The 71,421-nt window shown below is 47.0% G+C and overlaps 2 protein-coding genes across 2 annotated transcripts in view; both read right to left on the bottom strand.

The window, feature by feature from the left end:
• The window catches only part of ASH2L (ASH2 like, histone lysine methyltransferase complex subunit), a 29,886-nt gene extending 9,173 nt beyond the window's left edge, over positions 1-20,713 (bottom strand). The window contains exons 1-10 of the mRNA XM_043893739.1: positions 20,488-20,713; positions 19,766-19,832; positions 18,898-19,043; positions 15,198-15,286; positions 14,840-14,934; positions 10,465-10,560; positions 9,662-9,757; positions 8,906-8,981; positions 6,686-6,779; positions 5,780-5,997 (exon numbers count right to left, since the gene is read on the bottom strand). Coding sequence (XP_043749674.1) covers positions 5,780-5,997; positions 6,686-6,779; positions 8,906-8,981; positions 9,662-9,757; positions 10,465-10,560; positions 14,840-14,934; positions 15,198-15,286; positions 18,898-19,043; positions 19,766-19,832; positions 20,488-20,678 — 1,168 coding nt within the window. The 5' untranslated portion in view covers positions 20,679-20,713. The remainder of the gene's footprint in view (positions 1-5,779; positions 5,998-6,685; positions 6,780-8,905; positions 8,982-9,661; positions 9,758-10,464; positions 10,561-14,839; positions 14,935-15,197; positions 15,287-18,897; positions 19,044-19,765; positions 19,833-20,487) is intronic.
• Positions 20,714-36,742: 16,029 nt separating this feature from the next.
• EIF4EBP1 (eukaryotic translation initiation factor 4E binding protein 1) lies at positions 36,743-59,544 on the bottom strand. Its single transcript, XM_043893743.1, has 3 exons — positions 59,349-59,544; positions 39,499-39,678; positions 36,743-37,217 (listed from the first exon to the last, which is right to left on the bottom strand). The coding sequence occupies exons 1-3, from the start codon at positions 59,491-59,493 to the stop codon at positions 37,186-37,188; spliced, it is 357 nt and encodes a 118-aa protein (XP_043749678.1). The 5' UTR covers positions 59,494-59,544; the 3' UTR covers positions 36,743-37,185.
• Positions 59,545-71,421: the final 11,877 nt, after the last annotated feature.

Raw genomic sequence — 71,421 nt, 5'->3', positions numbered from 1 at the left:
CACAAGTGGGGATCTGAGAGCGTCCCACCAAAGCTGCGTGACTGAGCCGTCTTGGAAAGAGACTTGTCAGCCCCAGCTGGGAGCTTAACGGCAGCCTCCTGAGTTTTCTTGAGCCAGGCCACACAGCTAAGCTGCTCCCAGATTCCTAACCCTCAGAAACTGTGGGCTGATAAACACTGGCAGCTTTAGACTGCTAAGTTTTATGGCGATTCACTGTGCAGCACTAGAGAACACAAAAGAGAATGTCCTGTCTGTAAGAAACACAAAATAAACCTCTCACTGGTTGGAAGGACATCATGGCAACTTACTCTCAAGCGGTTCAGGAAAAACAAACCCAACAAATTTCCTACAGTTCTTACAACTTTCTTAAGAAATAAATCTGAGGGGACTTGCCTGGTGGTCCAGGGGTTGGGAATCTGCCTTGCAATGCAGGGGATGCAGGTGCCATCCCTGGTCAGGAAACTACGATCCCACTCGCCACAAAGCAACTAAGCCCACGTGCACTGCAGTGCAGACCCAGCACGACTAAGACCCCACACAGCCAGATAAACACGTAAATCATTTCTTAAAAAACAGTAACAATCTGGCTCTCCTGGTGGCTCAGATCGTAAAAAATCTGCCTGTAATGCAAAAGATCCAGGTTTGATCCCTGGGTCGGGAAGACCCCCTGGAGAAGGGAATGGCAACCCACTCCAGTATTCTTGCCTAGAGAAGTCAATGGACAGAGAAGCCTGGTGGGCTACAGTCCACGGGGTCACAAAAAGTTGGACACGACTGAGCTACTAACACTTTCACTTTCTTTAAAAAATAATAAATCTGAGATAACTTCAAAATAAAGTTTAAAAGATACTACATAGACGGTTAAGTTTTAAAAGGCTCAGCACAAGCAGCAGGAGCCACTACCATCCCATGTACTAAGTTCTAACAAGTTACTGCTAAGGGCCAATGGTCTCCCTTTTTCTCCCCTCCAGAATTACAGCTAATAGTGAAACAGTGAAACAAGACAAGGATCACTGCTTAAACCCGGACGTCACTTATCTGGCCCTTCCCTACTCTCCAAGTATGCTTGTCACTAGCAGGAGTCAATCCTACGACGGTTATTACACCAAGAGATTATGTCCAAGTGATTTCACTGTATCTCCTTCACTTTCGATCGACAAGCATCAGTACAAGAGTTACAGCTTTTAGCACCAATTCAAGAAATAATGAAGGGGACTTCCCTGGTGGTCCAGGCGTTAAGAATCTGCCTGCAGACGCCGGGGTCCGGGATTTGATCCCTGGTCCAGGCAGATCCCACATGCTCGGAGCAGCTGAGCCTGTGCGCCACAACTACCGAAGCCCGCGTGCCCTGCAGACCAGGCCTCAGGATGCGAGGCCGCTGCAACGAGGAGCCTGAGCACAACTAATGAAAGGCGTCACACAACAACAAGGACGCAGCACAGCCAACAAATAAATACATTTTGAAAAAATTAGAAAATTAAAAAAAAAAAAGAAAGAATGAAGGGCTTCCTAATGAAATAACTTTATGGATGTGTTCAGATTTAATTAAAAGAAACAACTGAAAGAGGCATATTTTAAACGACCATGGAAATGTGAACTGAGTATGGAATAATTAAGAAATTATTTTTCACCTTCATTAGGTAACATAATGGCATAGTGGTTATTTTAAAAATCATAATCATATCAAAATCATAATCATATTTGTTGGAGATAAATACTGAGATATTTATAGGTGAAATAATATGCTATTTGGAATCTGCATTAATACTCCAGAAAAACAGCAAAAAAATTCATGAAGTACACCTGTCTAAAAGCAGTTTCTTTAAATTCACTTTCACATCCTAAAGGATAATGAATGCTATTCTCTTAATAACTGAATAAATTATGCCATTAAAAGAACTATTATATGTTAAAAATAGTTTCACATTTCAAAAAAGTCATATACAAAGTCAAAAGACAACTGACAAACCAGGAGAAAATGTTTATAATATATACCACAGACAAAGGGCTAACTAACATTCCTAACATATGAAGGGACAAAAGATCAAACTCCCAACAGAAACAGGGGAAATAAAAAAACACAAACCTAACTCACAAGGTAACAAATCAAAAAAGAAAATAATGTTCAAAGAAACACAAAACCCTGAGACTCCATTTGTCACCTCTCAGACGGGCCAAAATTAATACCTAGGAAATCTTCTGTCTGTGAGGTTATGTGGAAACAAACATTCTCTACATTGCTGGTGGAAATGCAAACCAGCACAATGGGAAACTTAGCAGTATTTAACAAAACTACATATATATTTATCTTGGTTCAGCAATTCCACTTCTAGAATTCTACCTTGGAAAATACACCACCACCAATACACACACCAACACAAACACCCACCAAAGCTACCCCCTGCTTCTCTGTCAATCCAAAATCCTAGGAACAACCTAAGTGCCCATGTTCAAAGTGGCTGAATACACCATGTACATCCACATAATGGCATATCATAAAGCTAAAAAAAAGAAAAAAAAAAGTGGACGAGTTCTTTGAAATAGTCTGGAGTAACTGCATGAAGCAAAATGCAAGACTCCCTACAGTAGGCTGCCTTTCATGTACCAAAAAAAAAAAAAAAAAGAGCAAAGAAAATACATGTGTGTGTTCATCTCTGCAGAAAAAACACAGCCAGGATGAACTAGAAACGAAAGACACTGGCTAAGTACACAGGGTGTGGGAAAGCAGTGGGGGAAAAGGAGGCAATGAGAATGGGGCAGCAGGGCTGCGGAGGGGGTGACTGAGCAAACCTCAGTGAAGAGCAGTAACTTTCAGGACCCCAGTAATGTCACATGTACCCTTCCCTGCCCCCCCACCACGCCCCCAGCAGGCAGGAGAGCCCCACATGGCACACCAACACTAACGCATACGCCCGCCCACATCACAAACGGAAGTTGTGACCACGCTGAAGGAGGTGGGGAAGCAAAGAACTCATCTAAGTCAACAGTACCCACACGGGATAGTGCAAGGCTGAGGCAGAAAGAGCTGTATGTACATGCTGTAATCTAATCAGTGGATGCTTCCTACAAGGTCTGCGATTCTCAAACCACCTTGTGTGCACACTCGGCATGAATAAGAAAGAAAATGAATTGTAGATAATTAGAGTCAGGTTTCTCACTGCTCCAGAAAGAAGTCACAAACACTGAAAGGTGGAAGGCTGGAACGACTCCATGGTGGTTGTTCAACGCTCAGTCATGTCTGACTCTGCAACCCCAGAGACTGCAGCACACCAGGCTTCCCTGTCCTTCACTATTTCCAGTTTGCTCAAACTCATGTCCATTGAGTTGATGATGCCATCCAACCATCTGGTCTTCAGTCATCCCCTTCTCCTCCTCAATCTTTCCCAGCATCAGGATCTTTTTCAATGAGTTAGCTCTTTGCATCACGTGGCTAAAGTACTGGAGCTTCAGCTTTAGCATCAGTCCTTCCAATGAATACTCAGGACTGATTTCTTTTAGAATTGACTGGTTTTGATCTCCTTGCAGTCCAAGGAACTTGCAAAAGTCTCCTCCAGTACCACAGTTCAAAAGCATCAATTCTTCAGGGCTCAGCTTTCTTTATAGTCTAATGCTCAGATCCATACATGATTACTAGAAAAATCATAGTTTTGACTATACAGACCTTTGTCGGCAAAGGGATGCCTCTGATTTTTAATACACTGTTCAGGTTTGTCACAGCTTTCCTTCCAAGGAGCAAGCATCTTTTAATTTTACGACTACAGACCCTACAGTGTTTGATTACAATCCAAGGCGGCAGAATAAACTCGGTACAGGCATGTATGTGTGTGTTGGTTATGATGCAGACATGTATTTTCCATCTGGGTCCACCAAGGGAGCCCGGAATACCACCTGGTAACAGCGAGCATACTGAACGCTCACATCTTCACTTCTGAGGCTGTTTCCCAATCAAAGGAATCTGGGCTCCCTGGAGAAGAAGCTGATCCTTGGCCTGTAGCACGGAAAATGTGAGATGAACCAGAAACAACCAACTTGTGACGCCAGTAAGTGAGGGAAAATAAATGATGGGGCTCATCAACAGGAAACAAGACATTCCATCGGCAACAATGTTAGATGGACCCGGAGGGCATTATGCTCAGCGAAATAAGTCAGAGAAAAAGTATTCTCCTATCATTTATATGTGGAATCTAAAAAACCAAATGAATGTGTGAAACAAGAAAGAGATCCACAGATATAGAGAACATACTAGGGGTTACCAGAGGTGCATGAGGGAAGAGGGGACGGGCAAGATACAGGTAGAGGACCAAGGGGTACAGACCACTATGTATAACCCAACAGGCTATGAGAATATATTGTACAGAGTCAGACAACATAGCCATTACTTTGTAATAACTTTGAGTACAATCTATAAGAACACTGAACCACTATGTTATAAACCTGAAGCTAATATTATAAGTCAATTATACGTCCAAAAAAAAAAAAAACCAGAAAACCCACAGGAACCAACCTAAAGAAGCTCCTAATGACCAAAGCTGGAATAATTTGAATGACAAAATAAAATATAGCCTACAAAATAAGTAAATATGTGTTGAGTCCACACTGATAAAAATAATCAATTAAATAATTAAATAGAGAAAGGAAGAAATAGCAAACAATTAGGCAAACACCACACTAACAACAAGATCCACAAATGGATGCTAAAATTAGTGGGCGAAACTTTAGAGAAACAGGATATTTGCATAACCTTGAAGGATCTTTCCCTAAGATATGTATTAACTACAAAGGGAAAGAGTAGAGAGTGCCAAATGACTGTGCCCACGCAACCGGTAACAAGACAGACATCATGAGCCTACAGAGATGATGCAGTGGGAAGGGTCTATGTGTGCAGAGTTCTTACAACCTCAGTCTAATCAAGAAAAAAAGTCAGACAGACCCTCACTGAGGAACAGTCAAAAAGTAGTTGATTAACACTGCAAGAAGAAATAATTAAAAGCAATGTGAGATCCTAGAAAAGAGGCATTAGTGGAACACTGGTGAAATTTATAAAGTCTTTGGCTTCATTCAGAGTATTTACTAATGTTAATCTCCTGGGTTTGTGGGTTTGTTGGTTTTTTTCTGGCTGCGCTGAGCAGCTGAGGATTGAACCCTTCGCCCCCTGCAGTGGAAACTCAGATTCGTAACCACTGGGCCTCCAAAGCAGTCCCATCTCCTGGTTTTGGTAACTGTACTGTGGCTGTGTAAGATCTCACCATTAGGAGAAGTTTGATGAAGGATACATGAAAGTTCTAGTATTTTGTGTTTTGCGGCCTGGTGGCTCAGACGGTAAAGAATCTGCCTGCAACGCGGGAGATGCCAGGTTCGATCCCTGGGTCAGGAAGACCCCCTGGAGAGGGAAATGGCTACCCACTCCAGTACTCCCGACTGGAAAATACCATTGACAGAGGAGCCTGGCAGGCTATATGGTCCATGGGGTCACTGAGTTGGACATGACTGAGCGACTAACACTTTCACTTTCAATATGGAAATTGTATTATTTTTGCAACTTTACTGTAAGTTAAAATTAGTTCAAAATAGAAAATTAAAAAAAATTATTTTGCATATAAATGGCTAGAGCTTATAAGAACAGATAAAGAAGGAAATGACTTCTTGCATTCCGGCTGAGTCTAGCTAGAGAGGGGTGAGGATTAGACTGGCACGTCCGTCTAATTCTAGACAGGACAGAGCTGACAACAGTAGTTCTGAGCAACAGAGGGCCCAGCACGAACATTAACAGCTTACCCACCTCGATCATGGAGGGCTAACAAAACCCGTTCGTATAAGCAGGCTCTGTAGAGGTCTCCAGGAATTGGTTTTCCTGCCCAGCAGTCGAGTTCAAGCTTCTCAGGGTCAGGGGCGTGGGGATCAGGCTCAGCTAGAATATAGCGATAGCCATCTTTGTTAAACGGGTGTTCCAAGGGATAGCCATGAGGGGGAAGACGCTGAGCAGAAAACAAAGGGTCACTGCAGAAAGGAAAAAATAAAATCAAGAAACTACAACCCCCTCTAGCTCACGTGCCTTCAATTCTGTCAGATAGGCCTCTGCTGTATTCAATTTCAACTGGAACACCGGCAACTTCAAATGTTTTTCATTATTCAAATTGATCATTCTGCCCTCTGCAGGCAAGACGGGGAAATGAAAACTACTTTATCTTAGTACGAAACTAAGCCAGGGGAGACACGGTGACGAGGAACAAGAGCGGTTTCCTTCACCATATTTATTACTATGACTAATGAACAGAAACTCAGCGATATGAACACCTACTACCTGTTTCCAGTCTGAATAAGAAATGACCTGGCTTTCGTCACCCCAGGACTAAACAAAGTGAAAGGAACAGCTATTGGGGGAGAGGCAGAAAGTTTACTGTCAAAGGGCTGACGTTCAATATTGGTTTGTTTCACTGCCCTTGGTCCATCTATCCTTTCTCAGGCCGCCTTAGCGGAACTTCACTCCTGGTCAGTCACCACAGGGTGCTGCCCTGGGGCTGTTTCATTTAGAAACAAGTTCCCCAAGCAGGGCACCTAGTCTGGGGCTAATATACCCCTCAAACTGTTTAAGATTTGAGGAAAAGGGACAGGCTGTGCCCGCAGACAGCTGATCTCTCCCCTCCCTGGGGGGCTCTGCAGCCCTCTGCCGTGCGGGGGTGTTCACCTCCGGGCCTTCTTGGTGGTCCCCGCGGTGCTGCCGTCCTGCTGTTTGCGCTTGGCTCCTCTGCCTTTCCCGCTGCTTCCTGCTGCGATTCCTCCTTTGAAGAGAAGGCAGATCACTTTCCGTGAGCTGTGACAGACACCCCATGGGACTCTCCCCAGGGACGAACACTCCCAGCGTGCATTTGTGTGACACCACAGGAATTCTTGCCCGGAAGCATACTGGACTGCACTCTGGTTCGCCGGAGTCTGCTGGGTGGCTCCCAGCCCAGAACGCTGCGTTCTGGCAGCGACTCCCGTGAGCCCAACGACACCCGGGTTACAGTTGTGCTCTTCGCTTCTTAAATGAGCTGCAACTCCTGGAACACGTTCCAAGGATGTGACACAAATGCATTTTCACTCACTCAGACTGCAGACACCCACAGCTAGAAATAACTGTGTGCACAGTCTTTTTCCCACTCAAATCAATACAAACATCCGTAAGGAGAACATCCTCACTGAAGGGATGCTTGCTTGCGTGAACTACACATGGCATAGTCCATAAACACGAGAGAGGCACAGGATCTGCTAAAGCGCTGAACTTGAACTTCCAACAACACAGAAGTGCACCAAACGAGGAAACAAAAAACGGAAATACTAAAAAGGTGTTTCTCCTCAGTGCTGCTAGGCATCTGGTGTGGTTGTACATGACACAAGGAGGAAAGGCGGCTTTTTTAGTAGGCAATCTTTACAATGATTAAACCTGTGCCAGTGCATCATAGGTTAGATGAATCTGGCTTGTGGAATTAAGAGAAAATACAGAGAGAGAATTTATAAAAGCCACAAGGAATACTACCTTGTGCATTTCTGAAATAGGTACTTTGAAATTTTTATCCAGTTGTCATTCCTCTCAATTAGTTTGTTTTTCCAACTTCCAGGAAACATCCCTGAACTGTAGGAAAACACCTTTAGGTAAACAACTGCACGAAGTACTGTATCTTAATTTGGGGCAAGCTTGGAAATTATCAGCAGTTCTGCTGCAATAAAAAGAGGATCAAGACGTTGAAGGCAGGTCATATTCTGCACAGACAGGACCAGACTTATGCTGAACTTCCTTTTATGAACATATTGGGTGTCATCCTGTCCTCATAAAAGGCTTAATGTTGAACTGTTACAACATCAACATTTCTACAGTGTGTTACCTTAACCAAAAAACTATTAAGGTTTTATTGGCATTGCATTTCAATTATTTTGAGACAAGTTTTAGATCCACATTGAAAAAATAAGCAACACTAAGGGGACTGCTGGCCGTGTCAGGCAGAATGTGACAACGTACAAGCTTCCGATTACTAACATTTAACTGGAACTACTGTTTCATATCAAGTGCTACTGCCACCAACTCCACAAGGCTTTACAGTCTTAACTCAGTTTCAGCTTCTATCACAACTCAGCAAAAAGCATTTTCCAAACCACAAAATACTTAAGTCTGAGAGGCTGAAAGAAGACAGAGGAGGAATTCACCTCCAAAAGAGGCTCCACCTGTAAGAACAGAAGTGGCACCATATTTGTCAAATTTTAACAAAAGGGGAAAAAATAACATAAAGAGATGAACAACACACTTAGTTATATTAGTAACAGTGGAAATGATTACATATTTAAGACCCTACCACTCCAGAAGAGAAGGTAATGACACAGTATGTCAGATGAAGAGCTGGCTACCTCCCCATTATACCTGCTTTCAACTTGTTGCCATTAGTAGCAAAGGGCTGTCCTGCTCTTAGACAGGTTAGATAGAAAAACATGCTACAGTGGGTAGTCAACACAGAAATGATGTCGTGCATAAGCTGAAGATTTAGGGCAAGAAAAATCAGAAGATGGGTTGGAAGCTGAATAACAGTAGAATTAAGGAAAACTTGAGTGCAAAGCATGTGAACCTAAATTAAGTGTTAGTTATGAAGATACAGATGGGGAGTCGAACGCAAACTTAGTAAATCTGACCTTAAAATTGTAGCTTGTTTTACGTTAAATGTTTCACTTAAGACCAAACTGTGGTGCAAAGTAACAAAAATTTCTCCTCTACAACCATCTCTCAAATCCGTGGCTAGCCCCTAAAAATTGAGATTTGGACTTTAAAGCACCTTAGTAAATACCTAGTCAAGGGTCAGTCCAAAGACTGCCCAATTCTAGGCACATGTGGATTCAACAGCTTACAAACATTTCGTCCATGAAATACTGAAACACTCACCATTTAGATTCCCACTGGTAGACACAGCACCACTCTGTTTTTGGTTGTCATAAGCAGGACCGATGTTACTAAGATCCTAGAGGGAAAATATTCAATTATAGAGGGTGGCTACCAAATCAAACCAGCCTGGCAATGCTCAAAAAAAAAAAAAAAAAAACCACACACCAGGAGAAATTCTAACAGAATGGCAACCTAGACTCTGAAGCCTGCAGAGGTCCCAAACTTGGATGCTTCAGGGATCAGCAAGTCACACGTGTGAGGCAGCCAAGGGTGAGGACGGAAGTGCTTTCAGAGTCAGGCTGAGCCAGGCTGGGGGTGCTGGAGGGGGAATGGGGAGGGGTGGCAGACGACCAAGGGCAGACCTCCCTGTGGGAATCCAGGCCCAGTGTGGCCAGAGCTTCACATTTTACAAGAAAAGACAGAAATCTGAATCTCTATGAAATCTGAGGTGGAAAGAAAATCAGAAATAACTTGGAATGGCGTATTTGTGTTACAAGTGAGGAAACAGAAGTTTAAGAAGATAAAAATGGTATGTGTCAAGTCATAACATTTTAGGGAAGAGCTACAGCTAACACACCGGCCTCCCAGTTTAAGGTGAAGTGCTCTTTCTTTCACATGGAATAAGCATCATTTATTTGGAGCCCACCAGGTCATAGGCATTTTAAGTGGCAAATACACAAATGTAAACATAGCCTGATTCTCTCTATCCCCGTGGCTTAAAAATCAAACAAGGGCCTGTGAAGCCTACTAACGTACCTGGTCCAGAAGGCCGAACTTGGGGTAATCTTCTTCTGGGTCCTTACTCCCTGGGTCAGGGTGTTCCTTTACTAAGAACACATCTCTTTCTTTACTCTAAAAGGAAACAGTATTTTAGTGTTACTGGAAATTTTATATTTAAACTGAATGGATGATTAACCCCTAACTCCCAATTCCCAGGTGTAATCTCCAAATCTCAACACCAACACCCTGCCCCCTGAAAAAAAAACAACAACCCCAACACACACCAGTACTGTTTTTCCTTGACTAGAAAACTAATCCATGACTATCAAAAAATACAAACAGTAGAGAAACTTGAAAAAATGAGAGCCACCATCCTTCATAACCCTCACTCATCCCTGCACCTCACAGAGATACACAGTGGTAACAGCTTCAACTGATGTCTCCCCAGGTACTCTAACGACAATAATGTTCAGAACAGAGTTTGCTTTTTTTAATCAAAGAAAACAACTGTCTCCAATTTAGGCATAAAACTATACTTGCCAAAGTGCAATGGACAAAGGATTCAGCAGTGTACATAAAACTACCATATTTTCACTTAAGACTATATGCGACTTACTGATTTTGTGTGAAGACTATTAAAATTTACAATTACTAAGATTTAATACTGTTGCTCTCATTTTTTTAGTCATCACATTATTTCAGTGAGACACCACCAAAAAAAAAAAAAAAAAACCCAACAAAACCCATTTATATATATATATATATAATTTCTTGTATAAATTCTTATAAGGAACACTGGTTTTCTAAATGTTGAGTCTAGTCAATTTTAGCTGACTTACCATAGTTTTCACAATGTTATTTGGCCAGGTCATTTTCCCAGGTCTTTGTCTGGTCGTCATGCATTCCCAGTATTTATCAATAAACGGTATGATATCCTGATTTTTAAAACAAAATATACTAAAGGTTTTATAGCTGCTTTCAAAATTATGCTCACACATGTAAAAAAACTGCTGCATTTTCAAAGATCTCATCAGAATCAAAAGACAAACGCATGTTTTTCATGTTTTAATAACTGAGTGAGTATATAACTGCACGTGAACAACATGTAAGTTGTGGGGAATTTCAAACAAGCATATACAACTCTTAGCCACACAGGGCTTATGTTCCAGTTAAAGGGAAAAGATGTGCCCTCCTCTCTTGGAAGATGGCTCCCAGCATCCTCTCTCCTGAGCTCCTGCTCCTCCGCGCTGGGGACCTCTCTACCTGGACATCCTGCACGTACCTCAGACTCCTTGTGACCAGGACTGACCTCGAACCTCACCTCACAAATCTACTCTGCAGATTTCTATTCTTGTTCTTCACACTCAGGATCACCCAGAATCACAGGTTTGACACACAGTCACCCTCATCCTTCTCATACAACCTGCACATCTCAGCCATCACCAAATGAACTTCAAAATTCCAGAAAATGTTCACGAATCAGGCCTCCTTCCCACCCCCATTGCTCTGACCGTGGTCCTTGCCAGTCTCTGCTTACATGACTAACACAGTGTCTGAACTTCATCCTCTGTCACCAACTTCCTCCCACCCTAGGCCACCTGCCCCAGCCCACCACTAACGTCTTTCACCAGAGTCAGTTCCGTGAACACGGAATCTTTACTGAAAGAAGCCAGGCTGAATTAGGGGAAGTATAAAGGAAGACTGGAACATCTTCTTACTCGAGATGGTAAGGAAGAGTTCAGACTGATAGGGACATATCAAAAAGTGTCCGGAGTCAGCCAGGATGGCGCTACACTGGTCAGATCTGAGCATCAGAAATCCAGAAATCCCATGGTGGACTATAAAAATCAATGAGTCTTAAAACTAAAAACAAACAACAGCAATAACAATGACATGGGGGTGGGGGGCTCTTCTTTACAAAAGAACCGTAACCAATAAATACATTCTGTTGTACAAGGACCACTCTATTAACTGATTGAGGGTAGGATAATCAGTGGTTACAATTACCACTGCTTGAAAGGGTTGTGAGAACAAGATATTCACATGAACTCCATGTATCACCCATGAATTACTTAATGATTACAAAGAAAATGGGTCTCTTTACAGTGGAGAAATCAAGTGGTCACATTTGGGATCACTAATAATAAAACAAAGCAATGTCTTATGCCTCCAAATGGAATATATAGAAAAACACATACTACCTCCATAATATTCTTGCCAAAAATGTTTAAGCTGAACCTAGTCATAAGGAAACAAGTCGATAAATCCAAATTGAGGAACATCATGGCAAACAACTGTCTAGGCTCTTCAAAATTTCAAATGCCATTGCAAACCAAAAATAAAAAAGGAATTGCTCTAGAGCTAAAAGGGACATTACAATTAAATTCAATGTGTGATCCTTGATCAGGTCCTGGCTGGAGGAAAAAGCTATGAGGGACATTATTTAGACAATAATGTTGAGAAAATGTACAAGGTATACACAAAACACACAAACTATATATATAAGAAAACTGCACTGACATTAATTCTTTTGAGTGTGGTCATTGTATTGTGGTTGACAGAATACTGGATAAAGTATAATATCTACAATTTTATAGATATTATATTTACATGTAAGCCTTAAGTCTCATATAAGCTTATGTGAAAAATATACATATGGGTAGATAAAGCAAACACAGCAAAATATTAACAGCAGGCAAATCCAGATAAGGAATAAACAGGCATTTATTGTAGTATATGAATTTTTTGAATAATTGAAAAATTCAAAACAACAATTTGGAAGGAAAAAACCAAGAGATAAATCTAATCGTAGCACACCTCTGTTTAAATGCATTTCTTTTTTTTTTTTTTAAGTTTTGAAAACTTTTATTTTATATACAAAGAGCTAGTATTATTTCCGCCTAAGGTTGATGTGCTGGATAAGCCATCTAAGGAAGTTAGGTTAGTCCAACTTAATGAAGCCGATGTCCTTCGCATATTGGCGTAAACACTGGCGGCACATATTGAGGCCGTATTTCCGGATCAGACCCAGCAGGTTTGAGCAGACCCGGCAAGAGTGAAAACCCTGGCTGAATTTTCTTGGATGGCTCCAGTAGAGCTGCTGGTGACCCATGTTGCTTTCTCGGCTGCAACGAGGTAAAAGGCTAAATGCATTCTTTTTAATGTAGAAAAAAAAGCCTGGCAGGGGCAAGGGGGGCCCTCTGCTGACTCCCTCAGCTTTCAGGATTAAGCCCTAACTCATCTGTTTAGCAAAGGCCTTACTCAGTCTGATCCTGAACATACTGGTCTCACTAAACAATGGAACAGACTGGTTCCAAATAGGAAAAGGAATACGTCAAGGCTGTATATTGTCACCCTGCTTATTTAACTTATATGCAGAGTACATCATGAGAAATGCTGAGCTGGAGGAAGCACAAACCAGAATCAAGATTGCCGGGAGAAATATGAGTAACCTCAGATATGCAGATGACACCACCCTTATGGTTAAGAGTGAAGAAGAACTAAAGAGCCTCTTGATGAAACTCTGAAAGAGGAGAGTGAAAAAGTTGGCTTAAAGCTCAACACTCAGAAAACTAAGATCATGGCATCCGGTCCCATCACTTCATGGCAAATAGATGCGGGAACAGTGGGAACAGTGGCTGACTTTATTTTTTGGGCTCCAAAATCACTGCAGATGGTGATTGCAGCCATGAAATTAAAAGATGCTTACTCCTTGGAGGAAAGCTATGACCAACTTAGACAGCATGTTAAAAAGCAGACATCACTTTGCCAACAAAGGTCAGTCTAGTCAAGGCTATGGTTTTTCCAGTAGTCATGTATGGATATGAGAGTTGGACTATAAAGAAAGCTGAGCACTGAAGAATTGATGCTTTTGAACTGTGGTGTTGGAGAAGACTCTTGAGAGTCTCTTGGACTGCAAGGAGATCCAACCAGTCCATCCGAAAGGAGATCAGTCCTGGGTGTTCATTGGAAGACTGATGCTGAAGCTGAAACTCCAATATTTTGGCCACCTGATGCGAAGAACTGACTCATTTGAAAAGACCCTGATGCTGGCAAAGATTGAGAGCAGGAGGAGAAGGGGATGACAGAGGATGAGATGGTTGGATGGCATCACTGACTCAATGGACATGGGACTGGGTAGGCTCCGGGAGTTGGTGATGGACAGGGGGGCCTGGCGTGCTGTGGTTCAGGGGGTCGCAGAGTCGGACACGACTGAGCGGCTGAACTGAACTCAACACCCTGTATCAACCAGTGCTGTTCTTTTTCTTTTGGTCAAGTCATGTGGCTTGTGGGATTTTAGTTCCTTGATCAGGGACTGAACCCGTGCCCTGGGCAGTGGAAGCTGAGTCCTAACCACTAGACCACCAGGGAAGAGGGGAGTCCCCAGTCAGTGTTTTTTAAACTGTAGGTTGCAGTCAATCAGTGGGGTATACAATCAATCTTGTAGGTCAAAGCTAGCATTGACTAGAATAGAAAATATCAGCATGTGGAGAGAGAAGGTGAGTGGCTACTTCAGTCTTGAAAGACTCACGGATCGGCTGACCATCTAATTTTGAATACTGACTTTAGTCATGTGGTTTAACAATAAAGGATCATTTTTTTTTTTAATAAGTCAACCTTTTCCCTAACAAAATCCATGATAGGCATCCATGAAAACAGCTCAAACTGGGCTGAGACGGTTCACCTCAAAATCTGATTATTAATCGTGGAACAGACAATTGTTTGCTTCTGTAAAGCCAATCAAAACTATTTAAAGATTCATCCTTCTAAGAGATAAACCAATGACATGATGAACACACACTAGGAAGTTAGTAAATCACACGAAATGAGAAAAAAGGAATCACTGAATCTACAGTCATATATTCATAAAAACTGGGGGAAAAGAATTTCTTGTCAGGCTGTACAGTTGACCCTTGAAAAATCATGGGGTTAAAAAAAAGAAACAGAGAGAAAAATCATGGGGTTAGGGAGACTGGCCCGTCCACAGTCAAAAATCCTCCCATAGTTTTACAGTCGGCCCTCTGTATTCATGGTTCTACACCCGAGGATTCAACCAGCCTTGAAGTGTGTAGAACTGTGGTATGTATTTACTGAAAAAATCCGCTTATAAGTGAACCACTGAAGTTCACACCTGTGTTGTTCAAGGGTCCACTGTATTTAGAAGTTCCTCCTGATTCTCTGGCATGATTGCAATGACAGTAATTCTATCTCTACCTTATCTTTGGAGAACATGGTTTTTGGATGCTCATCTTGTGTTCGGGACTGCCACGTTAGGTTGGCCAAAGCACTAAGGCACATTTCTTTCAAGTCTATAAAAGCAAAAAGGAAGAAAGAGTTACTGTAGTAATATATTCCTGCTACCACAGGAATATTCAACCAGATGGTCCACAGATTAACAACTACAGCATCATCTGATCTAAAACGGACAAGAGCAGGCATCGAGAGCTAAGCCCCACGGTAAATCCTGCCAGCTTCATGGCAGAGGTTCCCTGATTTGGCTGAGCCCAGATCCCTTTTCTCTGCCAGCTAACCAGAGGAGGTCACTGTGCAGTCCTCCAAGGCTTGTCCTTACTTGCTTGCTTCCGGAGGAAATAGGTGTTCCCGCTATGATGGCACACATTGCAGTGGAAACTGTAGTTGGTCATGAATGGTAGACAGGATCTGGAGAACACCAAATGGAGCAAATCAGTGAACTTCTGAACACACACTTACAAGGAGTAAATCAACAGGGATCCTTTCCCTCAGTGAAAGTTAGATAATAATGCTGATATATTAATAAACTCTTACAACGTGAAAACGGCACCAAAACAGGGCCCTTGTAGTTTTATAAATAGCTGAACTTTTCTGTTACAAAAATTTAGCAGGACATTATCCACCACAGTTGATGATTCAACATCTGGCAGGTTCTGACTGGAGCCCTATCCAGGCTAGTTTATTATGGTTTTTTTTTTTTTTTTATGGTTTTTAAACACCTAAAAAGAGTATACTAGGCCACTTGTGGAAGAAGACAAAGCAGTCTCTTTAAATATCTTTGCATTGAAATATCTATATTTAAATTATATTTAAGTCTCTTTGTAAAGTGTCAATAAAATTGTTGCAAAGGACAGAGGTATAAAAAGATTAACTTCAAAATGTAAATAATTATTCAAGAACGACATAGAAGTAAAAAAACATCACCTGCCTCATTACCAAATGAATCCTACAGATGACAGCCTTTAAGAATTTATTTCTCATTTACTTATCTTTTAACATTCACTCTTCTTCTCTGAAACACATTATTATTATTTTAAATATTTATTTATTTGGCTGCTTTGGGTCTTGGTTGTGGCACACAGGATCTCTGATCTTTGTTGAGGCATGTGGGATCTAGTTCCCTGACCAGGGATTGAACCTGGGCCCCCTACACTGGGAGTGTGGAGTCTTAGCCACTGGGCCGCCAGGAAAGTCCTGTTTTTAAGAATTTAAAGGACTGAAGTAGTAACTTCAGATTTAAGAGTTAGGGAAGATTTTTTGAGGACACAAATTATGAACCTGATTTGGAAAGACAAGTTGCTTTTCTATAGGTGAACTATTTTATGTAGAGATGAGAAACTGCAAATTCAGAGGCAAAGGGGCAAGCTGGTGCATACCAGTTCGGCCAGGGGAGGGGAGTTGTCAGAGATATGCTGAAAGGCTTGAAAGGTAGGAAGTAGCAGAGGCCTTACATGCCTGGGAAGTGAATTTTCTCTGTGGCTAACAGAAACACCTTGAAGGGGAAGCCATGTGGTGAAAGTGCTAAGTTTGGTGATAGAACAGGTCTGAAGGGAGGAAGAGATTAGAAAAAGGAGTATGTGAGAAGCTTCTTCAGCGGTTACAGAAGGTTTTTTTAAAAAAAAGGTCTCACATAGAGTGAAATAACAAAATTGGACAAGCAAGTGCACAAGAAGAAAAGACACTGGTAACTGGTTAAGCTTAAGGGCTGATTTTATGGGAGTGGGCAGGAAGTGAAAGGAGTCCTAACCACTGAGACTCCTTGTAGGTGTCAGCTCACTTCCTAAGAGATGAGCTCCGGGTCAAAAGCAGGCCTGACTGTTTGAAGGCAGAGAAGAAGCCGGTGGAAGGAACTGGGGGCTAACAGGACCCATGCATTAGTGCAGCATGGTGGCTGGGCTGGTGACTGGAAAAGCATAGGAAAAGCTTGGTCCTGAAAAGGAAAAGGAACAGAAAAACAGAAGACTGGTTTAAGCTGGAAAAGAAGAAATCAAAATAAAGACAGGTTTATCGTGGACTCTGCTGAAACTCGGTTGGTAAAGAATCTGCCTGCAATGCAGGAGACCCGGGTTCGATCCCTGGGTCAGGAAGATCCCCTAGAGAAGGAAATGGCAACTCACGCCAGTACTCTTGCCTGGAGAATTGCATGGACCGAGGAGCCTGGCGGGCTACAGTACAAGGGATCGCAGAGTCGGACATGACTGAGCGACTATGTTCAGTTCAGTTCTGCTGAAACTAATTTAACATATCCTTAAAAAGATGTTTCCAGGTGTGTGTCTACCACCACCATTCAAGGAAGTAAGAAACATCCTTATGAATGTTAAGATCAAGTTCCCTCATCTTTACCTCTCTCTACAGCCCCTTCTGCAAACAGCTTGTTGTGGTAAGCTCATTTACAGGGGAGAGAGGCAGGTGTACAATTATTAACAAACATGATCAGGTGTTTAGAGCAGCTTTTTTCATACTCTGCTAGGTCACTCACTTTCTCCATCTGCCATAAAAGAAAATCTGTCCAACCCACTGGGTTTTAGGTGTAACTTCTCAAATTCAGGTACTCACTGGTCACCACCAAACCTCTGAACTGTGGTTTCATTCGTCTCAGCATCGCTCCGAGCTATCTCTCTGGTAAATTTCCTTTCCTAGGCCCTGTTTATCCAAACAAATTCTCCTTGCGAAAGTGGCCCGATTTTAGGTCTTTCCTAACTGACCAGCTTGTGTATTTTCCCTTTGGTTTTTCTACCAAGATCAATTCTTCGGACCATTCAGTATTTTTCTGTTTAAAACATTCAATCCTTCAATGTCAACAGTCACATGTTAATTAGTATATTAACACTACTTTAACTTTTTAACTAGAAAGCATTCAACAGATTATAAAGGAAGGTATTTCTTCACAAACCAACCCAAGGGAGGTTAATTTCAGAACTAACAATGCAGCCCTCTTTTGAGATAGTCTTATCTAAATTTATTTGAATATGGAAAGAACACCCCAGGGAGCCAGCAGTATAGTCATTTCGGTAGACAGTGAGTCAGCAATGCTCTCTTGCTAGCTGTTGACTGCATCTCCTGAATAAGGAGCCTTTCATTCTCAAATTCTTAATATGCTTTTAATTCACTAGAAGAGGGGCAAAGACTGGAAATTGGTTTTGCTGTGCAGAGAATTCAGGACACCTAAAGGGAGGGGGTCGCAAAGAGTCGGACACGACTGAGCGACTGAACTGAACTGAAATGAACTGAAAGGGAGTGAGTAAGAAACCAAAACAAAAAAAGGATGTCAGGCATGAAGAGGCACCTGCCATCTCAAATTTTTGACATCAGGCTTTATCCACCATGTACACCAATCCTTTCCCCCAAATCCACAATATCCAATACAAGGTTTAAATGATACTGTCTCGGGCTTCCCTTGTGGCTCAACTGGTAAAGAATCCGCCTGCAATGCAGGAGACCTGGGTTCGATCCCTGGGTTGGGAAGATTCCCTGGAGAAGGGAAAGGCTACCCACTCCAGTACTCTGGCCTGGAAAATTCCATGGACAGTCCATGGGGTCGCAAAGAGTAGGACTTGACTGAGTGACTTTCACTTTCACTTTATTCTTTAAACATTATAAATATATATTTTCAACAATGAGGAAAATGTTATAAGAATAAATGGTACTGTCTCAAATTTGTTTATGTAATGCTTTGTAATTGCACAGTTTTGTCTCCAAACACAAAGACAAGGATAATACCTACCATTCTACCCATTAAGGGCAATGCCCTTAGTAGACTAAAAACATGCTCGGACTATTAAAACAATTTCTGATTAAAATCCTACTACTCACTGAACCAGAATCAGGAGTCACGGGAAATCCTATGCATTTACATTTGCCCACACACCTAACTGGGCTTCCCTGGTTGCTCAGATGGTATCTTTACCTGCACTGAGGGAGACCCGGGTTCAAGCCTTGGAGCGGGACCATCTGTTGGACATGTTGCGATCTACAATTTAACACAGCAATTCTCACAAAAGACTCGGAAAAAGACTCACGAGGTATCTATGCCAAAGGTGTCTGCTGTGAACCATTTGGTACATATTCCACACTGCAGCTCCACCTCTCCCAACTGACGGCCATTTTCTTCATCCACGGAGCCTGCCTGAGTATCCATCACCTCTGAAGTATCCCCAGCACCTTCCTGTGTCCACAGAGCCATCAGAGAATCGTGTCAGTTGATCTGATTGTATTTTTGATTCGTTTAAAAACTTAAAAAAACCCAAAAAACCCTTTTGCCTGGAAATGCTGTTTTCCAGTACTTTGCCAAAATGACCAGTGCAAAGGGAGAGAAGAGGGGTACCCCCACATGTTCTCTAGGCCTTTTAGAAAACGTAAGAGTTGCTCCTTTGGCCACATACATGCAACTCTACAAGAAAGGTAATCTTGTAGATACCAAAGAAATGGGCACTGTTCAAAAATGAATACCCTGCAGAACAAAACTGGAAGAGTCTACAATGTTACCCAGCATGTTGGCATCATTGTAAACAATGAAGTTAAGGGCAAGACTCTTGCCAAGAGGATTTATCTGTGTATTGAGCATATTAAGCATGCTAATAGTTGAGACACCTTCCTGAAATGTATGAAGGAAAAGGATCAGAAAAAGAAGGACCTCAAGGAGAAAAGTACTTGAAATGTACTTGGGCTCAACTGAAGTGCCAGCCTGCTCCACCCAGAAAAGCACACTGGGTGAGAACCAGAGGAAAGAAGTCTGAACTGTTGGAGCCCATCCCTATGAATTCACAGCATCATGGATGTAAAGAAAACAAAAGACCTGAACTGTGTAAAAAAAAAAAAAAAAAAAACACCTTTAAAAAACCAACCCTACTGACTGTGCGGTGGAAACACTCAAAAAGAAATACTTACAAGTGTATCTTTTCCATTAGAGGATTCTGTCTCCAAGCCACCACTTACATCAACCGAGTTTGCATCCCTATAAAATAAGGAAGAAATTTCAGAAGAAAACCTGAAAACGCCTATTTCCAAAGATGATGACCCAAGTACAGCTGAACTTCACATCCCTACTCTTTTTCAGCCAAGCCGATGCTCAGACCGGATGCCCAGCATTAGGAAGGCGGCGGCCAAGATGAAGTCAAGCCCGTGGGGCACAAGGAAACCTTACCGGCCCTTGCAAACAAGTCTACAGCGGACAGAACTGGTCCCTGGGGAGGTTCGCAGAGCTGCACCTCTCCCTCTCTGTTTTCAGAGGGACCAATACTCCTTCCAGCCTGGCAGTACAAAGTGCTTTCCCTCTCTGGGAATTTTGAAGGGTTCCTGCTAAAAAAAAAAAGAAAAAAGGCCGGGAGGAGGGGGAGCTACCAGCCCCCTGCCGGGGGTCCTAGGGCCGGGAGGGACGCCGAGAAACTGGGAAAGGTGTGCAAAGGGGCGTAGCCTAAGATACGATTCACAGGGGACGGGTCTAACGGCTGGCGGGACGAAGGCCCCGGAGAAGGCAGGGCGAGCCGTTGGCCGCCAAGCCTAGGTTCGGAGCGGGGCGGGCGGGAGTGCTCACGGGAGCCGCGGGATTCCGACAGGGACCGGCCTCCCGCCCACCACCCCCGTCTTCCTCGGGCCGCAGGGTGCCTTACCCGCTTTCGGCCTCTCCGGAGCCGGGCTCCGCGGAGACTGGAGCAGCAGACGTCCCCTCTCCGGCCGGAGCGGCCGCTACGGCTGCTGCCGGTTTCGTCTCCCCTTCTTCTGCTGGTGTTGCATTAGCAGCTGCTGCCGGCCCGGGTGCTGCGCTCACTCCCGGTCCGGGTCCGCTTCCCGCCGCCGCCATCACTGCCGCCTTCTAGACTTCTCGCGAGAATACTACCTCCTTCTCACGCGAGCTGCTCACCTTCAAACAGTAAAGGACTCACGGTGGGTCCGCCGTCTGCGTGGGGAAGGCGCTCTCCAAGCCCGCTTTAAGGGCGGGCAGAGGTGGGCGGGACCTGGAGGCTGTAGCGCTACAAACGCAGCTGGCAGAAGCCAGTCGGGGTTTGTTGGTTTTCTTTTAGGACGCAGTTCGTATCAAAGTGGACGCAGCGCATTTTCCTGGCCAAGATTGCAAGTCACCGCGCAGATGAGGCACCCTGAGAGCGCTGGCGACCTAGAGGCTCTGGACGCTGTGTTGTGTTCTGCAAACGCCCCTCACCGTTAGAGGTGGAACATGCCTTCCCGCCCCAGGAGTTTGCTGTAGTATATTGTCCTCCTGATCTGCCACTTTGAGCAGGTTTCCTAGTGACATCTACAGATGGGCGCCTGGACTGAATCCTAGAGCCCCGTCTACGCCGGGGAGGGGACGTGGATGGAGTCCCCAGGCGGAAAAAGTCGGAAGCACTGTGTTCCTGAAGCTGCAAGCAGCTTAATATCGTTAAAGAGGAGGAAGTGAAGCCTGAGTGTTAAGGTGCTGGAGGACTTATGAATATAGAGAAATTTGGTCCTTAGAGAAAGGGACAGGTAAGGGGCCAAAGGTAAGAACTTGAGGAATCAGCGACAGTGCAGGTAGGTGAGGTCGATGGAATGAGCGGAGTCATTCGGAGCCATGGTATCCAAACTCCTGGAAGTATTAGAGCCAGGACATCTTTCAGGAAATCAGCGTTTACATCGTAATTTCTAAAAAGCTGCCTAAAGATACACCTTTCCCCCTCTTTTTTACACTTTCACTTCCACTTTTCTACCCCTTTACAAAAGAAAGGCATACACGGAATCCAGTCTGACTACCATGTATTGTTCCAGGCTGTGAAACCTCTGGGACACCACACACAAGAACAGTTGGGAATACATAGATATTTTGATTTCTAATTTCTTCCCAATTTTTTGCTTTTAACAAAATTGAAGGAGTAACTAATTGATAGATAATACTGGCTGATATAGATTATTTTTCAAACTGTTGGTGATACATGCTACCAATAGGTGAAACTTTAAGAAGAAACAATAATTGCACAAAGTATCTCCCCCCTAATATTTATTATAGTGGCAATTTTAACATATAGCCACAAAAATCTTTGATACCTCCTTCCTCCAGCAAGTAGAATTTGAATTATCCAGTCCCTCGAGTGTGTGCGAGGGACTTAGTGCCTTGCTTCTAAAACAGAACGTGGAGAAGGAGAATAGTAGTTTTTACAGTGGGGAAACGCAGACACCTCTTTAACTAAGTGGTCAAGGTTAACACCAGTGGGTGAAGTCATGTTGTTATCAGTTATCCCCTGATGTGAGGCAGTGGAGAACTCTACTTCATCTCTGGAAGTCTTTGCAAAAATTCACGGCCCCAGACTAATCAAGAGAAAACATCAGTCCAAGACAAATTGAGACCTTCTTGAAAATACATTACCAGTACACCTCAAAACTGTGGACATTATGAAGGACAAAGAAAGACTGAGAAACTCACAGATTGGAGAAGACCAAGGAGACATGACGATTATATACAAGTGGATTCTGGATTGTATTCTGGAACTGAAAAGGGACATGAGTGGAAAAATTGGTGAAATCTGAATAATAAAGTCTGTAGTTAAATGATAAGTATTATAACAACTTTATTTTGTTCCCTGTACTATGCTTTAAGATACTGACTGTAGGGGAAGCTGGATTATATGGGGGACCTCTTTGAACTATCTTTGCAACTCTAAAATTAATTGAAAATTTAAAAAGTAATTGGTGGGGGCAGAATCCACATTGCAGTGGATTGAGAAATGAGTAGAGAACTAGAAGTAGACATAGGTGTGCAGATGAATCTTTCCACTTTTTTCCTGATGCATTTTATTTCTATAAAGAAAAGACTTGCGTTAATACAGCAAAGTGTCAACATCTGTCAGATTTGTTTGTGTGTTACACGATTCCCTGCACTGTCTCAGTGGGTTTGAAATAGTCCCTAAATACATGTTTGGCTCTGAAGGAGAGAGAACAATTGGATGGTATGAAGGAAATGCAGAGTTGGGGCAGACAGTAGACTGATGAAACAGCTTTACTCATCAATAGGAAGGGGGAGGTTGAAAATATAGGAGGCATGGTGGTTGATGGAGCAGCTTTGTGAAGAAAGTGGGTGCAGAGTTAAGTGAACTGGCAGAGATGGAGAGGTTATTCTTGATGGCAAGGAGGGACTCCATCTCATGAGACTGGAGGGAAGAAGGGGCAGTGGAATAAGAATGCCATTTCTAATGAGGGGAACAGGAGACCAAGGGAAAATATTGTTGGCTGAGCTCTGAGCCTATACATCTTCTGTCCATGGCTTCCATTTCTGTCTTCCATGCTGTCTTCCAATATACATAAAACAGCAAAGATGAATGGAAACATTTGGAGTTTTCGGTTTTGCCTTGCAGGTAAAACAGAGCCAGTTTGGAGGACAATCAAAGATGATAGAAAGCAGTTCAGATGATTTAACCATGGCACCTGAGAAAGCAGAGGAACTGGAAAAACGAAGGATTCTGTGTTGAAGTTTGGAGAAGGCAGGAACTGGAATGGTGAGAAGTTGAAGTAAGAGAAGAGAGTACTTGAACGTCCCTTGAGCATCAAGATTTTAGGAGAATTCCACGGCCAGCTCACCTGTGAGTAAAAGTAGGCGAGGCAAGGAGGAACCAGACCTAACTCGGCTTCGAAAGCAAAGCATCCACCAAACTGGGCACCTCCTCAAGATAAGGTTAATTAAAGTTAAAATCACAGAGCACTGGGTTGGAGGTTTAGGATGCACACACAGAAACACGGGGTTTTAGAAGCTCTCAACTGAATCTCGCCAATTTCAGGCTTTCCTACTCCAGTCTATCCTGGCCAATCCTTCCACACGCTACTGAATCATTTCTTGCCTGAGGAAGGTACTTACTGCCTTTCAGAGAAAAGTCAGACTCAGCTCCGTGCTAAAGAGCGCCCAGCAAGTGGTTTCCCCATCCTGTGGGAACCCACCACGCTCAGCTGGACCTGCCTGATCCGCAGCTTCCTGAGTTTGGTCCTGCTTCCCTGCATTTGCTCTGCTTTCTTGCATCCTGATCACCCCTTCCTCCATCTCATATCCACGTGCATTACATCAAGACCTACATCAAAGTTGTCTCCTCTGCAAACCTTGCTTCCTGCAATTTCTATGTGGGTGCACATGATTCAGTAGTTCTGGTTTAAAAGGAAGCATATTTTCTGGTGGGCCCACAGTCTAGAATCTCATTTGGCTTGTCTGTATGAGGTCTAATGCAGGGAATTCTTTCCCTCTTAACAAACCATATCTTATTCATAATATACTTTTCTAAAATGTTCAAAAGGGTCAGCTCCCCAACCTACATTCAGTTCGTTCTTGCCTCCTCTTCTTTGCTTGGGGTATTGTCTCTGACTTGAATGGCAAATGTTAAAGAACACGTTTTAAAATAGTATTCTGACCATTGTTTGACCATGCGCGCGTGCATGTGTGTTTGTGTGTGAGTTGCTCAGTTATGTCCAACTCATTGTGACCCCATGGACTATAGCCCACCAGGCTGCCCTGTCCATGGACTGACTTCTCCAGGCAAGAATACAGGAGTGGATAGCCATTCCCTTCTCCAGGGGATCTTCCTGACTGAAGTATCAAACCCAGGTCTCCCGCATTGCAGGCAGACTCTTCACTGTTTGAGCCACTAGGGAAGCCCATTGTTTCACCTTATAAGATTTAATTGTTTTAGATGAAATTAATAAGTTTAAGAAGCAATTATTTTGACTGATGTCATTTCTGGACTCGTTTTTGTTTTTGGCAGTGCTGCATGCCTTAACAGGATCTTAGTTCCCCAACCAGGGGTGAACCTTCAACCACAGGGGAATTCCCCAAATTTCTGGACTTGCGAATAAAAAAGGAGTTAAAAATAAAAAAGCAGTATTATAGTGTGATCCTACTTTTGTAAGTATTTGTTGGTATGCACATGCATGCTCAGTGGTGTTCAATCCTGCCACCATCACTCCAAATGTTGCCTTTAAAAACTTCTTCCTGAAAACCATCTGGGAGTTTGGGTTTTTTGAGCACAAACCACCTTTTCTCCTTGCTGGGCCCTGCAATAAACCTTTTCTGCTCCACACTCCGATGTTTTGGTTTGTGTGGCCTCACTATGTGTTGGGCACACGAGCTTGGGTTCGATGACAGTACTTCTGTCATCTTTCGAGCTGAAAAAAAAAGATGTTTCAGACCCTTAAGGAACCAAAGTTTTCTCATTTAAAAAGAAAACGGGATTCCCTGGTGGTCTTGTGATTAAGACTCCATGCTTCCACTAAAGGGCACACAGGTTTGATCCCTGGTCGGGGAACTGAAATCCTGCAAAGTGCATGGTCCAAAAAAGAAGATATATGGATTCTAATTCTGCAGAAACTGACCCAAATCTGTGTCCATTTTATGTCTCTCTATCAGCACCCATGGGCTTGTAGTAAAGAACCCGCCTACCAATGCAGGAGATGTAAGAGACATGGGTTTGATCCCTGGGTCAGGACAATCCCCTGCAGGAAGGCATGGCAACCCACTGCAGTGTTCTTGCCTGGAGAATCCCATGGACAGAGGAGCCTGGTGGGCTATAGTCCATGGGGTCACAGAGAGTCAGATACAACTGAAGTGACTTAGTGTGAGCATACATGCGTACACACACACACACATGAGCACCCGTACTCAGCTCTTGCATGAATATTGTCTTGCTGGGCCTTCAAAGAGGAATGAAGGTTTCCAGAAAGTCCTACAACTTAACAACCCGCTTTTCGACCTTCTTCCTCCTCCCAGGAGCCTGCCCTTAGCCAAATAGAGTCATCCTTTGGAATCTGAGGCAGGGATGGTTCCAGGACCCCTGAGAAAACCAAAGTCTTCAGATACTCAAGTTCCCTTAATTAAAATAATGTAACATTTGCATATAACCTACACAGATCTTCCCATATGCTTTTAAGTCCTCTCTAGGTTACTCATACCTAATACAACATCCATGCTATGTTAATAGTTGCTGGTGCATGACAAATTCAAGTTTTGCTCTTTGGAAGTGATGAGTTCCAGGAAAACGTTTTTACAGGCAAGGTGAGGGACAGGAAGTCCCAGGGTATGTGGTCAGCACAGGCACAATTCTCTAATTGGTTGGTGAGGTAATAGGGCGATGTCAGGGCTTAACAGTCCTTAGGTTCCAGTAGGTCTGGGTGCTGTGTGCTCATGGTCATCAGGTAGTTCATTTCTTCCCCTGGGTGGTGGATTTAGCATCTGCAAAAGAACTCAGGAAATGTGCATCAGATACTGTGATCTAGGTGCTTCAGAGAGGAGCTAAATAAGAGGGTATGCGGGAAGGCCGGTTCACCCTCACACTGCCCCCCAAATCCCCGGAAGGCCCCATGGGCTCCTGCTCAGTTACCACGGGGCTTTGTATAAAGCTCACAATATAGCAGATGTAGCAGAAGAGTTTCTGAAATAATAAACTTCCCCTCTTCTCCCTCTTTAGTCTTCTACCACTTTCCCTCCCATTTCCGCTCCCTTCCTCCCTCCCCACAAAGTGCTTAACCCTGGCTTTGCATTAGAATGGTCTCTGGAGCTTAAAAAAGACACTGCCGCTGTAATTTGAACCCTGTAAAAGAGGAGTCCCAGAACTGATAGCATTAAAAAAGCTTCCCACGTGGTTCTACTGTGCCTCACTGCCTCCAGGAGACAGGGCAGAGGAAGAAAGAAATGGCCTATTATATCTGTTGCTTAGAAGCCCAGAAAGGGCTCAGAACATAAGTAGAATATTTGGGATAAATGCTTTTCCTCCTTCATGAAGAGACTACCCAGGAGATGAGAAGGGGTGGGCCATGATTGTGTAGTAAGTCTAGGTAGAGGTAGCCTGGGACTCAGCCTTGCAGACACCTTGATGCCCTGGTGTGGCCCAGACGAGGTGGGAAGACCCTTGTGTCCTGTCACCTGGGCCGTATGTAGCAGAGGGAGCAGCAGGAGCTCACGGGTCAAGTCTCCAAGGATGCACACGGGCCCATAACTGGACACCAGGTGGGGTGAGGGAAGGCTCGGTGGATGCCTGAGTGGGTAGGTAGCATCAAGCACCAGCTGCCCCCGCCCTGAACACCTGAATCCCTGTCCCTAGAGACTTAAACACAAGCTCTTAGGAAGAGAGAGGAGCCTCAAACCTGAATACACGGTCCCCAACAGAACATAGTTCAAAAGAAATCCTGTGTGGGATTATATGAAGAAATGTAAAGAGAAGGTAAAGAGGAAATTATGTTCGATCATGTAGAAGAAAAGATGTCACCTACCGTATCAGTAGACAAAGGACGTTGCAGCCACCACCAGCCATCGGCTACTAGAGTCACCCTGAAGGTGCACTGTGAGGGGACTCAGGATGAGAAAGCAGGATGTTAACCTAGGTAGTTAACATGCATTTGAAAGGAATGATTTCAACGAGCCCTTGCTAAGTAGCGTCAATCGTATCTGACTCTTTTCAAGCCTATGGACTGTGACCTGCCAGACTCCTCGGTCCATGGGATTCTCCAGGCAAGAATACTGGAGTGGAGGCCATCTCCTCCTCCAGGGGATCTTCCCCACCCAGGGTCTCTTCTGTCTCCTGCATTGGCAAGCAGGATCTTTACCATTAGTGCCACCTGGGAAGCCCCTTTGATGAGCCCAGAGTCTTGCACCTTCCATGCATAGCAAAGTGTGCTAAATTCCTTAACTTGAGGTGTCTGTTTTCCTTTCATTAATAGTAATCTTTTCATGCTCCAACTACCTGATTTTCATTGCAAAAACTCCTATATATCCTGGCTCTTCCCTTACTTTTTTCAGAGCAGCCTTTCAGTGCTGAGAGACCGTCTTGTGAGCTTAAGTTTTGTCCATGAAATAGAACATGATTCTCAGCTTTTAGGTTGTGCTCTTTTTTTTTTTTTTTTTTAGTTGAGAATTATAAAAAGAAAGATAAATTCTTTGCCAACTTGAGCTGTGGACCAAGAATCTCATCCATGACGCTGGCCAAGATGAAAGTGTTAGCCTCCAGAAACTGTATTTGTACTTTATAGAGAGGATCCTGGGCTCCCAGAAGGCTTTAGCATCTGAGAGAGAGAGAACTTGTGTGGACTCAAGCATGTCCCATCCCTCTACCAGCCTTGGCCAAGAGTCTCTGGACCCTTTCCTAAAAAAGAGCATGTTGGTTAGACGCCCAGAGCTCTACAGATTCCTAGGGTTCCCCCTGCTCTCCCCATCCCCACACCACCCCATGCCCCAACGTTTCTATCACCTATAAAGCAAAACAAAGCATTTTGTGTTCATTATGGTTGTCACAAAGATGGAGATAATTTTCTGGGTGATTCATCTCACTGGGGCATTCCTTTAGTCTCTGCTGGAGCTCTTGGTCCTTAATCTCTAGTGTTTATAAGCTGCATTGACTAAAGACTCCTGATTACTTCCAGTAACCAGGTACCCGGGTTGTACTTAACTCATTTAGAGAGTTCTACTCTTCCTTTTATTAGAAAGATGTAAATCTCACGTGGGTAGGGATTTTATATGTATATATATATAATATATACAATATTATTTATATATATAAATAAATATATTAATATATAAGACTATATTAAATAATTATATATAGAATTACTATATTATGTATTTATATATAATATTTAATATATTCTACATATAATTAATATATAGATTTAATTCTATGTAGAATTAAATTTATAATAATATATAATATAATAATTTATAATACTATATAGATTTAATTCTATATAGTATTAAATTTATAGTATATATAATATATAATAATTTATAATACTATATAAATTTAACTTAATTCTATATAGAATTAAATTTATAGTATATATAATATATAATTTATAATACTATATGAATTTAACTTAATTTTATATAGAATTAACATATGTAAATGATAGGTTATTTATATATAAATATATGGTATATATTAATAAATTATACATATATATATATCAGGTCTTAGTTGCAGCACGCAGGATCTTCGCTGCATTCCGTGGGCTCTTTCATTTCGGCACACGGACTCCAGTTGTGTCGCAGACTCAGTTGTTCTGAGACGTGTGGGATCTCAGTTCCCTGACCAGGGATGGAACCTGTGTTCCCTGCATTGCAAGGCGGATTCTCAACCACCAGGGCCACCAGGGAATTCCAGGGATTTTTATCTGCTTTGTTCACTGATGTATCCCAGACACCTAGCCCCAGGAAGGGCACAGGGAAAGCACTCTAAGGACCATTTGTTGATGAATAGTACAGCATTGCTCTCCTAGGAACGAGGCTTGTCCCACTGTGAGGCCGAAGTTGTCACCAATCCCCACAGAAAGCAGCCCAGAGGGCTTGGTAAGGGACTCCTGTGCCTCCGACGAGTTTGGAAGCAAGCTGTCCTTGTGTATCCCAGGACTCAGGGGCGCCGACTGGCCTGCTCTCCACTCTGGCCCTTGTAGCGGATATAGGCTTGCTGCGGTAGGCTTGGATGAACAGAGCTGATGTCGCCAAATTATGTGGCTCAGCAGTTCTCAGACTGTGACTGGCAGCAGCTGGCTCACCTGGGGACTCGTTAGAAATGACAAGTCTCAGGCTCCCTACCAGACCTAGAATCAGAGACTCAGGGAGTCCCACCCAACAATCTATGCCTTAACGAGTCCTCCAGGTCACCCTGATGCCCAGTAACATTGAGAAGCGCTGAGGTAGCCGGTGAGGAGCTAGGGCAGCGGTCCACAACCTTTTTGGCACCAGGGACGGGTTTCCTGGAAGACAATTTTTCCATGGACCTGGGGCAGGGAGTGGGGAATGGTTTGGGAACATTACATTTATTGTGCACTTTATTATTACATCAGCGCCACCTCAGAGCATCAGGCATTAGATCCTGGAGGTGGGAACCCCTGAGCTAGAGGACGAACAGTGTTGGAAGCTCAGCGCCCATCCTGAGTACTAAGAGGGCATGGATTACTGATGAGTGCATGCTCAGTCATGTCTGACTCTGCGACCCCATGGGCTGTAGCCCGCCAGCCTCCTCTGTCCATGGGATTTCCCAGGCAAAAATACTGGAGTGGGTTGCCATTTCCTCCTCCAGGGAAGGTTCCATTGATTTGCTAGAGAAGCTCACAGAATCAGACAAACACTTTACTTTTGGATGGAACGGATGCACAGGGTAGGGTGTGGGGGAAGGGACACAGCTTCCGTGATCTCAACGCACCCCACTCTCCCCAGGTCTCCACATGCTCGCGGACATGGAAACTCTCTGAACCCTCTCATTTGGGTTTTTAATGGAGCCTTCATTACATAGGGGTGATTGATTAATCATTGACTATTGATGATGGATGGGCTTCCCTAGCAGCTCAGCTGGTAAAGTATCCACCTGTAATGCAGGAGACCCCGGTTCGAATCCTGGGTCGGGAAGATCCACTGGAGAAGGGATAGGCTACCCACTCCGGTATTCTTGGTCTTCCGTTGAGTCTCAGCTGGTAAAGAATCCACCTGCAATACGGGAGACCTGGGTTCGATCCCCAGGTTGGGAAGATCCCTTGGAGAAGGGAATGGCTACCCACTCCAGGATTCTGGCCTGGAGAATTTCATGGACTGTATAGTCCAAAGAGTCAGACATGACTGAGCGACTTTCACTTTCACTGATGATGGAGTTCCAGCTCTTCTCCCCTCCCAGCTTGGGGGTGGGGGGTGGAGGTGAGACTGAAAGTTCTAACCTTCTAATGTGATTGGCTCCCCTGATGACCTGTGGCTGACATGTTTAGATTTCCCAAAGTCGCCTCATTAACTTTCCAGAAGACACCTTTATCACAGGAAATTCCAAGGGTATTAGGAGCTCTGCGTCAAGACGGGGGCAAAGACCAGATATTTGTTCATTTATGCCACACAGCACAGCTTGCAGGATCTTAGTTCCCCAACCAGGAACTGAACATGGGCCATGACAGTGAAAGCACTGAGTCAGACATAACCACCGGACTGCCAGGGAAGCCCCTGTATTTATTGAAATCACAGCATCCAAGCAAGATGCATCCTTCCTCCTACAGTTCCCTTGGGAGTCGTGATACAGCCTGTTTAGAATGCCTGGGTCAGGCTCTGGGGAGTCCTCATGGAGAGCTTTCTGTGGGAGACCTTAAAGGTGGGCAAGGGAAAGAGGGTAAACCGTTCCCTTGCTCTAGCCCTACCAAGTTCTGACCAGGACGTGGTAGACGCTCCTTCTGTTGGAATTGCAGGGATGAGCTGCAGTGAGGAGCTGAGTGTGAAGGAAACTGCGTGGTACAGGGCCCCCATCTATCTGGGGAAGGACAGCAGTTGTCAGAGGAGACTCCAGTAGGGGACAGGTGACAGGGAGCTGGCCTCATTCTGGGGTAAGAAGAGACCTAAGTTTTTGTTTTTGTTTTTTAGCCATGCTGTGCAGTTTGTGGGATTTTAGTTCCCAGACCAGGGATCAAATTCAGGCCACAGCACTGAAAGCTCAGAGTCCTAACCACTGGACTACCAAGGAATTGTCTTTTTTTTTGACCTGGCCACAAGGCTTTTGGGATCTCAGTTCCTCAACCAGGGATGGAACCAGTGCTCCCTGCAGTAGAAACTTAGAGTCCTAACCACTGGACTGCCAGGGATTACTTTTTTAAACATTTTTTGGCCATGTTGCATGGCATGTGGGATTTTAGTTTGCCAACCAGGGATTGATCCCACGCCTTCTGCATTGGAAGCACAGTCTTAACCACTGGACCACCAGGGAAGTCCCAAGAGATGAAATCTTGACCTCCTTCCTCTCCCCTCCTCGACAAAAGGAAGTTTCTGAATGAACCATCAACTTTCATGCAGTTACTCCAGGATTTAAATGTTCATGATGCAGGTCCAAGAGCCAGGGTCCTCTGCCACCCACCCCACACCAGACCCAAAAACCCCTCTGGTCACGTACAGTGTGTAGCATCCATGTGTAGTTCCACACATGTAGGTCAGCTGTCTCACATGTCAGGATCAACAGCTTTCCCCCCTGTTCTCAATAACCAATGCTCAACCCTGAAGGAAGGCAGCTGTAAGTCCGGGGATGGAGTTAAAGTCTCCAGGAGGCATTGGCTGAAGGTTTTGGTTGGAGATGCTAAACAGGACATCTTGTCAAGGGAGGGACTATCCACTCACTATTGAGTAGTATTTCCGATTGCATTATTATTTTTTTTTTAAGCTGCACCGGGCAGCATGCAGGATCTCAGTTCCCTGGCCAGGGGCAATCCCATGCCCCCTGCAGTGGAAGCACGGAGCCTTAACCACACAACACCACTAGGGAAGTCCTCAATTAAATCTTGCAGAAAGCAAAAAAGTAAAGAGCCTCTTGATGAAAGTGAAAGAGGAGAGTGAAAAAGTTGGCTTAAAACTCAACATTCAGAAAACTAAGATCATGGCATCCGGTCCCATCTCTTCAGGGCAAATAGATGCGGAAACAGTGGAAACAGTGACAGACTTCATTTTCTTGGGCTCCAAAATCACTGCAGATGGTGATCGTGGCCATGAAATTAAAAGACACTTGCTCCTTGGAAGAAAAGTTATGACCAACCTAGACAGCATATTAAAAAGCAGAGACATTACTTTGCCAACAAAGGTCTATCTAGTCAAAGCTATAGTTTTTCCAGTAGTCATGTATGGATGTGAGAGTTGGACTATAAAGAAAGCTGAGCGCAGAAGATTGATGCTTTTGAACTGTGATGTTGGAGAAGACTCTTGAGAGTCCCTTGGACTGCAAGGAGATCCAACCAGTCCATCCGAAAGATCAGTCCTGGGTGTTCATTGGAAGGACTGATGCTGAAGCTGAAACTCCAATAATTTGGCCACCTGATGCGAAGAGCTGACTCATTTGAAAAGACCCTGATGCTGGGAAAGATTGAAGGCGGGAGGAGAAGGGGATGACAGAGGATGAGATGGTTGGATGGCATCACCGACTCAATGGAAATGAGTTTGAGTAAATTCCGGGAGTTGGTGATGGACAGGGAGGCCTGGCGTGGTGCAGTCGATGGGATCGCAGAGTCGGACATGACTGAGCGACTGAACGGAACTGATAGTGAAGAGTGGCGGCGCCGTCTTGTTCCTGTAGGAGGCGCACTTCCATACACGGGGCTGAGCAGGGGGCGGGGTGAACCCCGGGACACTCACTCTACCAAGTGCCCACCCACGAAGATCTCTTTTTCCTCTGTGCAGGGGGATGGCCCCTTGCCCGGAGAAGGCTGATCTACAGGCTGATCTGCCGTCTATGGAGCTAACGGAGGGAGGAAGTCATACTTACTCTCTCTGCAAATCAGATCGGCTCCACACTGGCACAATCAGCCAGTGAACTGAGTAAAGAAAGGTGTGGCAAGTTCACTGGGGTGCAGAATATTTGGGTGTCAGTGGCCCTCTGCTGGACATGGAGCTTTCTAACACGCTGTCAAGGTTCCTCATCTGAGTTAGAGGCTCAGCTTGGGAGCTGTGGGTGGGCTCCCAGGTTCGCAGAGGGCTCAGAAGCAGAACCTGTCCCAGGAGCTGGGAGATTACCTGAGTGACAACCACACTTGTACCCACGGTTCCAATGCAAAACGGAACTGCTCTTGTAGAGACTAAGACGTTTCAACAGTTCCAGGTCCCGACTGTCCTTTGAAGGACGGTCTTGCTTCTCTGGTGGCTCAGACGGTAAAGAATCTGCCTGAGATGCAGGAGACCTGGGTTTGATCCCTGGGTCAGGAAGATTCCCCTGGAGGAGGGCATAGCAACCCACTTTGCCAGTATTCTTGCCTGGAGATCCCCGTGGACAGAGGAACCTGGTGGGCTACAGTCCATGGGGTCGTGACTGAGTGACTATCACTTGCTTCTCCCAGGTTAGGGAGGAGGGACCAGGAGTTTGAACACAGGCACCACTCTTGGTACCGATTCAACGGACATGAGTTTGAGTAAGCTCTGGGAGTTGGTGATGGACAGGGAGGCCTGGCGTGCTGCAGTCCATGGGGTCACAAAGAGTCAGACACGACTGAGCGACTGGACTGAACTGAACTGAACCACTCTTGGCTTTTCACCTAAGGGAATGGAATGGAGTCACTTGGAGAGGAATGGCCCCTTGTTTTAACAAAGCCTTCCAGCAGGAGGCAGCACAGAGTCAAACACAGCAACTGGAAACTAAAACATGCCGCTTCAGAACCTTAGATAGAATAAGAAACAAAAATAGCAGCTCAAAGTCTTCCTTTTAGAACTGTCTCTCTGCACATAACTTTTAACTCACAATTACCAGTCAAGAAATTTAACACGCATATTTCTGGGGGCTTTGGATTTTTTTGTTTTGTCCTGCTTTTCAGTTTCCTGGCCTTTCCTAGACTTTTTTTTTTTCTGGAGAAATGAACTCTGTTATTTAAAATATGAAAACTTTCAAGATAAAGATATTTTTTATTTTATATTTGTTATTAAAAGCATATTTTAATAAATTACTTAGATTTACCTCATCCAAGAAATAAACTGTTTCCCTGTCCTCTGACTTCTGGACGGCTGCACCTCCACTTTGGCCAGGGGGCTTCCTCTGCGCAGGACACATTCAAATCTACTCTTTGGAATGTGTACATCAAGAGAACCTAATCTAAAAATAAAAACAAAAAAGAGAGAACCTAATCTGTAAGGGCCGTACTTCTCCCCAGTTAATCTGCAGTTTCCTTACCTTTTCACATGCATTTAATTGGCTGCAGAGAGGGAGGCTTTTTTCTAGTTAATTCCAGAAACTGAGGTGTCTATTGCCCGTCATTGGGGTGCTGTCTGTTCCACTCAAGATGAATTGCCCTGAAGCAAGGGGCACAGTCCTCTGCTTAGGGGAGTCAGGGAGGGCTGTACATGCTAAGTTCTGAAATGCAAAGCACTGATTTTGTCATTACTTAGAGGATTGGCTGATGCGTGGAAGCTGTATCAATGCCATGGGTTAGGAACTAAATTTCAGGAAGAAGGGAGACTTCGCTGGACAGGTAGGGTTTTGATGTAGGGAGGGCTTTCCCGGATGGTGGATGACCTAGGTACAGGGGGCACCAAGAGAGCATGTTAGACGGAAGAATGTCAAAACAGTTGGATTTTCTAGATGAATGAAGAGGATGCCCCAGGGCAGTGGACATGGGAAAGGTGCTGTCTCTAATCACTTGGTGAGGTGCAGAAAGTCAGGGAGGTCTCTGGTCTGACCACACAGGAATGCCGGGGCATTGACAGAGCTTCCACGCAACGGCCAATCCTGCAAAGAATGCTTTAAGACATTTCTGGGTATCCTCTTCCACTCAGAGTACCTCTTGTCTCCAGATCAAGTCGAAAGATCCTTGGGAAACACACACCGTAGCTTAAAGCAGTTCCTTGTCCTTTCCTGGTTCATAGTGTGTGGCCTCTGCCCCACAGTTGTCACTGGGTTTTCCCTAACTACAAAATCAGATGCCTGAGGAGGGCAGGCCCAACTGTGAAGGTTTCTCAGAATATCCCCGTGGATGTTAAATTGGACCACGGGAGCTTTATCTCCCCCACAAGATTTTTCTGAGGACCAGACTGTGTCACAGACCTTTGCCACTCCACAGCAACCCAGCCAGGGCGATGCTCAAGAAATACCTGGGTTTTCCGGAGGAGATACTTCTGTTCAATGGGAAAGGCTCACAACATGTGAACAAATCTCTTATGGTCGGAGACGCCAATTTTTTACCCTTGGACACTGAGATGTGGGCCCAAGAAGGGGACTGGACTTGTGAGCAAGGCCTCGGGTTGGATGTCAGAAGGGGAGAGAGTAAGAGGCTTTTAGGGGAAGATTGTGCCAACCTCTAGTTTGATCCTAGTTGGGGCTTTATTTGTTGTTGGGTTGGTTTTATTTTTTTTAATGTTTTTTTATTTTGGCCCTGCCATGCAGCAATGTGGGATCTTAGTTCCCTGATCAGGGCTTGAACTCCTGCCCCCTGAATTGGCACTGCAGAGTCTTAACCACTGGACCACCAGGGAAGTCCCCAAGCTGGGACTTTAGTTGTTGTCTTTGCTCTGGTGGTGGCCCCTCTACTTCCTATCCATAGGAAAAGTACATGCTGATAGGAAAAATACATGCAGACCTGCAGTCAACCTGCCCTGGATCCTCCCACACTCTGTCACCAGGCACTAGGATTCCAGCTGCCCTTGCAGTCCAGGGAGGGGAGGAGACTCCAACTCAACTATAGAGAAAAAGAACAGGCATGGGACTCAGCCACTAAGGCCTTCTGCTCCCCAAACAGCAGGCTGTAAGTACTCTGAGTCCAGAACTGGTGAGCTCCGGGTTGGCATGGCCTCTTGGTCGGCCACGGCCTCTTGGTCAAGGGCCATCTGCCCTTCAGCACACCCTATATATGAGATGCACCTGCTGCTTCTCAGTGGGGCCCCTCTGCCTGGCACTTGAGGCCCTTAGAAATCTGAACCCCTCTGTCATTTATAAAAGGCACCCCCACCCTCACAAACTGCCTGCTCTGGCCAAAGCAGGCAACTTGACGCCCCGTCTTTGTACAGCCTTTTTCTCCAGGACCACCTGCCCTTGGCCACCTGGGCCCCGGCCTCCCCTCGACCAGGTATTCTCAGGACCCAGCTGTAGCATCGGCTCCATGGAGCCTCCCCTATGTGGACCACTCGCTGGAAACCAATTCCTATCCAGTCTCTTTCATGCTACCTTTTCTGATGGGCAAATCTTACATTTCAATAAAATCCCCAAGGCAGGGAGTTTCTTCAGGGGTCTGTGCCCCGCTGGTAGTCACACAAGGGACATTTGACAAACACCAGGGGTCAGGCCTTTGATGCTTGCAGGGTGGGAGCTGCACCGCGAGGGTAACCCCGTTCCACTCACCACCCCCCACAAGGGTCCGTGCGACCATCAATTTGAGAGGCCAACAGGAAGTGCTTGAGAAGCATTAGCCATCCATACAGAGTTGAAAAGAGCTCAGACAGGGGCCAACTCTTGGCCCTAGGGCGAAGGTGGCTTTTATTTCCTTTCTCGGGAAGGGAGGGGGTGGGGAGCTTTCCCCACACACCAATCTAAGGAGGTGGGGGGGGGGGGCGTGGGTGCTCCCCGAGAGGAGGGGACCGGGAGAGCCGGAGGACCGTTCAGAAGGCCTCCTCCGTGTCCACTTGCCGGCCATGGGCTGCGGGATGCGCCCGAGGTCACTGCCCTCCAGGTGCTAGCTCCTGCAGGGTTGGAGGCACACGGAGGTATGTGCTGGTGTCCACGAAGAAGAAGGGGGAGCAGGGGCCCTGAGTGAGGGAGCAGGGGGCTGGGGTGGCCGGCCCCACGCCTACCGCCTGCCCAGGATGGTTGCTTGCATAAGGCCTGGCTGGTGTGACTTCTCCCAAGAGGGGCCGCTGGGGCCCGAAGGCATGGCTCACTCCGATGGCTGGCCCTTTAAATGTCCATCTCAAACTGTGACTCTTCACCTGGGGAGAGAGGGAGCAGAGGACTGGGTAAGCCATGGGCACGTGGCACGGCTGAACCTTCTAGAGTCTGCAAAGAGCTGTTGTTTCCCGTTCTGTCGTTCCAACAGGGAGAGCAGGGGCCAGGGGCGTGCTGCAGAGGACAGCGGACAGAGGGCAGGCCCAGGAATTCCTGAGACACGCATCCAGCAGTGTTGCTCCCCCAATCCCTGAGCAGAGACCACATCTCCCCACCGGACAGCTGCCAGCCCTATCTTCTGGATCACTTCTCTTTTCTTTAAGAATGAATGGCTCCTTGTGATTTGAAATAAATACAATTTCACAGACATATACTCCTTAAAACACAAAAACCTTTCTGAGCACATGTCCCAACTTCTGGGTTAGGACATGGTACCCTAACCTCCTCTGCCTACACCCGATTCCCCAGAGAAGAGCCTGACCCTGCAATACAGCAGCTCTTTGGGGAATTCAGTTGCTTGCTGCCCTCGGCCAACTCTTACCAGTAAAATTTCCAAGTAATTCATGCAGCGGCAGCTTGTTTTCCTTTTTAATGCAACTGCCTTGTGCCTGACCTCCTGGCCAAGGCTGCTCCAAGGTTCTGGAAGGCAGGAGGCCTGCTCTGACCCCCACGGGGGAACAACCGCCCTTGACTTCTGGTTATGTTGACACAAATATGCGTGTCCAAGGGCAGGGGCCTTGGCTTCTTATATCCAGTGAAGCAACATGGAAAACCACATGCCTCCTCCTTCAGCCCACCCCATCCCAACAACCGTGTGGACTATGAGACTGCCATGGTGGGGTCAGAGCCTTTGTTATAGGCCAGACCAGCTCAAGACACCAGGAGGGGAGACGGAATGCAAGTGCAGGCGGTGGACAGCCTTCAGGTTGCGGTGACCGAGCCACTGTTGTATTGACAGCTTCCATCCTCAACTACCAGTCTTTGGTTTAAGGCAAAAGGGGAGTGGAGGACCAACCACACGACTCTATCCATCCTTCTGTCTATCCTTTTAAAAAATAGTAATTATTTATTTTTGGCTGTGCTGGGTCTGTGCTGCTGCCGGTACTTTCTCTAGTTGCAGAGCTCAGGCTTCTCACTGCAGCGGCTTCTCTTGTTGCGGCTCTGCACACGGGCTTCAGGAGCTGAAGCATGTGGGGGCATTAGTTGCGGTTCCTGGGCTCTAGAGCACAGGCTTGTTGGGGGTGCCTGGGCTTACTTGCTCCGAGGCATGTGGGATCCTCTCAGGCCACGGATCAAACCTGTGTGTCCTGCATTGGCGGGCACGTTCTCTACCGCTGAGCCACTAGGGAAGCTCTGTCCATCTCTTATCATAGGGCAGGGAACCTCACTGCCCGGACCGTCCTTCCTGCTGGGCTCTGTGGGTCCATGTCTGCCTCTCTTTTGTCCATGGCTCTCCAAGTCTGAAAGCAAGTGTGGCCCGCTCTGGGAGGTGGGGCTCCTGAGGTCCTGGTGAACCACAGCCTGCAGGCCCCAGGGAGCTGGGTTCCACACTGTCAGCAGGGCCAGCCAAGCTCGAGGGCCCAGCTGCTTCCTGTCTGGGCTCGGTTACTGCCTTCGGGTGAAAGGTCAGCGGCTTCCAGGCTCTGCCAGTGCTTATGCTCCCTCCTCCCATAGCAAGAGCTCAGGTGCTCCGGCCAGCCGGTCCCTGATGCTTGGAGATGGTATTCAAGCACCTCTGCAGGGGTGGCTGCTCTGATTGACAGGGGATGTGGGGATGAGGGTGGGGACTGGACACCAGGAAGGACCCGGCCTCCCCTTGTCCACTACAGAAACAGCTGGTTGCACCGTTTCCACCACCTCCAGGATCCACTAGGACACCTGACGTCCCTGACGCCTTTCTGATCCTGCAGACCTGTAATTTCCTAGAGGGCGAGGACTCTGTGCTTTTGATAAGCAGCTTCCTGCACAAAAACATCCTGGGTGTGTTCCAAGTTGCTGCAGACACACGGATATGCCTCAGGGACAATTGTATAAAGGTTATCCAAGGGCTTATCAAAGGAGCTTCCTGGATGCAATCTCCTTTCAAACAAGTTCCCCTCTAATGAGACTAACTGATGAGGCTGAATGGCCTTGCCTGGGGTTCCTGGGCCCCTTTGCTGAGGAAAGTGGGTTCCGATGAAAGTGCGGCACCCCAGACCCTTCCTCCACCCTCTGGACTGCTCCATGGGCAGGAGCATTGCCGTGCTCCCTGGAACACCCACCCCCACCCCTACGCCCGCTCTTCGCCTTCCTGGTGGGAGAGTCCAGCCGAGCCCGGCCACTCACCGCCCACCGGCTTGTCCTCGGGGCTGCTGCGCAGGTGATTCTGGCTGGCTTCCGTGGGGGGCTCATCGCCTGTAGGGCTAGTGACCCCGGGAATGGTGGGCAGGTCCCGTGGGGGCGTCTTGGTCACAGGTGAGTTCCGACACTCCATCAGGAACTTCCGGTCATAGATGATCCTGGTACCTGCAAGGGGGCGGGGACACGGATAAAGCCACGGAGAAGCCCCTGGCCTGACTTTTCCCCCTGAGGCCCGGCTCCAGCAGAGGCAGCAGGCTTTCCTGCAAAAGCCCGGGCGGAGGTGTGAGGCTCACTCACTGCCCGCCTGCAGCCCGGGACTCTGCTGTCGCCGAACCGCCCCATCTCCCCGGGGGTCGGCGGGTGCTCCGCGGAGAAAGTCTTGTGTTGTTGTTGTTTTTTTAATTTTTGGCCGCACCCTACCAGTGGCATGTGGTTAATTCCCTGACCCTGACCAAGGATGCAACCCATCCCTGCCCCCTGCATTGGAAGGTGGAGTCTTAACCACAGGATCCCCAGAGAAGTCCCCAAAGTGGGTTTTTTATGTGTTTTTCAATTCTGTCCTTACACACCCTTGGGGAATATCCAGAATCTTTTAACTCCATTTGACAAAGGAGCAAACAGAAAAGTAAGTGACTTCAGCACCCGCACCCCACCCCCCAACCACTCCCCACCAGTTAAACGTGAGAACTCCTCCTGTCTGGACTTTGTGGGAGTGACACGGAGCACCCCCAGACCCACCACGCTCTCTTTGCTCGGTCCAGCTCCCTGGAGACGCCCCTGCTCCGCCCAACGCCCGGTTACCCATCCTCTGTTCATGTGTCACCGACTTCACGGTTTCCACTCGGCCATTCCTTTAATTTTCACTGTCCTTTCTCAAGCATCACCCCAGGGTGAGGGACCACGTCTCATAGAATTATTCACTGACCTTAAGCCTCCCAGGAGCCCTCCTATGAGGGCTCCTTAAATAAAGGAGTGTGTTCTCAAGCACAGGAGCCAGGGAGGAGGCCCGCTGATTCACAAATAACAGTGAAGAGTGAGAAGGTGACTCCTCTTGGGCCCCTGTCTAAATCCTGATCATCTCTGCAGCCCCGCTGTGGTCCGAGTAACATAACCCCTCCAGAACATTCGCTAGTGGCTCCCTTCTCCACAAGGAGCAGGCCCCAGGCTCAGCCTTCAGCAGGCAGAGGCGTCTAGCTAGAATCTAAAACTGTCTTCTTGTCCTTATGTTTCTTTTTATAGCTACTTCTATTTATGGCAAGTGACTCTGGTTTTCCATATATAGCTGTGATAGCAAACTTCCTTTTAATATATACAACAGGATGTAATTGAATATGGTAATGGTACATGTTATATATCACATAATATACATAATAAAAGCTAGGGAATTCCCTGGCAGTCCAGTGATTAGGTCTCTGAGGTTTCACTGCCCAGGGGGTGTGGGTTCAATCCCCGGTAGGGGAACGAAAGGTCCCACGAGCTATGGGGCTCGGCCAAAAAAATAAAAAACGATAAATTTTAAAGGAGAGGTGATACAAAGAGAAATATTAAATATACGTACAAGTAGAATGCAAAGTATGATAAAGACTGCAGAAGAGGGGGAGAGATAATGAGGAGTTTGGGATTAACACATACTCACTCCTATATATAAAACAGATAACCAGCCAGGACCAACTGTACAGTAAGAGCTATACTTAATGTCTTATAATAACCTACAGTTGTTGCTTAGTCGCTAAGTCCTTTCCGACTCTTCTGACCCCATGAACTGTAGCAAGAATGATTTTCCAGGCAAGAATACTGGAGTGGGTTGCCATTTCCTCCTCCAGGGGATCGAGAATCTGAAAAACAATAGATTTATACATATGTATAATTGAATTACTCTGCTGCTGCTAAGTCGCTTCAGTAGTGTCCGACTCTATGCGACCCCATAGACAACAGCCCACCAGGCTCCCCCATCCCTGAGATTCTTCAGGCAAGAACACTGGAGTGGGTTGCCATTTCCTTCTCCACTGCATGAAAGTGAAAAGTGAAAGTGAAGTCGCTCAGTCGTGTCTGACTCCAGCGACCCCATGGACTACAGCCTACCAGGCTCCCCTATCCATGGGATTTTCCCGGCAAGTGTACTGGAGTGGGGTGCCATTGCCTTCTGCGAATTACTCTGCAGTATACCTGAAACTTATATTCAGTCCTGAATATTCACTGGAAGGACTAATGCTGAAGCTGAAACTCCAATATTTTGGCCACCTGATGCGAAGAACTGATTCATTGGAAAAGACCCTGATCCTGGGAAAGATTGAAGGTGGGAGGAGAAGGGGACAACAGAGGATGAGATGGTTGGGTGGCATCACTGACTCAATGAACATAAGTCTGAGTAAACTCCAGGAGTTGGTGATGGACAGGGAGGCCTGGCGTGCTGCAGTCCATGGGGTCACAAAGAGTCGGACACTACTGATCGACTGGACTGAACTGAACTGAAATACCTGAAACTAACACAATCAATTATATATCAATTAAAAAATGAAGACTGTAGGTGGATAGTGAATGGCCTCAGTTTAGAAACCAGGACGCAAGGACTCCAGGAAAGCCCATCCTCATCAATAGCTCTGAAATATGTCCCTCACTTAAGGGCTCTGCTGAGCGACATTCCAATAGCTGACATCCGTTTCTCGAGGTTGAGCACTGCCTGTCTACTAATCCCCGAGACAGGAAAGGGACCAGCTTGCATCTCTGAGCTCTGATGTGAGTTAAGATTGGGCTCCCGGTGCCGAGGAGGACCCGGGATGCTGAAGAGCAGAGGGTGGTGAGAGAGACCCAAGGATGAACTTTGCCTCCTTGCTCACATTGGCCTGGTCTGACCTCGGCCTGGCCAGGCGGCCACCCGGGCTCGCTCTCCTCGTTTGGGGCAAGTAATGCTGAGGTTGACAGCCCTGCCCCTCATCACCAGGAGAACTGCAGTTCAGAGCTCACGTTTCTAAGGGGGAGGGGTGGACAGCAAAGGACACAGACTTGGGGATGTACTTTAGGCCCTGCTACCAACCAGCCCTCCCTGGTGCCTCAGATGGTAAAGAACCCCCCTGCGATGCAGGAGACCCGAGTTGGGTCCCTGGGTCGGGAACATCCCCTGGAGAAGAACATGGCAACCCACTCCGGCATTCTTGCCTGGAGAATCCCATGGACAGTGGAGCCTGGTGGGTCACAGTCCATGGCGTGGCAAAGAGCGACTGAGCGACTATCGCTTTTCCCAACCAGCCGGGTGGCCCTGTGGCCCTCCCCCATTTGGGCCTCACCTGTAAGGGCGGTTTCCTCACCTCTAACATGAAGGGCTGTGTGCCAACACGCCCAGTGGGCTCCAAATGGAGAACCACAGTGCCCTCTCTGGACAGAGGGCATTCTGGCTTCAGAGATGGGCCCGTTTTTCTCTTGTTTCTTAGTCCTCATGGCCTGGGCACCTTACCCCCTTATCTCCTTCCCACCCATCACCTTGGCATTTTAAAAATTTTTACTTATTTTTATTGAAGTATAGTTGACCTACCATACTGTGTTAGATTCTGGTGTCCAGCAGAGTGATTCAGTAATACATGTATTTCTGAATATAAATCATATGCCTCACATTTTTTTCCCATTATGGTTTATTACAGGCTATTGAAAATAGCTCCTTGTGTTCTACAGTAGGACTTTTGCCTGTTTTATTTTGGCTGCACCGCACAGCTTGTGGGGTCTAAGTTCCCTAATCAGGGATGGAACACGGGGCCCTTGGCAGTGAAAGCACAGTCCTAACAGGAGTTCCCTGTTTTATCTCTTTTATATACACAAATTTGTATCGGCTGATCCCAAACTCCTAATACCACCTTGGGTTTTTTTGTTTGTTTGTTCACCACGGAGTAGAGCGACCAACCCCATCGGAGCTGAATCTGAGAGCTAGAGATTCAATCGTCTCAAAAAAGAACTTGGAGGTCAGCAGCTTCTGAGGTTCTTTAAAGGTCACGAGCCCCCGGTGGTTTGGTTTTGTTTGTTTTTTTAACAAGTGTGGTAAAACAGAAATAGCATAAAACTTAGCATCTGAAGTCATCTTAAATGCACAGCTGAGTTGTTTTAAGGACACCCACACTGTCATACAACTCATCTCCAGGCCGGTTTTCATCCTGCCAAACTAAAACTCCATCCAGGAAACAATCCCCGCTCCCCCAGCCGGGGGCAACCACCGCGCTGCTTCTGTCTGAGTTGGACTGCCCTGTTGCGTGGTAGCCGTTCAGTTGTGTCCAGCTCTTGTCGACCCCATGAACTGTAGCCTGCCAGGCTCTTCTGTCCATGGAATTCTCTGGGCAAGAAATACTGGAGTGGGTTGCCGTTTCCTTCTCCAGGGGATCCTCCTGACCCAGGGATCAAATTTGGGTCTCCTGCATTGCAGACAGATTCTTTACCATCTGAGCCACCAGGAAGCCTGGACTGCTCTAGGTATCTCATGTAAATGGAATCTTATAGAATTTGTCTTCTTGCAGTTGGCTTGTTTCACTTAGCATAATGTTCTCAAGGTTCATCTACATGGTTGGACTCTGTGGGAATTTCCTTCCATTTAAAGCTGAATAATATTCCATCGTGGGCTTCCCCGGTGGCTCAAGGGTAAAGAATCTGCCTGCCAATGCAGGAGACTCGAGTTCAGCCCCTGGGTAGAGAAGATCCCCTAGAGAAGGAAATGGCAACCCACTCCAGTATTCTTGCTTGGGAAATCCCATGGACAGAGGAGCCTGGCGGGCTACAGTCCATGGGGTCACAAGAGTCGGATATGACTTAGCGACTAAACAACAACACTCCATTGTATGGATATACCAATTTTGTTTACTCACAGACATTCAGGTTACATTCACCTTTTGGTCATTGTGAATCATGCTGCTAGGAACATCCTGTGCAAATATCTTGATACTCTCCTTTCAATTCTTTGGGGTACATACTCTGAAGTGGCCCCCGGTATTTTAAGAATCAGTAATTACACTTAAAAGAGAAAAAGAAATGGCCTCTGCACCCTCTATCCTATGGCTAGGGCACTTATTTAAAAATAAAAATCCTCATTTGAGCTAATAAAATCCATAATCTAAATGCTGGTAGGGGTAGCACCTTCAACACCCACCCCTGGACTTCCCCGGTGGTCCAGTGACTAAATAAGACTGAACTCTGAGCGCAGGGAGCTGGGGTTCGATCCCTCCTCGGGGAACTAGATCCCATATGCTGCAATGGAAAGATCCTGCATGCCACAACTAAGACCCAGCACAGCCCAATAAATAATATATATTAAAAAAAAAAAAGATAACCCACCATCAGAGTAATTCAGCCGGGGAGGGAGGGTGTTGTGTGGGGGGTAGACAATGGGGTAAACAGTGGTGTCCAGAAAGTCAGCTGATGAGGCACGGAGTCTGGGAGGAGACAGAGTCACCACTGACTGGCTAATTTGGGGCCTGTGAGGAATAGGAGCTGGAGATGGAACTGCTTTGGCTTTTTAACTCTTTCTTCTAATAAGCCTTCATGGGATCCACCTCCGTGGCCAGTGATCTGGAAATTCCCTAAGCCTCCACAGATGAGGCAAACCTAACAAAACACACACAGTCCTGTATTGTCGAAAATGGGAACCCCTGGCTGACGCGGCTGCAGCGCAGTCCCGGAGCTGGGACCTGGTCTGCACACGGGGACAGGAAGTGGGGACCAGCGGGGATGCTGAGGACCCTGTGAGGCTCAACAGCGGCGGCTGGGGGTGTTGCTCTGCTGTGGTCCTCTGGGGCGCGTGGGTGTCACACCAGGCGGCCCCCCCAAAACACTCTTTAGCTGAGGACCCACTTCCTGTCCGTGCAAGGGAAAGCCCCCTCCACAAGGCATCTATAAACGAGAGCTTTTGAGGATCTAGACAGCTTCCAGGTGGCAGAGCCAAGACGGTTCTTCCTCCTGCTTCTCTCACAAGTCATACAAAACACCAAGAACAAGAAACAGCAGCGCCTGCGCCCACCTGGATGCCAGCAGGGCTCCGACTGTCCTCCACATCATGATATGCTGCTGCTGCTGCTAAGTCGCTTCAGTCGTGTCCGACTCTGTGCGACCCCATAGACCGCAGCCCGCCAGGCTCCGCCGTCCCTGGGATTCTCCAGGCAAGAACACAGGAGTGGGTTGCCATTTCCTTCTCCAATGCATGAAAGTGAAAGGAGAAATGAAGTCGCTCAGTCATGTCTGACTCTTCACAACCCCAGGGACTGCAGCCTACCAGGCTCCTCCATCCATGGGATTTTCCAGGTAAGAGTACTGGAGTGGGGTGCCATTGCCTTCTCCACATCACGATATATGAAGACAGAAAGTGAATGGAGAAATGGCTCTTTTTTCCCCTTTCCTTTTTTTTTTCTTTTTTTTGAGGGGGGCCTTACTCTGTGGCATGTGGGGTCTTAGTTCCCCAACCAGGGGATGGAACCCAGGTTCCCTGCAGTGGAAGCACAGTCTTAATCACTGGACCACCAGGGAAGTCCCAGGAATGGTTCTAACAGGAGGAAGAGGGGGACAGGTGGAGGTAGGAAGGTGGCGGTCGAGGTTGTAACAGCAAGCAAGCGGGGTCGAACCCAGGAAGTGTCGGGAATTAGAGGCATCAAGGAAAAGGGGGCTGAGAAAAGGAGACAGGCCACCCGTCTGTCACCCAGGAGGAAGCCAGGCAGGCAAAATGAGCTGGCCTCCTGAATGGTGGCCTCATACCCTCTGCGTGCCTCTGCTTCAGAATAAAGAGCAAAGATAATGACCTACAGAGACAGCTTTGGGGAGGGGGTTACCTCACATGAAAAAAACCCCAACTAGCCACTAGATTGAGCCCATCAGTCTCCGGAACACACAAGGGGCTTCCAGCCAGCTCTTGAGCAACTCCTCACTCTTAAATAATAAACGGAGCAGAAAACAAAAAGACAACCAATTAGAGACAGCACCTAAATCCTGGATAAAAGGAAATCAAGAAAGAGAGACAAGAGAACTCAATCAAAAGAATTACTTAAAAGATCAAAAGAATTAATTAAATACAAAAAAAAAGAAAAGAAAAGATACTTTTGCTGAATTGAGAGAGATGAGTCTTGAAAGACTACTTGACTATCCAGTGCAATGAATTAAAAAACCACTAGCTTAAGATTCATTGTAAATCATGAAATCTTCCAGAAAGGGTTGAAAGGTGCTCAGAAGGATCGGGAGTAAGAACTTATCAAAATGTTCAATGGTTACACGGAAAACCTGAAGATAGTGGGTCAAATGCCTTCACTTTCTGGGACAAAAGTCATCCTGGCCTAGTTTTATACCCAGTCAAACACTAACCAAATAGAAGGAGAACAGAGACATCTGCATAAAGTGCTAGGAGGATGGAGTCAGTAAAATCAGAGAAAGACCGGAGGCTCCTGGGAATCCCATGCCTGCAGCTGTGTGGCAGGTCCAGAGTTGCCAAACTGTGCTCAGAAAAGAGGGAAAATGCATGGAGAAATGCAGGGGTCTGACTGTGAAACCATATTGAGAGGCACTTAAGAGGGGCTGGCAGTTGTGGGAAGACTTACCTGAATGAAAACTAAGCACATGTTATTTTTTTATAGTTACATTTTTCTTTTTAAAATTTTTCTTTTATATTTAATTAACATATTGTATTAGTTTCAGATGTACAGCAAAGTGATTCACATGTATATCTTCTTTTTCAAATTCTTTTCCCATTTAGGTTATTGCAGAATATTGAGAATATTACAGACTATTGAAGAAAGAGGGTGGCAGAGGATGAAATGGTTGGATAGCATCACTGATTCAATGGACACGAACTTGGGCAAATTCCATGAAACAGTGAAGGACAGGGAGGCCTAGTGTGCTGCAGTCTATGGGGTTGAAAAGAGTCGGACACGATTTAGCACTGAACAAGACTGTTGAGCAGAGATCCATGATTTCAGGATTTGGGTACTGGGCACATTTTAAACTAAAAAAATTAATAATTCTACTTTAAAAAAAAAGGCTGTAAAAAATGGGAATGCTATCACTAACATCTACATGACTCATCAAGAATCACAGTATTAAAAACAATACGTAATATAGAAGCAACCTGTGTCCATCAACAGATAATGGATAAAGAAAATGCGAAATACATGTACACAATGGAATACTACTCAGTCATAAAAAAAGAATGAAAATTTGCCACTTGCAACAATGTGGATAGACCTGGAAGGTATTATGCTTAGTGAAACAAATCAGAGAGAAAGACAAATACTCTGTAATTGTTTATGTGTGGAATCTAAAAATAAAACAAACAAATGAATATAACAACACAGAAATAGACTCACAGATAATGGAGAACAAGCCTGTGGTGACCATTGGAGAGAGGGACGGGGGGCAAGGTAGGGGTAAAGGATTAACAGGTATGAATTACTATGTATGAAATAAACAAGTGACAATGCGCAACATTGGGAAACAGAGCTATTATTTTGTAACAACTTTATTTTTTTTTTTTGTAACAACTTTAAATGTAGTATGATCTATAATATCTGAGCAGTATGTTTTACACTGTATAATGTTACAAATCTCCATTCATAGGTCTTTAGGAACCCTGTCTAATCCCTTGAATCTATTTGTCACCTCCACTGTATAATCCTAAGTGATTTGATTTAGGTCACACCTGAATGGCCTAATGGTTTTCCTCGCTTCAATTTAAGCCCGAATTTTGCAATAAGGAGTTCATGATCTGAGCCACAGTCAGCTCCAAGTCTTGTTTTTGTGGGCTGTATAGAGATTCTCCATCTGGAGAAGACTTTTAACAGTCCCTTGGACTGCAAGAAGATCAAACCAGTCCATCCTAAAGGAAATCAATCCTGAATATTTATTGGAAGGACTGATGCTGAAGCTGCGATACTTTGACCACCTGATGCGAAGAACTGACTCATTGGAAAAGATCCTGACGCTGGGAAAGATTGAAGGTAGGTGAAGAAGGGGACGACAGAGGACGAGATAGTTAGATGACATCACCGACTCAATGGACATGAGTTTGAGCAAGCTCCGGGAGATGGTGAAGGAAAGGGAGGCCTGGCAGGCTGCAGTCCATGGGGTCACAAAGAGTCGGTCACGACTGAGCATACACACACACACACACACACAACTTTGACTTTAAAAAAAGAACTAAGGGACAGGTTAAATAAATTGTGGATCAGACCTACAGTGCAATGCTGTGCAGGTACTATTTGGAAGAAAGAAAGTGTACGCTGTCTGGGCTTCCCTTGTGGCTCAGTTGGCAAAGAACCCACCTGCAATGTAGGAAACCTGGATTTGATCCCTGGGTTGGGAAGACCTCCTGGAGAAGGAAATAGCAACTTACTCCAGTATTCTTGCCTGGAAAATTCCAGGGACAGAGGAGCCTGTCAGGCTACAGTCCACGGGGTCACGATGAGTTGGACACGACTGAATGACTAAACCACTACCACACTGGCCACAAAAAAAAAAAAAAAAAAAAAAAAAATCACAGAACTGTATTTTTTGTTTACTTATCTCTGGGGGTGAGATAAGGATTAAAGCAAGGAATATACCTTTTATACTGAATATTTTTTTTGAATATTTTTAAAATAAAAAAATACAAGGATCTGTGTGTTAGTTGCTCAGTCGTGTCTGACTCTTTGACATGTAATAAAGATACAGAGGTAGTAAGCAAACAAATAAATAAGGATATAGGATCAGAATCTCCTTTCCTAGTAAGTCAAGTTAAAACTGCCATAGATGGAACAAGACAGACTCCCCATGTCCAGAAGGCTCTCTGCTGGGCTGGGGAAAGAGTGGTGAGCTCACCCCTCTAGCATCTCCAGGCCATGTGCACCAGCCCTGTCCACGCTAGACTGTAACTCCAGGAACTGTATTCAAGGATCGGGACAAGCATTAACACCCACCCATACAACTGCCAACTTTGCTCGATCACACGCCCTGAGAGTAGGGGTGCTGGGTCATATAGTCCTTCACTGAACCCCTCTGGACCACACAGGCCAGATGTGACAAATAGAAGGGACCATTAGATACAGGAACAGCCTCTGATCTCAGATACACACTTAGTCGGAGAAAGACCTGGAAACAAGTGTGTGGAGTCTAGAGACATAGATGGGGACCACAGAGGATCAGGGAGAAGTCTACCCTGTGTGTACCACCGGCAACAGGGAATCCAAGCCCCCTGACTCTTAACCCAAGCCATGGAAGCATCCTTGTCACCCCAATTCTGCACTGATCCAGAGTGGGGGGTGGTACTCAGATGATTCAGACGGGAGGGACTACAGGTGCAGAGCCAGGGAATCCAGAACCTGCCTCCCACAGGGCGGGGGCAGAAGAGAGGTGAAACTTGCCCCCCACCCTTCCAACCATTTGTGTAGCTGACATCCTACTGAGTTCTGAGTTCAAGGGTGCGTCCTGAACTACATGTAGAGAATAGCTGACGCTGTCTTCTAACTGGAAGCCCATGTGAATGCACCACCCTGAGTGCAGCTGGCTGCCAGAGTTCCCAGCTATGGAGAGAGGAGGGTTGGCACAACATGATGGGGGGTGGGGTGTGAATGCCCGCTGTTCTTATTACAGCCTAGTGGTTAGAGACCCAGCTCTCCCACTTGTTGGTTCTATCCACTCTGGGCATTATTCCTCCATGTTTCTCTGCCCCGACTTCTTTTCTTTCTCTTTTATTTATTTATTGGCTGCGTTGGGTCTTAGGTGAAGCATGAGGGCTCAGTAGTTGTCGCATGTGAGCTTAGCTGCCCCTCGAAGTGTGGGATCTTAGTTTCCCAACCAGGGTTCGGATCCACGTCCCCTCCACTGGAAATTCTTGATCGCTGGCCCACCAGAGAAGTCCTCGTGCCTCGATCTCTTCCCCTGAAGAATGGGGGTGATGGTGATGATGGCAGTTCAAGCGTCCCAGGGTCACCGCGTGGGTCAGCATAGTGGCTCAAAGTCAGCCCTAAACAAGCAAGTCCTCGGTATTGCCACGACCAGTGTGACTTCAGTTATATGGAGGTAGAAAAAGAAAAAAAGAGCTGGGATAAATCAGAGGGGAGGTAAGAACCCTGAAAAGAGACTTGGAGAGAAGGGGGTGGGCTAGGGGGGAGGGTAAGGGCATTCTCCCTCCTGTTTTGGTCCAGAGAAACAGGCTTCAAGCACCACCATGAGCTGTGGCATGTTCGGTAACCAGTGTCATCTGGGACTTTACACTCCAGGTATGCACCAAATGCAAGAGTTGTATTTTTTCTTCAGGCAGGCTTTAGGGATGAGGACAGCTTGCTTGAATGCATAAAGCAAGGCACACATGCCCCGGGGTCTGGTTTCCTCGCCTGTAAACAAGGGCTTGTTCTGGGCTCATTCAAACTATTTTTAAAGCCCCAACCCTAGGTCAGGCTTTAGAGATAATCTCTTGCGTGTGTTCCAGCTCTGATACCAACCATTTATTTTTAGGATCCCCTTGTGGGCAGGTGCTTTTAAGCTGAAAGTGGTGCACCTAGCTTGGGGCCGGGAGGCAGCAGTTCTGGGCTCAAAAGTGGATGCGACTTTTGCACCAGCCCTCACTTCCGAGTCCCAGCTTCACTCCTCAGCTCTGAGAGGAGCGTGAGGATAAAACCCGAGCCTCACAGGAGTGTTACGTTGTGACAATCACAGCACCACGTGAGCCCTGCCTGCCACAGCCTGATCTGCTAGGTCTCCGTGCCCCCTGGACCCCCACGAGGGAGACACCTTATCCTGAACTCACAGGCAGGAAACTGAGGTGCAGAAAGGCCGGCCCCTTGCAGCCATCCCAAGATAGACCCAGCCTGTCTCGCCTCCCACCCTAAAGACCAGCCTCTGTTTACAATGAGCCAGGCAGCCCGGGCCCCTGCGCCAGCCGGCACCGGCCAAGGGGAAGCCACAGGGTCCTCAGACTTCTGCCTCCTCTTCTGCCTGTTTGAGGACAGGATGTTCCCTGGGAGGGAGGCCTCCTACATTCCTCCTCCGTCTCCCTGCGGTCCAGCCCCGGGGGCCCAAAGGCAGCTGGATGCGGCTCCTGTAAGTTGAGACGCTGGTCCCGCTTTCTTCCCGGGCCTCTGCTGGCAGGAACACGCCTCCCAGGGGCCGAGGACGTGAGGCCGGCAAGAGTACAAGCAGGAATTCCTAGAACTGCTGTTCCCCTTCCAGGGGCGGGAGAGCATTTCATAACAGGGTCAGGCAGAGGGCTGAACGCCTGTGCTGGGACGTGGGCCAGGCGCCTGGGAGAAACCCATTGGAAAGAGCGTACGCTCAGCTCAGCAGCAGTGCCCGGCCGTTTCTTGCAGGACGGTCTGCTTGGCAAGCACAGCTGACTGGCCGAGGCGGGTGGCGGGGGGTAGCTGGGTAAGGAAGCAGAGCTCGCTCACTCCCACTGCTCTTCCCCTCCCACCCAGCCAGCTCTGCGGGGAGAACCAAGACCCCGACAATCTCCGGACTTCCCCGATGGTCCAGTGGCTAAGACTCCAGGCTCCCAATGCAGGGGACCCGGGTTCCATACCTGGTCAGGGAACTAGATCTTGCAACCAAGACCTGCCATAACCAGATAAATAAACATTAAAAAAAAAATCCACTCCCCAAAGACCCTTTAGGGGTCTTATGAAGGCCCTGGCGTAACAAAGGGGCCATCAGTCAGTGGTCCCACAAGGGAACAGGCAGGCTGACTTGAAAATTAAGCAGAAGGGAGACAGGACAAAACAGCTGAACGACTTCTGAGGCTGGCCAACCTCCTCCCCTTTCCCTATGAGCCAGGTGAGGCTGCCCCTGAAATTCACTACCAACAGTGAGTGCCCTTCTGAAATATACCCCCTTGCTGCTGGAAAGTGAAGGAGTCCTGTTTTTTTGGGTGAATGGCATGCCCCCAAATTCACATGCTGAAGCCCCAACTCCTGGTACCTCAGTGTAACTGTATTTGGAGATAAGGCCTCTTAACCAGGCCATTATGTGAAAAGGAGGCCGTTAGGGTGGAGCCCTAAAACAATGTTCCGGTGTCTTTGTAAGAGAGAGCCTTTCCACAGAAGGACCACGACCACTACCTCGATAAAGGGGCAGCAGGAGGCAGCCTCTGCAAGCCACGGAGGGGGCCTCAGCAGAAACCAACCCGTCCACACTTGGATCTTGGGCTTCCAGACCAAGAAGAATATAAATTTCTGTTGTTTAAACTACCCGGTCTGTGGATTTGGTTGCAGGAGATCTAGCAAATCCGCACAGGCCCACTGTCCCCTTTGGTTCAGAAGAGCGAAGACAGAAACCCATTCACACTCCTTAAGGCAAGAGACCCAGTTCTGCGGCCGCCACCAGCAGTAGTCTCCCTCCCACTCACCTACTGGACCCCTGGGCTCAGACACCTGCCTCTTGCCAGTACTCCAGAAAATCAAGGCTGTTCAAAGGCAAGTGCTGGCCAGAGGGGGCCAGTACCTGAAGCCTGGCCATTTGAAGGGGAAACAGGAGGTAGGCTGGGCGGCAGTTAGTAGGAGTACGCGTGACACCAGGTGAATATGTGGCCCAGCGCCCTGGCACCGTGTCCACCTGTGTGTTTTGTTTTGTGGAGCTGAACTGAAGGGCTTGAAAGCAGGACATGGGATCCATGACTCAATGTTTTCAGGAAGGCATCCTCTGTTCTTAAACCAACAGTCAATAAACACACAGGCTCGTGATTCCTGTCTCCTACACCTGGCTGGATAAAGCACAAGCTGGAAAAAAAAAAAAGCACAAGCTGGAATCAAGATTGCTGGGAGAAATATCAATAACCTCAGACATGCAGATGACATCACCCTTAATGGCAGAAAGCGAAGAGGAACTAAAGAGCCTCTTGATGAAGGTGAAAGAGGAGAGTGAAAAAGTTGGCTTAAAACTCAACATTCAAAAAACGAAGAATCATGGCATCCTGTCCCATCGCTTCACAGAAAATAGATGGGAAACAATGGAAACAGTGAGAGGCTTTATTTTCTTGGGCTCCAAAATCACTGCAGATGGTAGTGACTGCAGCGATGAAGTTAAAAGATGCTTGCTCCTTGGAAGAAAAGCTATGACCAACCTAGACAGCCTATTAAAAAGCAGAGACATTAACTTTGCCGACAAAGGTCCGTCTAGTCAAAGCTATGATTTTTCCAGTAGTCATGTGTGGATGTGAGAGTTAGACTATTAAGAAGGCCGAGTACTGAAGAATCGATGCTTTTGTACTGTGGTGTTGGAGAAGACTCTTGAAAGTCCCTTGGACAAACCAGTCAGTCCTAAACGAAATCAATCCTCAATGTTTATTGGAAGGACTGATGCTGAAGCTGAAGCTCCAATACTTTGGCCATCTGATGTGAAGCGCCAACTCATTGGAAAAGACCCTGATGCTGGGAAAGACTGAAGGCAGAAGGGGAAGGGGACGACAGAGGACACGATGGTTGGATGGCATCACTGACTCAATGGACATGAGTTTGAGCAAGCTCCCGGAGATGGCGAAGGACATGAAGTCCTGGCGTGCTGCAGTCGCAGAGTTGGACACAACTGAGTGACTGAACATCAACATCTGGCCCTCGCTCTGTTGGCCAGTCAGCAGGACAAGCAGTTAAATCCCCTCAAAGGACTGTTCTTTGAGGCTTGGTCCTTGTTGAACATCGTCTCAAAGCATGGTGCACATAAACCCTCCTATCCTTGTTTATGCACATTCAAAGGAGTCATTTCCATTCTTGAATCTGGGCTAGCCTTGCAGCTTGCTCTGACAGACAGAATACTGTATAAGTGACATACTATGACTTCTGAATAAAGGCCTAAGAGGTCTTGGAAGCTGCCATGTAAATAACTCATATTCTGAATGGTGTGAGGCCATGAGGACAGAGAGAGAGCCCAACCTTCCAGCTGTCCCCAGCAATACTCAGACAGGTGACTAAGACCATCTTGAAACTTCCAGTCCAACGGCCAACTGTATGCAGCCAGATGAGTGGGCTCAGGCAAGATGATCAAAAAATACCTAATTTACCCAAAGAATGAAGAGAAGTAACAGATTGTTGTTGTGGTGGTTGAAGTTACTAAATCTGGGGATTGCTTGTTACACAGCAGTAGCTAGCTGATACAGCCCTTCTCATCAAGACTAGATCTCTGGGTCTAGTATCTGAGCTCTCCCTGTGAACCCTCATGGGCATAGGCAATGGATTACAAGGCCCATGTCCTAAGCATCCAAATGCCATGGGCAGATGTCACCTATTTCTGCTGAGTCAGCAATACTGGCCACAAACAAGTAAATGAAGACCATGAATCCCAGTGTCTGAGACCTACGCCCCAACACTGACTAGTTCAGTATAAAAAGTCACTTCCTTCCACAGTCTGCTTCATAATAACTTGGAATAATACTGGGATAAGTGGGAAAGTTCAGAGAAAGTTAGCTTCTGCTTCTAGGACATTCCAAGATAAACAGTTATACTTGTAACTAAGAGGACAGAAAAGAAAATTTAAACATTCTTATTAAGCCAGCCCAGACCCAGGCCTAGTAGTAGAGATATTAGGTCACCCTGAGAATACTCTCATCACAGGAGTTTTTCACCCCTCACCTTTTACATATCTGATGTGGCTGGCTGCACTACAAAGATGAGTAAGCCATCTCTGAAAGAACTTCCTGTCTAATCTAGGGAACAAATATGTAAAGAAAGACATGTGAATCATTGCTGTGAATCACAAAAGAGGAAGAACATTGGCATGGATCTCAGTAAAACGAGAACATAACATGTTTTTCGTTCAAGAATCAAGAAGCTATGTGCACAAATGAACATTTTTCATTCATTTCACCCTGGGAAGCAATCCTCTTTTCAATAATGCTGCCTTTTCCTAAATCGACATCAAATAAAGACCCTGATAAGCAAATGCCTCACTACTTTATACCAACAGTCAATATGGCACCATCCTTCTGGCCCTTTCTCTAAATTTGGTAATGAAGGACTTTTTTGTTCTTTCAGGATAAAAACAAACAAATCTCTTTATCAAATAATGAGGCCCTGCCACCCTTGAGGATACTGGGGGAAAAAAAAGTAAGGTCTGAAAGCAATTCATATCCAACAGCTGTGTCTACACTGTTAGACTGTAAGGCCAACCACGCTGGCTACTTGGAGTGGGCAAGTCTCACTTAATATCATGCAAGTTTTAAGGGGTGGGGTAAGTGTCTGTCTAATTACTTCAGATACAACTCCGATGCTTATAATTCTATTTTGGGTGTGTTCATCTTTCTAGCTTGCAGTGGAAGCCCTCGAGGTCACACTTTGTCTTCCAATGCCATGGCCGTAAGATCAGAAAGGCTATGGGTTCTCTACACCAGGGTCTCTGCCAGTCTTTAATGAAGCACATAGTATGGAATGTTCTAAACGCTTTAAAAGGAAGCTCGAGTCAGTATAAAAAGAGGCCCATTATAGTTCCCTCCTTGCCTTAATGTCAATGTCAAGTTCTCTTGACCTGTAATAAAGAGGCAGTGTGACTGAGGCCTGGGGACACTGGCCACGCTCCGGCTTCAGTGCCCAGCCTACCCTATCCTCTTCCCGGCACTCTCTGTTCCAGGGCCAGACCCGGGAGCTGCCCCAAGGTAAGCTTCCCGGGCGCAGGCTTTGTTTGTCTAACCAAACAGAGTGCCAGTAACACCTGCAGTCCTAGCTGCTTACCCCTGATTAACCTTATCCAGATCCAGGGCTTAGGGACGACTACCACCCAAGCAACAACTCCTATAGCTTTGGGGTCAAACATCCAGTAAAGAACTGGGAATGTAGAGGTTGGTGGCGGAAGGGTGGATGAAGGGTTCTGACCCACTCAAAGGTTCTGGTGGTTTATGGTGTTACTTAAGACTTTTAAGACTCCACAGATACAGAGAACAGACTTGCTGCCAAAGGAAAGGGGTTGGGGTGGGGAAGGTAAGGGTTGGGAGTTTGGGATTAGCAGACGCAAACTATTATATACAGAATGGATAGACAACAAGGTTCTCCTGTATAGCGCAGGGAACTATATTCAGTGTCCTGTGATAAACCCCAATGAAGGGACTTCCCTAGTGGTCCAGTGGCTAGGACTCCACGCTTCCAAGGCAAGGGGCACAGGCTCAGTCACTCGTCAGGAAACTAAGATCCTGCAAGAAGCATGGCACAACCAAAAAAGGAAAAAAAAACCCACAAAACCCTAATGGAAAAGAATATGAAAAAGAATATATAACTGAGTCATTCTGCTGTACAGTAGAAATGAACACACTGTCAATCCATTATACTTCAATAAAATTGGAAAAAAACAAAACAAAACCATAAGATTCCACAAGCTTGAGTGTTCATCAGGGACACTCTCTTAAGTAAATTTCTCTTCAGTTCTCCAGACATCTAACTTCAGATCAGTGGCTCAGCCCGTGTAGGGTTAATGAGCATGGAAAGCAAACTGGAGTCAGAGGATTGGAGATGGCTCAAGTCATCTGCTCTTATTTTGCCCTGGGGCACACATTGCAGAGCCATTCCCAGCAAGAGTGACCAGTGGACACTTTACTCCAGTAGCTTCTGACACTATCCAACCACACAGACTCTGCCGAGAGCCTGGCTCTTCAGACTCTGGTTTAAAGACAGATGCCAAAAAAACAAATAAATAAATAAAGAACAGATGCCAGACCCAACCTCAGGAGAAGTTTACCTGGATAGATGCATCACTTTTTTTGTCAGACCGCAGAGGAGAAACTGGTGAGGGCTGTCACATTCCACCAATTCCTGAGAGCTCAGAGAGTAGTCCTTACACCAGTCACTAGGAGTTAGTTAGAAATGTGCAATCTTAGGTCCTACCTCTAACCTACAGAATTAGATGTGGTCCCCAGGTAATTCATGTGCCCCCTGGAAGACTGAGAAACAGCACTCTAGACGGAAGCAGAAGGGGGCCAGGAATGATCTTTACTCACTAGGTCAAGCCCCTCTGCAGGCAAAAGGGTTGTGTTAAAGTGGGCTTTGGAGGAAGACTCCATGCCTTGGTTGTGCAGAGGCAAGCCTGGATTCTCTGGGTTATGGACTGTGAGCTGCGTCTCCCCACTGGTCTCTAGGCTGGTCACTCCCTAGGCTCCTGGCACTGCTATCTTCCTTCCAGTTGGCCTCAGAAACTGTCACACTGATGCAGAAGCCCCTTGTCCCTCTCTCAAATGAACATCTTCAAAAGGAGGGAGACTGGCTGAGGTCTGCCCCAAACCGCAATTTACCAGTGCAAAAGGAGAAGTGGAAGCGAGTTTCCCATAAACATCACTCCCGGCTGTTGCTTCCCAAGCTGATCCACCCCATCTAGCAACAAAGGTGCAAAATAGGGCCACCTAAGCCTTCAGGCCTGAGTCAGTGCCCACCCTGAACAGATGAAGCAGCGGCTCACACCTTCACTGGAGGGGACCCAGTGAAACTGTCCGGAAAGGTCCCGGTAGACACAGCATAGCCCAGAAAAAGCGGAGTAGCACGGACTACATAAGGCCCAGCATGGAAAGAGAATCAGACTCAAGAGAGTCACAAGAGTCACTGGGAGATTTCCCTGGGATCATTTTTAATAGACGCGGTGGCATTTCCCCCCCTCTGCGCTTGGCGGCTGTGTCCTGTTCAGTTTGGGAAATCGGGTGTTAGATTGGACCGTGGGCACGTGCTTGGGGGCCTCGGTGCAGCGTTCCATAGAAAAAGGCGGCCCGCAGTCCAAGAACCACTCAGCTGGCTAACAGCTCGCACGCTGTATGTTTTGAGTCAAACAAAATCAGGGCCTCGGATCTGGCTGTGCTCGCCGGGGGTGGGGCAGCTGCCTGAGAAAAGCAGCAAGTGGCCCCCGACGCTGCCAGGCGACGAGGCAGGCAGCCCCGCCCGCGCGCGTGCGTCCCAGCCGGGACGCCAGAATGTGCGGCGCTTTTCTCGAGTAGTTTGGGAAGCAGCAGGGGCAGAGGGCGTAAAGGGAAGGGGAGACGGGCAGGAGCGGGTGAGGACGGCACGAGGGAGGGAGGGAAGCGGCGAGCTCCGGGATTTCATCACGCAAACGCGCGGGCAGGTTTCATCAGCACCCGGGCTCCGGAGCTGGGAGCGAATGCCAGGCTCCCGAGGGCAGCGCGAAGCGGGCCCCCACCCGCGCCAGCTCAGCTTCCTCTTCCTCATCCACGCTCCCGGAGGTCACACGGTTCCCTCCCTCCCTCCCCCCCCACCCCCCGGACAGAAGAACGTGTTTTTCTGCATAGCACGGCTCGAGGCCCCAGGTCCCTGCGCGCAGAACCGCCGCGCGCCTGAAAGAACCATCTGCTCCCCGTGCCGCCGAGGCGCGCCGCAGAAGCAGGCGAGCACCCTCCGCCCAAAGCCGGGGCTGGGGGTCTGGTGGGGTGGGGGGCCTCGGGAAGGAAGAAGGGTTCTGCGAGGGTCATTGATCCCAACATCTCATCCCACAAAACCTCTCCCGTGGTGCGTGGCCCACCCCGATCCCACCCTATTCAGCCTCAGAACTGCCCCCAACACCCACAAGGGGCAGCAGGCCTCAGAATGTGGCGGTCTTGGAAGCGTGCGTTTGTTTGTGCGTCGGTCGACGATCGGGGAAGTCAGGTGTCCCTTCCAGAAAGAAGGAAACTCCTGGCATTGGCAGACGCGTCACTGGAGTTCGCGCCCGAGGGCTGGCGATCGCAGGCGACCCCCATGCTCGCTCCCTGCGGCCACCTCCCGGACTCTTACTGCCTCCCTGATGCCCCGTTCCGTTCTTCCCAGTCATCGCGCCCCGGAACTCGGTCGCCCCGTCCAGCTGGCGGCTCCCGAGCACTCCCCGCTCCTGTCGAATCCGGACTCCCCACCGCCCGCACCCAGAGCCAGGGCGCAGGGGGCCATCCCCCTCCCAGAGCCCGCGCCTACCTCCGGGGGTGGTGCTGAAGAGCGTGCCGCCGGGAGTGGTGCTGTAGTCCCCGGGGGGCAGCTGCACGCCGTCAGCGAGGACCACCCTCCGAGTGGTGGGGATGGCCCGGCTCGGGGTCTGGCTGCAGCTGCTGCCTCCGGACATGGTCTCCCCGCGCGCTGAGCCCGCAGCCGGGGCGTGGCCCTAGAGCCCCTCGGGCTTCGCTCCGCCCCGCCCGAGACCGCCCCTTCCGCCGCTCGGGCAGACGACCCTTGGGATTTGTAGTTCCCGCCCCGCCGCCTCGCAGGCTACCTCTCCCCGGGGCTGCCGGCTCCGGCGCTCCTCGCCCCCAGCGCTGGCTCTTCGCCCCCAGCGCAAGCGCCCGCTCCAGGGAGGCAGGAAACTGCGCCCGGCCTGAGTGCCTTCCAGATCCCTCGCAGGCACGCTCCTAGTCCTTTCGGGTCCCCGTTGACACTCGGCAGGGACTGGTCGAATGGGGGTGGTGGTCGCGAGCTTGCCCGGGTTAATGCGTTGCTGCTGGGTCGGGGGCGCATCTCGGGCTGTGCGGGGATCCTAGCCCACCCTGGCTAGTTTCAACACTGGGACCTCAGCGGAAGGGCCCCTTCAGTCCGCCCCTGTACCGCGTTCTAGTTCCTCAGACCAGAAGGTGGGCGTTGGTCGGTAGGTCATCCATCAACTGGTTGAACATCCGTCTTGTGGCAGGGGTGGAAGAAATGGCGAAGAACACACATTCTTTTGCCCGAGGGTGGGGAGAAGTTCCCAGGGACCAACCACCCAGTTAGTTGACCGAGAGCTAACCTTGGAGCGAGGTGGGGCGAGGAAGGGTTGGACCTCAGTGAGGTGGGTGTTGCGGGGAGGCTTAAGAGTTGGTCAAAGAAGATTCTTGACACCCTTTGGGTTGGGTCCGTTGCCTGCCGTGCTGCCTGAAGTTTAGTAGGTGCTCCTTGAATGAATGAACCAACGAATGAATCTTCAAGGAGGTCCCCAAGGGGAGGACAGAAAAGCCTGCAGTGATCACCTCTTGGAGGGGAGAGAAGAGAAAAAAGTTTAAAAGGGAAATCTGGGCGGATGGTGAAGGGTCTTTCACATCATGACAGTGTGTTGCAGATCTTGGAGATATCAGAGATCTTTATTATTATTAATTTATTTATTTATTGGTCACTTTGCATGCCATGTGGGATATTAGCTCTCCGGCAGGGGATCAAACTCATGCTCACTGCATTGGAAGCGTAGGGACTTAACCACTGGACCACCAGGGAAGTCCCTCAGAGATATTTTAAGCTGGGGAGTGACACAATGGTCTTCTTAGAATGGACTACAGGGGAGTAAAGCCTGAGGTAGGAAGACTGGTTGGATTTGGTCACTCCTGAGCTAAACCCCAGGCCTGCACTGTCCAGCTTGGTAGCCACTGGCAATGAGTGCAAAATATCTCAATAATTTTTTACACTAATTACATGATGAAATAATATTTTGAATATATTGGGCTAAGTAAAATCTATTATTAAAGTTAATTTCACCAGTTTCTATTTTTTTTGATAGGACTAGAAGAAATATATATGGATCATAATGTATTTCTGTTAGACAACCCTGCTCTAGAATGAGGTGTTATGAAAGCAATATGTAAGTTCTCAAAAATTCTTCCCCGAAAACTGTGGACTCATCAAATGTTAGCTCTGGCCAGGTACATTATAGCTCATCCAGGATGATACTTACCTCCATCATATTGAAAAACAGAGCAAACATAAAAGAGGCCCAGAGTGTTGCAGGAAAGAAAGTGAGGCACAAGAGGATGGTCACATCCCCAGGTCACATCTGAGTCCCTGGGATGGTCTCCAAGTGTGGGTTCTTGTCTTCTCATAGGAAAGAATTAAAGATCGAGTCACAGTAAAATGAAAGAAGAGTTCCTCAGGGACTTCCGTGGTGGCCCAGTAGATAGGAATCAGCTGCCAATGCAGGGGATGTGTTCCATCCCTGGTCCGCAAAGATTCCACATATCTCAGAGCAACTCAACCTGTGGGCCACAGCTACAAGCCTGCATGATGCAACTTCTGAAGCCTGTCAGCCTAGAGGCCACACCCGGCAACAGGGTAACCCCCGCTCACTGCCACCAGAGAAAGCCCACGCCAAAAAGGAATGAAGACCCAGTGCAACCACGATTTTTCTTTTTTTCAAAAAGGGTTATTTAGGAAGGAAACACACTCCTTAGAGAGAATGTGGGCAAGTGAGGCCCCAGGGCATGGGGTTGTCGGTTTTTATTTTTGCTGGTATTCAGTCACTAAGTTGTGTCCAACTCTTTGCAACCCCAAGGACTGCAGCACACCAAGCTTCCCTGTCCTTCACTATTTCCCAGAGGTTGCTCAGATTCATGTCCATTGAGTCAGTGATGCTATCCAACCATCTCATCCTCTGCCACCCTCTTCTCTTGCCTTCAATCTTTCTCAGCATCAGGGTCTTTTCCAATGAGTCAGCTCTTCGTATCAGGTGGCCAAAGTATTGGAGCTTCAGCTTCAGCATCAGTCCTTCCAATGAATATTCCAGGTTGATTTCATTTAGGATTTGACTGCTTTGATCTCCTTGCAGTCCAAGGGACTCTCAAGAGTCTTCTCCAACACCACAATTTGAAAGTATCAGTTCTTCGGCGCTCAGCCTTTTTAATGGCAGAACTCTCACATCTACACATGACTACTGGAAAAAACATAGCCTTGACTAGACGGACCTTTGTAGGCAAAGTAATGTCTCTGCTTTTTAATATGCTGTCTAGGTTTGTCATAGCTTTTCTTCCAGAGAGCAAGCATCTTTTAGTTTCATGGCTGCCATCACTGTCTGCAGTGATTTTGGAGCCCAAGAAAATGAAGTCTGTCACGCTTTCACTTTTTCTTCCATCTATTTGCCATGAAGTGATGGGATCATATGCCATTATCCCAGTTTTTTGAATATTGAGTTTTAAGCCAGCTTTTTCACTCTCTTCTTTCATCCTCATCACGAAGCTCTTTAGTTCCTCTTCGCTTTCTGCCATTAGAGTGATATCATCTGCACATTTGAGCCGGTGGGTATTTCTCATAGCAATATTGATTCTAGCTTGTGATTCATCCAGCCCAGCATTTCACATGATGTCCTCTGCATCTAAGTTAAATGAACAGGGAGACAAAATACAGCCTTGTACTCCTTTCCTAATTTGGAACCAGTCAGTTGTTCCATGTAAGGGTCTAACTGTTGGCTTCTTGACCTGCATACAGTTTTCTCAGGAGATAGGTAAGGTGGTCTGATATTCCCATCTCTTTTAAGAATTTTCCACAGTCAAAAGTTTTAGCAGAGTCAGTGAAACAGAGGTAGATGTTTTTCTGGGATTCCCTTGCTCTCTCTATGATCCAACGAACGTTGGCAATTTGATCTCTGGTTCCTCTGCCTTTTCTAAACCCAGCTTGTACATCTGGAAGTTCTTCATTCAGGTACTGCTGAAGCCTAGCTTGAAGGATTTTGAGCATAACCTTGCTAGCATGTGAAATGAGCACAATTATACATTCTTTGGCACTGCCCTTCTTTGGGATTGGAATGAAAACTGACTTTAACCAGTCCTGTGGCCACTGCTGAGTTTTCCAAGTTTGATGACATATTGACTACAATGTTTTAACAGCATCATCTTTTAGGATTTGAAATAGCTCAACTGGAATTCCATCACCTCCACTGGCCTTGTTTGTAGTGATGCTTCCAAAGACCCACTTGACTTCACACTCCAGGATGTCATGTTGAGTAACCACACCATGGTGGTTATCTGGGTCATGAAGATCTTTTTGTATAGGTCTTTCTGTGTATTCTTGCCATCTCCTTTTAATCTCTTCTACTTCTGTTAGGTCCTTATCATTTCTGTCCTTTATTGTGTCCATCCTTACATGACATATTCCCTTGTATCTCCAATTTTCTTGAATAAATCTCTAGTCTTTCCCATTCCATTGTTTTCCTTTACTTCTTTACACTGTTCATTTAAGAAGGCCTTCTCATCTGTCCTTGCTATTCTCTGGACCTCTGCATTCAGTTGGGTGTATCTTTCCCTTTCTCCTTTGCTTTTTGCTTCTCTTCTTTCCTTAGCTATGTGTAAAGCCTCCTCAAACAAACACTTTGCCTTCTTGCATTTATTTTTCTTTGGAATGATTTTGGTCACTGACTCCTGTACAATATTATGAACCTTTGTCCACAGTGGTTTTGGTCATTGACTCCTATAGTTGTTACACACTTCAGTCCATAGTTCTTCAGTCACTCTGTCTACCAGATCTAATGTCTTGAATCTATTCATCACCTCAACTATATAATCATAAGATATTTGATTTAGGTCATACCTGAATGGCCTAGTGGGTTTCCCTCCTTTTCCAATTAAAGCCTGAATTTTGCAATAAGAAGCAAAGGGGTGGGTATTGCTAAAAATTTTCCAAGTGAGACTTCAACAGTATGTGAACCAACAACTTCCAGACATTCAAGCTGGGTTTAACAAAAGCCAAGGAACCAGACATCAAATTGCCAACATCTGTTGAATCATAGAAAAAAGCAAGTGAGTTCCAGAAAAACATCTACTTCTGCTTTATTGACTACGCCAAGGCCTTTGACTGTGTGGATCACAACAAACTGGAAAATTCTTCAAGAAGTGGGAATACCAGACCACCTTACCTGCTTCCTGAGAAATCTGTATGCAGGTCAAGAAGCAACAGTTAGAACCAGACATGGAACAATGGACTGGTTCCAAGTTGGGAAAGGAGTACAACAAGGTGGTATATTGTCACCTTGCTTATTTAACTTATATGCAGAGTACATCATGTGAAATGCCAGGCTGGATGAAGCACAAGCTGGAATCAGGATTGCCAGGAGAAATATCAACAACCTTAGATATGCAGATGACACCACCCTTGTGGCAGAAAGAGAAGAGGAATTAAAGAATCTCTTGATGAGGGTGAAAGAGGAGAGTGAAAAAGCTGGCTTAAAACTCAACATTCAAAAAACAAAAAAACCTCAACATTCAGAAAACGAAGATCATGGCATCTGGTCCCATCACTTTGTGGCAAATAGATGTGGAAACAGTGGAAACAGTGACAGATGTCATTTTCTTGGGCTCCAAAATTGCTGCAGATGGTGACTGCAGCCATAAAATTAGAAGATGCCTGCTCCTTGGAAGAAAAGCTATGACAAACCTAGATAGCATATTAAAAGGCAGAGACATCACTTTGCCTACAAAGGTCTGTCTAGTCAAAGCTATGGTTTTTCCAGTGGTCATGTATGGATGTGAGAGTTGGACTATAAAGAAAGCTGAGTGCCAAAGAATTGATGCTTTTGAACTGTGGTGTTGGAGAAGACTCTTGAGAGTCCCTTGGATTGCAAGGACATCCAACCAGTCCATCATAAAGGAAATCAGTCCTGAATATTCATTGGAAGGACTGATGCTGAAGCTGAAGCCCCGATACTTTGGCCACCTGATATGAAGAACTGATTCATTGGAAAAGACCCCGATGCTGGGAAGATTGAAGGCAGGAGGAGAAGGGGACGACAGAGGATGAGATGGTTGGATGGCATCAGCCACTCGATGGACATGAGTTTTAGTAGGCTCCAGGAGTTGGTGATGGACAGGGAAGCCTGGCGTATTGCAGCCCATTGGGTCTCAAAGAACAACTGAACTGAACTGAATGAGTGGAAGGAGTATTCCAGCTGTTTGGGGGAAGGGGTGGGAACTTGCAGGATTTGGGCCAGTACCCACTTTTTGACTCTTTGTGGTCATCCTGGGGATGTCATGGCAACTGTAGGTGTGTAATTCACTTTGCTGACGTGTTACAGTGAGCGTGTCTGTGCTGAGGCTCAAGGTCTCGAGGAAGTCCGCTCGTACGCCATCTTGGACCTATTTGGCTCTAATCGGTTTATGTCTTGTCCTCATGTGCCTGTGTGTGCGTGCGCTCGGTCGTGTCCGACTTTGCAACCCCGTGAACAATAGCCCGCCAGGCTCCTCTGTCTCTGGAATTTTCCAAGCAAGAATACTGGAGTGAGTTACCATGTCCTCCTCCAGGGGATCTTCCCAACCTGGGGATCAAACTTGCATCTCCTGCATTGGCAGGGGGATTCCTTACCACTGAGCCACCTGGGAAGTCTTGTTGTCAGGCTGTGTCATTCTTTTAGGGGTCGTGCCCTGCTCCCTTCCCGTCCCAAGAGAGGAATGGGGGTTTGCTCAAGATCACACACAGCTGTGAAATGCTTGAGGCGGGAGCAGGACTTGCCTCCGTTCCTGGCCAGTCCCCTTCTCAGCCCGCAAGAAAACACAGGGGCCCATGCCCCTCCCTCGGGGAGGACTGTTTTGTGAAGATCTGTTTGGTTGCCTTATCAGACGGGCAGGTTTGGCTGCAGTGGAAGCTTTAGGGAAGGGGCCTGCTTAGAGAACTCTGCACTCACTATGACCTCTCTGCCCGAGGGCTGTCGGAGCTGCAGAGGGGAGACTGAGGACTGCAGCGGAGCCAGAGGGCTGGGGCTGGCTAGACCTGGGCCCCTCAAAGAGCTAGGAAGAACACTAGCATGGGCCTGGTGCACGTGTACACGTGTGTGTGTGTGTGTGCTGTGTGCGAAGTCGCTTCAGTCGTCCGACTCTTTGTGACCCCATGGACTGTAGCCCACCAGGCTCCTCTGTCCATGGGGATTCTCCAGGCAAGAATACTATAGAGGGTTACCATGCCCTCCTCCAGGAGATCTTCCCGACCCAGGGATTGAACCCACGTCTTCTGCATGGGCAGGCAAGTTCTTTACCACTGAACCACCTGGGAAGCCCCAACCTGGGCCCGGTGCCACCAGCAAATAACTCTTTAGTCCTGGACCACACTGAGGAGCTATTTCCCTTTCTGGGCCTTTTTTTTTCAGCATCTTTGTTTTCAGCATCTGTCAGATGGCAGGGGATGCGGCTGGTGTTTGAACATCTCTGAGGACCTTCAGTGTTTTATGATATTTTATGTCTTTGCTAAACTCACTGCTGAATTCTATTTCCTGCCCAGACATTTCACCTCTGGTGATTTCTGCTTCTTCATGGAGCAGGGGCTCGATCAGAGGAAGCCTTGTTGTCAGATATAAGCGCCCACAGGCAGGGACCAAGGATTTATCCTCACTCTGGGTTTTTTTTTTTTCTTTTTATTTATTTATTTATTTTTTTTCCTTTTTAATATTTATATATTTGACTGTGCCTGGTCAAATAAGTAAGATCCCAGCATGTGGAATCTTCGTTGTGGTATGTGAATTTTTAGCTGAGGCGTGTAGGAGCTTGTTGCCTGACCAGGGATTGAACCTGGGCCTTCTGCATTGGGAACACCGAGTCTTAGCCAGCGGACCACCGGACAAGTTCCTACTGTCGCTGTTGACAGAGGCCATTGGAATCCTTTTGGGTGCTGCTACCAAAAGCCAGGCTTATCTATTTCTGTCTTCCCTTCGAGCAACGAGTAACGGAAGGTCAAAAGAAAGAAAACAGAGTGAGTCAAAGATTGTTTTCTAGAAGAAAGATAAGGAGGGGATGGGGGCAGGGAGGGAACAGTGTCCATCCCAGCTTGCTCTTCTTGACAGGAAGGGCCAAGGGTCCCATCTTATCAGTTGAAGGAAGTGGAATTTCTCTGAATAGAAATTCAGAGACACCAGACACACAGACCCAGCCCTTCCAGGATGAAATGCTTTGTGAGGTTAACAAATAACATCTGGGGTAATCAAGAACAGCCCTAAGTGGTCTCTGGCCCTCCCTGGCATCCATCTCAACACTGGCTGAGTGGAGCTGGACCAGAGTAGGGAAGAAGTGCTGGGATTGGTTGTCTGGGGAGGACACAGCAGGATCCGCAAGAGGAAGTAAGGCTTCCAGAATCTGGGGGAAGTCACAGTGGAAGCCAGGGGGTCCCGGGGGGCGGGGGAGTAGTGGGAGAGAAGGGAGCTGGTATGTTTGTCTGTTTGAACCCACTCCTCATGTTATTCAATGCTGAAAATGGTCCCCCTTTGTTTGGGGAAACCCTTGACTGAAATCATACCAGCCTGGCTAGGCACCAATGTAACCATTTGCCTGAGCTGTTTTAAGACCAGAGGTCCTGGTAGGGAATACCCTGAACTCCCAAGTCACCACTAACTGGAAGAATTCCGGAGAGGTCAAAAGGAGATGCCACCAGATCTGAAAGAGACACGTGCAGTCCAATGTTCATCACAGCACTATATAATAGCCAGGACATGGAAGCAACCTAGATGCCCATCAGCAGACGAATGGATAAGGAAGCTGTGGTACATATACACCATGGAATATTACTCAGCCGTTAAAAAGAATCCATTTGAATCAGTACTAATGAGATGGATGAAACTGGAGCCCATTATACAGAGTGAAGTAAGCCAGAAAGATAAAGACCAATACAGTATACTAACGCATATATATGGAATTTAGAAAGATGGTAATGATAACCCTATATGCAAAACAGAAAAAGAGACACAGATGTACAGAACAGACTTTTGGACTCTGTGGGAGAAGGCGAGGTTGGGATGTTTCGAGAGAACAGCATTGAAACATGTATATTATCTAGGGTGAAACAGATCACCAGCCCGGCTGGATGCATGAGACAAGTGCTTGGGCCTGGTGCACTGGGAAGACCCAGAGGAATCGGGTGGAGAGGGAGGTGGGAGGGGGGATCGGGATGGGGAATACATGTAAATCCATGGCTGATTCATGTCAATGTATGACAAAAACCACTACAATATTGTAAAGTAATTAGCCTCCAACTAATAAAAATAAATGAAAAAAAAAGAAAAAGGAGATGCCAACCTCCTACCAACCTCCCAGGATCCTCCTTGCTGGGATCCATCTTGGCTGGACAACGTGTGCACCACCAGGATGGACCCTGACTCGTTGGGGTCAGCGTGACTTGGCCAGAGACCACCCGGAAACGAATCCCATCCCCGTAAAACCCGAGACTGTGAGCCATGTGGCAGAGCTGTTCTCCTGGGTTCCCTTACAAGTCCGCCCAGGGTCCCCCTTACCCAAAAAGTCTCTTGCTTTATCAGCACGTGTGTCTCCTGAGACCATTCATCTCCAAGAGTTAGACAAGCGCCCGCTCTATTAGTGAGCGTGTCCTGTCGCCAAGCCCCCAGCGGCCTGTGGAGGCTCCTGTCCTTTTGTGTCCAGGGTGGGATTCTGGGCCCCTCTTCTGCACGTCCTGCCCCGAGTGTGGATGCAGCCTTTCTTCCCAGGGCTCTGGTTTCCATCCCAGACACATCTGTGCGTGCCTGGCTGGTGGGGTCTCCGTGGGCGGCTCCTTATCCTGGTGGCTGCTCGTCCTGATTCTGGCTGGCCTCTGTCTGTCTCTCATCCTCCCTGTCTCCTGTTTCATTTTTGGATGGCCCTGCCGCCAAACCCGAGCTGGTGGCGGATGTGTGCCTCCACGCTGCGCCTCCGGCCACCCCAGGATTTAGCCCCTTTTTGGTACTCGTGGCTCTCAGCGATGCTTGGCCTCGGATAAACTCCATGGCGAGACTACTTCTTACACTAATAGCTCTTTCTTTTCAACGGCCCTCTGTTATCCTCTTGTCAGTGGAGAATATGCCTATTTTCCTTTGTATTCTATTTTTTTTTTTGGCCACCCCATGGGCATGCAAGGTCTTTGTTCCCCAACTAGGGACTGAACTCCTGCCTTCTGCAGAGGAGGTCTGGCTGGTGGGGTTCCGCGAGCAGCTCCTTGTCCTGGAGGGTGTGAGGAAGCGTGGAGTCTTAACCATTGGGTCACCAGGGATGTCCTGCCTGTTTTCTTCAACATGTCTTTTTTTTCCTTTTTAATTTTGGTACCTTTGGACCTCCTTCACCCGTTTCCCCTACTCCTCACTCCCTGCCTCTGACAACCACCTGTCTGTCCTCTGTATCTCTGAGCTTGTTTGTTTTTATTTTTTTTTTTTTTTTTATTTTTTTTTTTTTTTTTTTTTTTTTATTTTTTTTTTTTTTTTTTTTGTTTGTTTTTAAACATCTCTTTTGTCAGTGGTTGCATCTCCATCTGAGGCAGGAAGTATATAGGACAGGAGCTTCTACAGGACACAGGCGTTGACATGATTGGCTCCCAATGATTAATTCAACGTTGTTTTTTTTTTTTTTTTTTTAATTTAACGTTTTAATGTGACTTCAGGGCTAAAGAGTTTACAAAAAAATTAAAAAAAAAAAATCACTCTGCCATCTGCCATCAGAACTTGCGCTGCCATCTTTACCTGGACTTTGAGAGCATCCCCAGGGAATGGTCTTTCTCTGGGTGTGGGGACAATGCAAGGCGGCTGAAGAGGGTGGGGGTGGCCTCTGTGGGTGACCCTCTGTGTGTTACCTGAGCTGTGGCCGTGCAGGCTTAGAAGGTGTTACATGTTGGCCAGGAGAGCAGGACAGCTGAGAGGCTTTGGTGGCAGCTGAAGGAGAAGGGTACGGGGGCCACCAGGGACTGGTGTCAGATCCGCGGTCCTAACCAGCCCTCAGGGATCCGTCAGGGTCACTCACACTGGGTAATTCAAGGAGAGTTTAATAGCGGGATCATCTGCAAAGGTGTGGGCGGGAGGTTGGCAAACCAAGAGGGAAGTCAGGGGAGCTGGGAGCTGGGCCTGAAGGAGTAAGAGAGGTGTGTTTACTGGGATCTAGAGAGAGATACACGGACAGAGGTGGAGAGGAGAGGCTCCCAGGACCTGTCACCTGCTGTCCAGGCTGGAAAGAGCTGGAAGGTAGACCTGCCCTCCAGCCCTTGCTGGCTTCCTGCCTTCGGCTCTGCTGCCAGGCAACCCAGCGGCCCGTCCGGCCGGAAGACAGAGGACAAGGGAGCCCACTGATGCTGCCCTGTGGGCTAGCCTCCCGGGACACCGAGCGGAGTGGAAGAAGGTGGAGAGTGGATGGAAGGGGCAGCACAAGGCTCTAGGGGGGGTGTGTGGGGGGCAGCCCGGAGCGAGTGCGGGTCCTGAGCAAGTGAGTGAGTGTGTGTGTGTGTGTGTGTGTGAGAGTGTATGTGTGTGAGTGTGTGTGAGTGTGTATGTGTGTGTGAGTGTGTGTGTGCATGTGTGTATGTGAGTGTGTGTGAGAGAGTGTGTGTATGTGAGTGTGAGTGTGTGTGAGAGTGTGAGTGTGAGTGTGTGTATGTGAGTGTGAGAGTGTGTGTGTATGTGAGTGTGTGTGAGAGTGTGTGTGTCAGTGTGTGAGTGTGAGTGTGTGTGAGTGTGTGTGTGAGTGTGTGTATGTGTGTGATTGTGTGTGTGTGTGAGTGTGTGTGTATGTGTCTGTGAGTGTGTGTGTGAGTCAGTGTGTGTGTGTGTTTGAATGTATGTGTGTGTCTGTGTGTGAGTGAATGTGTGTGTGAGTGTGTGTGTGAGTGTGTGCTGAGCCCCACAACACACTCTTGCTGTGGGGTGAGAGTGGGGACCCCAGGACCCTTATGCTTAAGGTTCTCAGTCCTTAAATATTCTCCTCCGCTCACAGCTTGATACCTGAAATCCCCTCATTTTAAAAAAAAAAAACACAAAACTTTTTGCAGGGAACTGGGAACTCCCTGATGATCCAGTGGCTAAGACTCCCAGCTTTCACTGATGAGGGCCCCGGGTTCCATCCCTGGGTCGAGGAACTAAGATCCGCAAATGAGAAATATATAAAATAATAAAACGAAAACCTCTCTGCTCTGAGCTAAAAGGTTCTGCTAACCGTGACCTTCACATCCAGGACAGCAACAAGGGGGAAGAGACGTGGACGCTTCCTGTGTCCTTAGCCTGCGCCTGCCCTGAGCGAGCGAGATCTGACTCTGATGAGACAGGTATGTGGTCCCATGGCCTTGCAGGACAAGTGTCACTAATTCACACATGAGGCGTGTGGGGCTGGGGGTGCCTAGCCAGCCCCACACCACGGCCCACATCTAGATGTTTTTATAACCCGCTTAGTCCAAAGCCCATACAGGTCACCACCACTCCAGTGATCCCCAACCTCCATAGGAGCTGAGGAGCTGGTCTTGATGTAAGGAGGGGGGAACCATCCCAGAGAACAGGAAAGGCTACAGTGGGGGCAAGGGTGGTGTTTAAGCAGCCGATATTGACTTCTCA

This window comes from Cervus elaphus, chromosome 32, assembly GCF_910594005.1.
Source record: "Cervus elaphus chromosome 32, mCerEla1.1, whole genome shotgun sequence".
NCBI lineage: Eukaryota > Metazoa > Chordata > Mammalia > Artiodactyla > Cervidae > Cervus > Cervus elaphus.
This window is presented reverse-complemented; position numbering and strand designations above follow the sequence as displayed.

Excerpts from the sequence above, each read along its gene's own strand:
- EIF4EBP1 (XM_043893743.1), bottom strand. The coding sequence starts at position 59,493 with ATGTCCGGAGGCAGCAGCTGCAGCCAGACCCCGAGCCGGGCCATCCCC. Across the intron at positions 39,679-59,348 it reads CTTCAGCACCACCCCCGGAG|GTACCAGGATCATCTATGAC; the intron begins GTAGGCGCGGGC and ends GCCCCCTTGCAG. Across the intron at positions 37,218-39,498 it reads CGAGGACAAGCCGGTGGGCG|GTGAAGAGTCACAGTTTGAG; the intron begins GTGAGTGGCCGG and ends CTCTCTCCCCAG.